The 72,089-nt window shown below is 43.3% G+C and overlaps 3 protein-coding genes across 3 annotated transcripts; all 3 read right to left on the reverse strand.

Moving 5' to 3' along the window:
• LOC8076704 lies at positions 15,504 to 16,974 on the reverse strand. The gene has a single exon (XM_002438511.2). It carries the CDS (start codon positions 16,876 to 16,878, stop codon positions 16,117 to 16,119), a length of 762 nt encoding a protein of 253 aa, XP_002438556.2. The 5' UTR covers positions 16,879 to 16,974; the 3' UTR covers positions 15,504 to 16,116.
• On the reverse strand, positions 21,431 to 24,904 carry LOC8061958 (dentin sialophosphoprotein). The gene is made up of 2 exons (XM_002438512.2): positions 24,727 to 24,904; positions 21,431 to 23,169 (listed from the first exon to the last, which is right to left on the reverse strand). Exon 2 carries the CDS (start codon positions 23,159 to 23,161, stop codon positions 21,818 to 21,820), a length of 1,344 nt encoding a protein of 447 aa, XP_002438557.1. The 5' UTR covers positions 23,162 to 23,169; positions 24,727 to 24,904; the 3' UTR covers positions 21,431 to 21,817.
• LOC8061959 lies at positions 37,472 to 38,879 on the reverse strand. Its single transcript, XM_002438513.2, has one exon. The coding sequence runs from the start codon at positions 38,681 to 38,683 to the stop codon at positions 37,880 to 37,882; it is 804 nt and encodes a 267-aa protein (XP_002438558.1). The 5' UTR covers positions 38,684 to 38,879; the 3' UTR covers positions 37,472 to 37,879.

Here is a 72,089-nt window from a genome sequence, read left to right on the forward strand (position 1 = left end):
CTATTTAATAAGCTTAAACCTAGACAAAACTAGAACTTAGTCATGCTTGACGTAATGAGCATGAATTTTTTTATACTTCAAGCATATAATTCACAATCTACCATAAAATTTCACCACAATTGGACCAAACAAACTATTGTTATGTAATAAACACAAAAAACACTAGATCTACTACTACAGCAAAACTTTTGTACTAAAGAAAGTCATATTATGTCTTTAGTACTGTTGATGCAAAACTGATCTGCAAACACAAAGGGCTAATACCCGATTCAAACGTTAAGGCGTGCCAGCCGATTTGACCTTGCTATCGGCAAAGGTGATAACTCGAATACTTTAGTCCTGACAACAGCGATGCGCCTGGATGTCACGGCTAAGAGGTATTCACGCGGAACTCGAGAACACGCCGAGCTTAAGTCGACGAATTCCTAAGAACTCGTAATAAAAAGAAAAAATTATGACGAAGTCGTCGAAAAAGTAGATGCTGGAATATGAGTAAAACGTGTGTTTGATTGATTTCTTCATATCTTGATTACAAGGTCCTAGGGTTTATATTTATACCCTGCTCAAAGAGCTACGACCAGACACGATTAGAATTCGAATTCCAAATTACACGGAATCCGTATACAAAACGATGCAAATAACTAAGGAAATAATAAAACTATCCTTCGTGACAAACCGAAACTCCTCCAGATGACAACTGGCAGCTTCCGGACTCCTCCTTCGCGTCATCGGCAATCCCCTTGCCATAGTCATCGGCAGACCTTTTTACCCAGCCATCGGCACCATATTACTGCCTGTGGACTTAGTCACATCCAACCTCTCCCTCATCGGCAACCATCCTCATCAGCAACCCGCATTGTACTGCCACCCTATCCTGCCATCCTGGACACGTGCCCAAAAACGGTGTCAACACATGCCCCCCAGTTTCGGAGTATAAAACTATTAATGCTCCGAAATTCTCTGCAGTAATGATGCCTTCTCCGCAATTAATGCTCCTAATCTGGTAACCGACAACCTCAATCTGGACAACTCTGATCCTAATCTTCCGCAGATTCCTCGAAATTCCCAACTTCCTAAACGGGCATCTTTCTTGGTCGTACATCGGCAACAATTCCGTTATAAAGATCTGCCGATGCTCTGACCAGGATATTCGCAAAAAACGGTTACCCCCCGTCTATCCGCCCATCGGCAAGATGACCGTTATAGAATATTGCCGATGGACCGACCAGGAGATCGCGCACAGTAAAATATCTTTAGATAATGACCGCTTCCTGTCAAATCACCTACACAATCCCTGGATTACCGTGCGAACAGTTACCATATCCATCTGAGTACCCTCGGGCTTCTCGGATGCGGCAAAGAGATAAGACGGATTTGCCCTTGCCCATCTTGTCCTATAAATAGTTCCTTCTTGGGTACTCCTCCCCTATTACACCATTCTACTATCCAACTTTGCTTTTCCAGCGGCGGCGCCATCTACAACCCTCAAGACCTCCGACAAGCACTCTTCTTCATCAACTCCGGTGTCCTCCAACGTCCTCTTCACGACAAGATGGCCATTGGCTTCGTCGTCCCTGAGGTCAGACTTCCATCTCATCTGCTGTACCTTTTTCTCGCATTCCTGTTCATCTGCGATTCATCTTACCGAATATTTTCCTTTCCATTTTTCTTTGTATTTTTATTCTCCAAAACACTAGGAGCTGTCCAACAAAATTGTCATCCCTACCGATCAACCACACCTTCAGTGCCTCGGCCCTCTAGGGGATCCAGATCCAACTGACCTTATCAATGCAGAAACCAACAGGATTCCCTTTAGAGCTGAAAACTTTTCTTTAGATCTGTGGAAAGACACCTTTCGTTCTTGGCCCAGCCCTACCGTAGGGTGGAAAGATTGGTTTTTGAGGGTCAGCAATTCTTATGAAGTTCAATGGGGTGAGAGAAAGCTAGCTCAATGCATTAGGCTATCCATTGCCGATATGCACAGGAACGAGTCATTGCTGATAGCTGCATCCTACTTTTGGTCAGACACCCTCAATGCTTTTGTTTTTGGCCACGGCCCTGCTTCTCCTACCCTTGCCGATGTAGCCATGTTTACTGGGCTAGATATATCTTCTGCCGATAGCACCCACTTTTTTGATACCGCCCCCAGTGCCAAAGTGGAGACTCGCGCTATCGGCGGTTGGTCAGGGTACATCCAGAAGTACCGCGGGAGAGGGCCTGTCACCACAAAGGAGCAAACCACCTTTCTGAACATGTGGCTGGACAAGTTTGTATTCTGTGGTCGATCGGCAGGACCGACTTCTGTCTATCTATCGGCAGCAGAAAGACTGGCTAGTGGCGGCCAATTTCCTCTCGGCCGATATCTGCTCGGCGCTGTTTACCACCTTCTTCATCAGATAGCCCAGAAACTCCTGCTTGGCCAATCCATCGGCAACTTGGGAGGCCCCTGGTGGTTTATTAATATGTGGCTCAATCTGCACCTGCATAAGCGCCTTGATTTCAACTTGTTCTCACAGCACTTCCCAAGAGATATAGCCGAGAATCATGTGTTAGGTGAAGAGGAATCGGCAACGCGTGCCCCCTTGAACTTTGGTGAAGCCGTTATAGTCTTACCCGGTTCAGGGAACAATCCGGATCAGATCGGCCGATTCTTCGAAACTCTGTATGAGGGTCTGGCCAGAGATGAACGACCATGGCTGGCTTATGACGACCCAGACAGCATGCTCCCTCTGACCTTCAATCCATTTGATGAAGCTCTTGACAGGGACAATGAGATGATGATGGCAATCGTGACTCCCAGAGCCATACCAGTGAATTTCTTCGGTAGCACGAAAACCTCCCCCCAAACCTATGAATTTTATAATCCATCGGCATTAGCTCGCCAGCTAGCTTTCGGCCAATTGCCGATTGCACTTCCTTATGCCGATGTAATAAAGCCCAGAGAGCCCATCGCCAACCTCCTCGAGTGGACTCGAGTAGCCCAGCTACCACCAAATGCCGATACAGATGTAGATCTGTCAGAATGGGTTCCAGCCGCCTTTATCACTCAGGCATACAAGCTATGGTGGGCAGAATGGAAAGAGAACCTATTCTGCAGATCGGCCCTCTCATACCGCGGCATGATCGACCCCGAATACGAAGTTCCTGATGACACTGTAAGTATTTTAAACCGATGTCTCATTTTCCAATACTATTCCCATCGGTAACTTACCCCTGTATTCCTTTTGCAGATTGACAACACCCCCCCATCGGTTAGCAGGAGTGGCAAGCCGATCGATTTATTCCCATCAGGCCCGATCTCTTCAATCGGCCATAATGCTCCCAGTCTGGCTTCCATCGTGCACCGGGGTGCGCGTCTCAAGAAAGTTACCACCAGGAAAACTCAGACATCACCAACGGTAACTGCTTCCACTCTGGCGCAAGCTTTCAAGGCAATCTGTTAAAACCTCTTTCATTTATACTGACTATCTTTGTATCGGTTATCTGTGCTCATAAACTCCTTTTTGTTGTTGCAGCAAACTGGTGCATCGGCAAAAGCCAAACGCCAAGGTGCCGATGCCCCCCAGTCTAGTCAGCCAAAGAGGAAGGGCACCCAAGGTGCTAAGGCTGGAACAAAGCGCCAGAAAGTGGCAACTCCTCCTCCTCCGATGTCCCCAATCCCAGTGGAATCTTCCCCTTCTCCTCCAGAAGTCCAGGCACAGCAAGCACCATCTCCCCAACCAATACAGGAAGCACCACAGATGGAAGAACCCCAGCAGGAAGAACCTCAAACAGCAGGTACATCAGCTGACGTAGGTGAACAAACAACTGGCCCCGCAGGCCCAGTTATATCATCGGCGGTTTCCCCGACTCAGGCAGCTGTTCTCTCTCCTCCGGGTAACATATCTCAACAATACTTCCGCCGATAAACTTATTCTCATTTAATCTCATAATCCTTCCTGTCTTCTTTCAGGCGATATCGTTCCATCGGCAACATTTGCCGATCAACCTGTAGCTCCATCGGCATCTTTGAGTCAAAGGCAAGAAATCGCCTTGAAGCAAGTAAGTCATCCAATTTTCCACCAGTATCGTCTGCCGAAGTTTTGACCATAAAACTGACTTATTTCATCTTCATTTTCAGGAACAAGATTCTCCCAACAGCTTATTCTCCTTCGCCATTGATATCTTCGAAGAAGAAGGCGAAGAAGCAAGCTCCTCCCGGGCAGTTGGAACTGTATCGGCAGAAACCAGAGCTAAGCTGGAAGAGTTATCGGCCATACTTCATCAAGGCACAACTCAACTGGTCAACGATTCTGACCCAGCCAAAGCTCTGTTCAAGACCCTTAGAGGCCAAATTCCTGCCGATGCTGAAGAAACACTCTTCCATGCTGCACACCTAGAAAGCCGCCAGCTACACTACCAGAGAGCCACTCGACGCCTTGCCGATAGAGCCGCTCAAATCCAGCTTTCTGAGGAGATGATGAAAGAAAAGCTCTTAGCCGATGAGAAACATAAGAACATCGGCACCTTAAAGTCCTCAGGTGATGCACTGAAGCAGAAAGTGTCTGATCTATCGGCAAAAAGAGAAGCTCTACTGGCCGAACTTAAGCAAGTAGAGGACGCTCTGTCCCAAGCCCAGCAAGAAGAGAGTCAACTGCCGGAGACCATCAAGCACCTTGAACAAGAACGAAACGTCCATGGTCGCAAAGCGCTGCAGCTGAAGAGGAAGCTGAAGCCGATAGAAGGTTCTGCCGATGATGATATCAAAGAGATAGAGACAGCCAATCAGATTCGGCTGCGCGCCATATCAGCAATCCAAGCGCTGCTGAGCATCTGAAGCTTTCACCGGTAACACACCTTTGTTTTTCCGCTTTTAGCTTTTAGTCTAGCCGATAAGACTGTTATCGGCATCTTTTGAAACATTAAGTCTGCCCTCGAACATTTAAATCCAGCCGATAGGAGTGTTATCGGCACTTAAACTTTTATGCGTCGACCCATATGCTGGGGTAGTACTTCTTTAAATATTTGCCATTTAATGCTCTGGGAAATTCAACTCCCTCGAGAGTTTCTAGAATATAGGCATTACCAGGAGCTGAGTGTCTTATCCGATAAGGACCTTCCCAATTAGGAGACCACTTTCCAAACTTCGAACTTTTAGTCCCAACTGGCAGAATCAACTTCCATACCAAATCCCCATCGGCAAACTCCTTAGCCTTTACTTTTTTATCATACCATCTAGCAACTCTCTTCTTATTTTCTTCTATACTCATTAAAGCCTTTAACCGATGCCCTGCTAAATCATCTAACTCATCGGTCATCAAAGTGTCATAATCATCGGTAGCCAATTGATCTTGAAAAGATAATCGCCTAGATCCAGCCTTAATCTCCCAAGGCAACACTGCATCATGTCCATACACCAATTGATAGGGTGACACCTTGGTTGATCCATGACAAGCCATCCGATAAGACCACAGTGCTTCATTTAACAATGTATGCCACCGCCTAGGATTTTCTTCAATCTTTCGTTTAATAAGCTTGATAATTCCTTTGTTAGACGCTTCGGCCTGCCCGTTGGCTTGAGCATAGTAAGGAGAAGAATTCAACACTTTAATTCCCATACCGATTGTGAATTCATCGAACTCCCCCGACGTGAACATGGTGCCCTGATCGGTAGTAATCGTTTGGGGAATCCCAAATCGGTAAATAATATGCTCCTTCACAAAATCAATCATATTGGCCGATGTGACTTTCTTCAAAGGAATAGCTTCGACCCACTTAGTGAAATAGTCAGTGGCAACTAGAATGAACTTATGCCCTTTGCTAGATGGTGGGTAAATCTGGCCGATCAGATCGATGGCCCACCCCCGGAACGGCCAAGGTTTTATTATAGGATTCATAGCCGATGCGGGTGCTCTCTGGATATTACCGAACTTTTGACAACCTTGACATCCCTTGAAATATTTAAAACAATCTTCAAGTATGGTTGGCCAAAAATACCCATTCCTTCGAATCATCCACTTCATCTTAAAAGCTGACTGATGCGCTCCACACACTCCTTCATGGATTTCCCCCATCAAACTTCTGGCTTCATCATCACCCAAGCATCGGAGAAGAATTCCGTCGATAGTTCGATAATACAATTCATTTTCAAGGAGCACATACTTGGTCGCTTGAAATCGAACCCGTCTTTCAACTTTTTTGGATGGATCTTCTAGATAATCGATAATTTCTTTCCTCCAATCACCGGCACTGACTGCCGATGTCGCATTAATCATTGGCTGATATCCTGAGGCATGCTGGGCTAACCGATTAGCGTCTTCATTATGCAATCGGGGAACATGCTCCAATCGGAAGTTCTTGAATTCCTTTAACAGTTGCGTACTTCTCTCGAAATAGGTTATGAGAACTTCACTTCGGCATTCATAGCTTCCGGCCAATTGATTTATAACCAACATGGAATCCCCGAATATTTCAACAGCATCAGCACGAACTCCCCTTAACAACTCCAACCCCTTGATCAGAGCTTGATACTCAGCCTGATTATTTGTTGATGTAGCAACAATCGGCAAGGAAAACTCATACTTCCTCCCCTTAGGAGAAACCAATACAATGCCGATTCCTGCCCCCCGGTCACAGGTAGAACCATCAAAGAAGAGCGTCCAGGGTGCAATTTCCAAGGTTTCCACTAGACCGCAATGCTGAGTCACAAAATCGGCCATGATCTGCCCTTTGACTGCCTTAGCCGATTCGTAACGCAAATCGAACTCCGACAGCGCTAAAATCCATTTACCGATCCTACCACTCATAATCGGCATAGATAGCATGTATCGGACCACATCATCTTTGCAGACAACAGCACATTCAGCCGACAACAGGTAATGTCTCAGCTTAATACATGAAAAATATAAGCATAAGCACAGTTTCTCAATGGCCGAATACCTGGTTTCAGCATCAATCAACCTCATACTCAAATAATAAATTACTCTCTCTTTCCCTTCAAATTCTTGAACTAAAGCTGAACCGATAACCGATCCATCGGTAGATAAATATAATTTGAAGGGTTTCCCTTGTTGAGGTGGAACTAAAACTGGAGGATTTACTAGATACTCTTTGATTTCATCCAGAGCCAACTGTTGTTCTTCTCCCCAAACAAACTCCTGATCGGCTTTCAATTTAAGAAGAGGACTGAAAGCACGAATTCTCCCAGATAAATTCGATATAAATCTTCTGATAAAATTCACCTTGCCGATCAAGGATTGGAGCTCGGTTTTATTGGTAGGGGCCACTATTTTATTGATGGCATCAATAGATCTTCGACTAATTTCAATACCCCTCTGATGTACCATAAAACCAAGAAACTGCCCTGCCGATACGCCAAATGCACATTTGTTGGGATTCATCTTCAATCCATGCTTCCTTGTGCATTCCAACACTTTTCGTAAATCTGCAAGATGCTTTGAGAAATCTCCAGACTTAACCACCACATCATCGATATAAATTTCTACGAACTTGCCGATGAACTCATGAAATATAAAATTCATGGCCCTTTGATAGGTAGCACCAGCATTCTTTAACCCAAAAGTCATGACTATCCATTCAAATAGTCCAACATGACCGGGACACCTGAATGCGGTTTTTGGAATATCTTCCTCTGCCATGAATATTTGATTGTAACCCGCATTACCATCCATGAAGCTGATAACCCGATGGCCGGCCGCAGCATCAACCAGTAGATCGGCGACAGGCATTGGGTATCCATCCATCGGCGTAGCTTTATTGAGATTCCTGAAATCAATGCACACCCGAAGCTTCCCGTTCTTCTTGTAAACCGGAACAACATTGGAAATCCATTCGGCATACCGATACTGCCGAATAAACTTAGCTTCAATAAGTTTAGTGATTTCGGTCTTAATATCAGGTAGAATGTTAGGATTACATCGGTGGGCTGGTTGCTGATGTGGCCGAAATCCAGACTTGATGGGTAACCGATGTTCGACAATTGATCGGTCTAAACCAGGCATCTCTGTATAATCCCAAGCAAAGCAATCTTTATATTCCTTTAACAAACTAGTCAATTGTCGCTTACACTCAGGATCTAATTTAGCACTAATAAAAGTAGGCCTAGGCTTATCACCACTACCTATATCTACTTCTACCAAATCATCGGCCGATGTGAACCCCTGGCCTAATTTTCCATCATCGGCGAATCTATCCATTAAAAACCGTCGTCAGAACCGACTGCTTGGATCGGTGGAATCTCATAATCGGCAACTTTGAGAAAATCTTTCTCCCAAACTTCTCCTGAAATGCACCTAGTCCTTTCATAAGTATCCGCTTCTGCCGATGCGATAACATAGGAAGAATCCCCTGGGACGATCTCAATCTTGTCACCTACCCACTGAACCAAGCACTGATGCATTGTAGATGGGACACAACAATTGGCATGAATCCAATCTCTCCCCAATAATAAATTGTAGGCACCTTTTCCGCTGATCACGAAAAAAGTTGTCGGCAAGGTTTTGCTGCCGATGGTCAACTCCGCACATATCGCCCTCTTGACTGGAGACACGTTTCCCTCAAAGTCTTTGAGCATCATATCGGTCTTGGTCAGATCTTGATCCCCTTTCCCAAGCTTCCGATATACTGCATACGGCATAATATTAATAGCAGCTCCACCATCAACTAGGATCTTAGTCATTGGCTGCCCATCAACCCTCCCTTTGAGGAACAAAGCTTTAAGATGCTGCCTCTCGTCATCGGCAGGTTTCTCAAAGATAGCCGTCATCGGATCCAGAGCTAACTGAGCTATCTGATCAGAAAATTCCAACTCATTGTCACTGGCTGGTGCAAGAAACTCCATCGGCAACATGAAGACCATGTTGACGCCAGCCGATGGACCTTCCCTCTTAGTGTCTGACGGCTGCCGACTTCCAGAGTTCTCTTCTTTATTTAGCTCTTCCTGCCTTTCACGTTGCAACCTCCTTTTCTGTGTCTTGGTTAATCCTTGAGGGCACCATGGAGGAAGTGGCCTTTGCCTCACCGTCGGGCGTTGGTTCTCTCTTGACTCCATGCGATGCGTGTTAGCATCCCTGCAAAATATGAATTCATCGGGAACCCGCGCATCAGCCATCCCTTCGAGCTCCTCTTGGTTCCGGGGGAAATACCGGACACGGTCACTGAGCCGATCGTGAATGCTAAGCCTGCCTCCCAGCCGATCATGAACTGACGCCCTTCCTCTGATTGGCCCATTAAATCGCCGTTCATCATCATGATAACGCCGATCGGTTCTACCGTACCGATCATAACCGTTGCACTCAGGGCAGTCTCTGACAGTAGGAAGCTTCATATTTTCCTCCCAACAATGGATGAAGAATGGACAATTCCAATGATCCCTGTGCCGATTCCACTCCTGTCGGCGTCTTTCTTCTTCTCGTCGATAATCTTCCTGCTGGCGCCGATACCGATCTTCCCGTTGTTGCCAATTTCCTCGTGGCCTTCTATGAGTTATGACGATACCAGACCGAGGAGGCCTTCCCGAGCTAGTCCCTTCCTGGACCAAGCCCTTATTTCTTGCATCGGCAGTAGTAACTTGATGCTGAGGATCTACCGATGCACTCTTCTCAGCTGTTTCCGACGTTAAGACCTTAGCCTTCCCCTTAGCGTCCAACATGTTTGTCGGGAAAGGATGTTGGTCTATCTTCATCGGCTTCTGGGTTTTAGCACTGTCAAACTTGATTCTCCCTGACTCTATAGCCGATTGCAGCTGCTGTCTGAATACTTTGCACTCGTTGGTGTCATGTGAAGTCGCATTATGCCACTTGCAATATCTCATCCTCTTCAACTCTTCTGCCGATGGAATCACATGGTTAGGTGACAGTTTGATCTGACCTTCCTGAAGTAGAAAGTCAAATATCCTATCGGCCTTGGCGGTATCAAAGGCGAACTTCTCTGGTTCCTTCTGCCCAAAAGGACAAGACATCGGCTTCTTGTTTTTTACCCACTCTGCCAAACCGATTACTGGTTCTTCATCGGAATCTGAGCTTGTTGCTTCATCAACAAATGAGACTTTCTTATTCCATGCCCTCTTAGGCTCGAAAGGCTTGATGTCTTGATCAGATATCCTCTGCACCAAGTGACTTAAACTTTCGAATTCCTGAGAGGCATACTTATCCCTGATATGTGGCAACAAACCCTGGAAAGCCAAATCGGCTAGCTGCCGATCATCCAGAACCAGGCTATAGCATTTATTCTTGACCTCTCGTATCCTCTGCACAAATCCTTCAACCGACTCATCATTACGTTGCCTCAACTTGACCAAGTCGGTGATCTTCTTCTCATGAACCCCCGAGAAGAAGTATCTGTGGAATTGCTTCTCTAGATCGGCCCAAGTAATTACTGAGTTAGGAGGTAATGATATGAACCAAGTAAAGGCCGATCCGGACAATGATGATGAAAATAGACGAACCCTCAATTCGTCCCTGTTACCAGCCTCTCCACATTGAATAATGAACCTGTTGACATGCTCCATGGTTGACGTGTCGTCCTGTCCGGAAAACTTTGTAAAATCTGGTACCTTGTACCGATGTGGAAGCGGGATCAAATCATACGCTGGAGGATACGGTGTCCGATAAGAATAAGTGTTGACTTTGGGTTTTATCCCAAATTGTTCCCTCATTACTTCAGCAATCTTATCGGCCCAATACGCATCGGCATCTTGCCGATGAGGCGGCTGCGGATCTGGCATTTGGTGGCGAACCTCCACGTGTCTGTTCGGGACGCGACCTGTATGGAACATTGTATTGGTCACCTGTCCTCCAATCTGCGGACTACCAAACTGCTGTCCACCGATTGGCTGTTGAAAGCCCTAGTTTGGTTTTGGATAATTGATGAAACCCTAGTACTAACCTCTATACTAAGTGTGTGTAGACTTAATGAGGTTGGTACATACCATGTGATGGAGCAAGTAATGATCATGGTGATGACGGTGATGACCACAAGATGATCAAGTGCTCAACTTGGAAAAGAAGAAAGAGAAAAACAAAACCCTTTGGAGATCAAGGCAAAGGTATTGCTTAGGGTTTTGGTTTTGGTGATCAAGACACCATAGAGGGTGTGATCACATTTAGGATAGATAGTCGTACTATAAAGAGGGGAATTCTTTGGCTAAGCGGTTATCAAGTGCCACTAGGTGTCATTGTTCATGTGCATGCATTTAGAACCTAGTGAGCTAACTTAACTCCTTCGAAGAAAATGGTTGTGAAAATGCTAACACACGTGCACAAGTTGGTTTACACTTTGTGGTGTTGGCACACTTTGAGAAGGAGGTGGAGTTTGAAAGGTAGAGAGAGGATGGGTTCCTCACTCCCTTCCGCCGAGCTTGCGAGGCGGGATTCGGCGCTTTTCGAGAAAATGAAGTGCATATTTTCTATTGCGCCGGTGGGAAATTTGGAGAAGTCGCGGGAGTGTTTCTCGCTGAGAAAACACTCACCGGACGCTGGCTTCTGGAGCACCGGACGCTGTGTCTGAGCGTCCGGTGCAGACAGTGCCTGGCCCAGCTAGGGTAAGGCACCGGACGATAGGCACCGGACGCTGGCTTGAGCGTCCGGTGGTTAGCGTCCGGTGTGCGGGCGTTTTACGACCCTCTCTGCGCATGGGTCCGGTGAGCACCGGACGCTGAGGGTGCGTCCGGTGGCTCGCGTCCGGTGAACATGCAAGTTTGCGGAGCTCTCTGCGCATGAGTCCGGTGTGCACCGGACCGTCCGGTGCTCACTTGCTCAGCGTCCGGTGCACTGCAGGTGACCGTTAGATTCTGACACGAGCATGACACGTGGCTGACGTTGGAGCACCGGACGCTGGTGTTGAGCGTCCGGTGCCCCTTTAAGAGCGTCCGGTGACCCCGCAGTTTGCCCAGTGAAAGAGCCAACGGCTCTATTTGCTTGAGGGGTTATAAATACGTGTTTGGTCGGCTTGGGGCACATACTCTTGGCATTCTAACATACTTGACATCCTTGTGAGCCTAAGCAAACACCTCCCACTCATCTCCTTCATAGATTATACATCTTTGTGAGATTGGGAGTGATTCCAAGTGCATTTGCTTGAGTGATTGCATCTAGTGGCACTTGGGGATCGTTCTAGCTGCGGTTTTTCTTGTTACTCTTGGTGGTTGCCGCCACCTAGACGGCTTGGAGCAGCGGAGGAGGATTGGCACGAGTTGGTGATTGTTCGTGGCCATCTCCCGGTGATTGTGAGGGGTCTTGTACCTTCCCCGGCGGAGAGCCGAAAGGTAACTCTAGTGGATTGCTCGTGTCATTGAGTTACCTCACTTGTGGGTTGGTTCTTGTGGTGTCCTAGTGAGGACGAGGTTCGTGCTACACCTCTTAGCCACCGAACCACCAAGTGTTGGTCGACACAACGGGGACGTAGCGTGCCGGCAAGCACGTGAACCTCGGGAGAAAAATCGGCGTTTCAATTGTGTTTGATTGGCATTCTCCCGGTGCTTGATTGTTTATATTGGTGATTGGTCATCCCCTACTCGGTGGTATAATTATCTCATCCACTCTTTTATATTCCCGCAAACTAGAGTAGCGTACTTACTTGTATAGAAATTTTAGGTAGCTTTCTAGTGTAAGTAGTGACATAGCTCTTGCGTGCCTAGTGATTATATCAACTAGAATTGTTGGATAGGTGGCTTGCAAACACCCCATTAGAGCTAGAGCAAAAAGCTTCGCTTTGTTATTTACTAACCTCTTGCTCTAGTAAGTGTGTAGAATTTTTTAATAGGCTATTCACCCCCCCCCCTCTAGCCATATTAGGACCTTTCAGCTGTCCTCCGAGTTGCTGTCCAAAATTTATTGGCTGGTTGGGAATTCCCTGACCTTGGAACCCGGGATAAACCTGCCCTTGCTGGAACCCCGTAGTCTGATAACCTTGCTGGGGCGACTGTGGAAAGGCTTGCTGTCCAAGCCATCCATTATTAGCGTTCATCGGCATAGATGCTGCCGATGATTGGTAATTGGGTACCGTCGTTGAATTGACATACCCCGACTGGGCCATAGGCCTCTGTTGCATCAGCATTGACTCTGCCGATGCGTTGGGCATCTGGAACATTGAATCTTGAGGATTTCCAGTGTGAGGCCTTGCAGTAGTAGTTGTGGTATACCGAGGACTCTGGTTCACCGGCACATTGGAAGGCGCCGATGTCATAGGAGTTTTGCCCCTCATGTCAGTTATCTGTGATGTTCCCGGCGTCAACTCTGGAGGCATACCATAACCCCACCAGTTAGGAGGAAGATTTAACCCTGACATTGCCGATGCCAACATATCTGTTGTCAGTTTATGCTGCCCAACTGAAATTTGTGGGTTGGTTGCCATCGGCATAGATAGTGCACCAGTAGTCCCCAATGTACTTGGAGGGACGGCAGACTGTGCACTTACATTCGTCAAGGCAGCCGATGGAGCCGTGACCTCTGGTGCCGTTGGCTGATGATGGGAGGGCCCCACATAATCTGGCGGGATTTGTCCTTCCTTGAAAGTTCTTGCCACGGCGTTGAAAACCGTATTAGACAGTACGCCAGCTTGGTTAATCAACGCTCGATTGATGGCATTGTCTACCATATCTTGAAGCTTGCCAGGGTTGGCGTCGAAGGTGACCTGCCGTGGTGCCGGCAGTGCATCTTTCTGGACCACTTCGCCGCTCCTGTTTATGCTGAAAGACTTCAGGCACTGCTGCTTGAACTCTTCCATGGCTTGGGCAATAGCTTGCTTTTGCTCATCCTTGAGGTTGGCCTCCGTCACGGGGATGACGTTCTCTTGATCGAGGTCGGAGATCGACATGTTGATCTTGATCTTGAATCAGTCCCACCGGGCGTGCCAAAAGATGTGTTGATGCAAAACTGATCTGCAAACACAAAGGGCTAATACCCGATTCAAACGTTAAGGCGTGCCAGCCGATTTGACCTTGCTATCGGCAAAGGTGATAACTCGAATACTTTAGTCCTGACAACAGCGATGCGCCCGGATGTCACGGCTAAGAGGTATTCACGCGGAACTCGAGAACACGCCGAGCTTAAGTCGACGAATCCCTAAGAACTCGTAATAAAAAGAAAAAAGTATGACGAAGTCGTCGAAAAAGTAGATGCTGGAATATGAGTAAAACGTGTGTTTGATTGATTTCTTCATATCTTGATTACAAGGTCCTAGGGTTTATATTTATACCCTGCTCAAAGAGCTACGACCAGACACGATTAGAATTCGAATTCCAAATTACACGGAATCCGTATACAAAACGATGCAAATAACTAAGGAAATAATAAAACTATCCTTCGTGACAAACCGAAACTCCTCCAGATGACAACTGGCAGCTTCCGGACTCCTCCTTCGCGTCATCGGCAATCCCCTTGCCATAGTCATCGGCAGACCTTTTTACCCAGCCATCGGCACCATATTACTGCCTGTGGACTTAGTCACATCCAACCTCTCCCTCATCGGCAACCATCCTCATCAGCAACCCGCATTGTACTGCCACCCTATCCTGCCATCTTGGACACGTGCCCAAAAACGGTGTCAACAAGTACATAAATCATAGATGAAGAATCTAACATAGCTAGATTTTACATTTCAAGATTGTTCTATGAATTACTACAATTTTTTTAAAAGTTTGAGTCGATTTAAACCTAAAAAGATTAAAACCTAAAAACAAAAGGGAAACTCATAAAGGACAAACACATTGTAGCTAGACCCTTGGAGTTTCCACTATTGAATCCGTAGTTCATCAACACTATTTGGCACTATTCTCATCTCTCTACGGTTTGCACCTAGCCCCTCTTATTTGTTTCTAATTTTGTCCTCCCCTAAATAAGAGGGGAAGCTCGTGGAACAACTTCAATTTTGTCCTCCCCTAAACCAGAGGACCAATTCCAGCCAGTGGAAGCTCGTCGGCGACGAGGAAGGAGTGGCACAGTAGCACCTCTAGGCCTGAGGCGACTCTAGGCAACCCAGCCACGTATGCCCATGGCCCAGTGCTCGTGCATCAGCGGTTGCTCGTCGGCGCCAGTGGCACTGCGGCGGCGAGGGCTAAGCGTGGGCATTCGGGTTACCCAAAAAAATTGGGTTGGGTAATTCGAGTTTTAAGAAATTTGGGGTTTCAAAAACGCTATCCGATGTTGTCCCAAAATAGCATTACCCGAATTTTCAAGTACCCAATATTTCAGATTCGGTTTCAGGTAATACCTGTTATACCCAAAATTATTTTGGGTAATGGTGAAGTCTATTTTTGCATTTCAGGAAGTCACTAAGTCGGCTAAGCCGACTCTGGCTAGGTCAGCCCTCAAAAAAGTCGTTTCCTTCGTCTAGGCTTCAAATGTGATGTAAGTATGCTTTCTGACTGTCTTGACAATAGAAACATGATGGAGTTCATGATGCACTTTGGACACTTTTGAGTGTTAACAAAAATGAAAGATAAAAGATTGCAAGTGAATTTTAAATCACATAATCTTTTAAGGATACATGTAGAATAAAGCACAAACATCCACATATCACTATATTATATTTATTTATTTAGAAAGTCCGGGGTACAAATCCTTCATATTACATACTATATGCCCAATAAAATTGGGGCAGGCATAGAATTACAATTTTAAGCATATAGATAGAGCTGATGTCAGCGCCGCTTGTGAGGCAAAAAGGCACAAGAGTCCCAAGCAAAGCCCCATAAAAAAACAACTGCTACCCCATCAGCCACGACCTCAACGCTACCAAAGGGTGACCATATATGCATATTCCACTGATGACCTATCAGCTGGAAAAACCTGCACCCTGAAACAACTTCAATTTGATCGGTCTCCATGCAACAGAGGTTGCATGAACAAACCAGACTAAGCATGACTAGACTACTACTAACGCTGCCCAAGGTTCTAGCTCGCTCAAAGCTAGAAGTGAGCAAAAAACAGCCACAATGGCATGTAAACAAAAGCATGCACTCTCTAGTCCGGCCGCTAATAAATTGAAAGCTACTTAATAACGAAGCACCAAGCAGCAAACTAATGCACCCTCTAGCCTACAAAAAGAATTGAAGGTCAAAGAAGTGCAAGCTTGCCATCATGCTAAAAACTCATCATCGTCAACCAACAACTGATCGAATCAGTTTTTGTTGATGGACGACGACGTTGCCCGTTCGTTGAAGTCGTCGGTGATGAAGGGCATGCAGCTGGAGCTGCGAGCGATCCCAGTAGTGCCGCCGCCGCCGCTGCCGGCCTTGGCGCCGACGGCGACTTCCCTGACCTCCCTAGGGTTGATGCTGGACCTGGACCTGGGGCCGAGCTTGGCCCGGCGCCTGAGGATCTCCCGCATGGCCTCGGCCTGGAACAGCACCGGGTGCGTCCGGCCGAAGCCGTTGAAGCGCTTGCACACGCCCATGTGCGCCCTGAGCGCCTCCTCCAGCGTCCCGCCGCCGCCGCCGTTCATCTTCTCGGCCTCCTCCGTCACGGCCTCGGCGCACAGGCCGCAGACCCAGCGGCCCGCGAACCTGCCGCGCACGCCGCGGATGTACTCGGGCGTGCACTCCTCCGACATGCCGCAGCACTCGCACTTGGCGTCCTGCACCTCAGGCACGGGGTGCAGCAGCAGCTGCTGCTCGGCCTGATCCGCCGCCTTCGTCTTCTCCTGCTTGTTGACGCCGCCGGCGCCGTGCTGGTGGTGGTGGTGGTGGTGGTGGAGCTCGTAGGAGACGTCGGAGACGGTGCGCTGCAGGGCGTCGGACGAGGTCCGGCGCCGCTTGATGTCACCGTTGCCGCCGCCTGTGGCGTTGTTGGCGCTGGCGCTGCCGATGTTATTGCTCGCCATCGCAATGAACGGCGCCGCCATGGCCATGGCGACCGCACACGCCTCTCTGCTGGGAGCCATATGTACGGATCAAATCTCTTGGTGAATATTCTTGGCACAACTAACTTAAGTTCAAACTTCAAAGTGAAGATTGCTAACACTGTTGCTATGTATGCAAACTATATATGCATGAGAGCAGCCATGCATGGGAGCTATTTATAGAGGCTTGACAGGTCGGGCATGCGTGGTAATAGCCACTCAATGTGTCAAAAAGGTGGCGTGCAACTTGATGCGTGTAAATAGTGGTGGATATGCGGCGCACCACTGCACAAATCTTGACCTCGAGATCTGGTAGAAAGTGGTAGTAGCGGCTGAGAGAACCTTTTCGCCAAGTTGAGGGGGGCGGCGATGCATGACGCGCGCGATTCTGATCCTATGCACGTGATACCGTGTCCAACAGCACAGGGGGAGGGGCATCATCATCAGCATGTACGTAGGGTGGAAAATGGCCGGCGCGTACATATATATTTGTAATACTAATAAATATGCAAATGGTGATCGTGAAATCAAGCCAGTTGCATTGCGGTCGCGGCTATGTTTTGGTGTTGCCAACAGTACTACTGTTGAGGGCGTGATTATATGATTTTGTTCACGGTTTGTTTCCCACATCATCATGTGATTAACAAATTAATTATTTGAGGCCTAGTCAGATGAGATTTACTCCCTCCGTTCCAAATTATAAGTCATTCCAAAAATCTTGGAGAGTCAAAGCATTTTCAAGTTTGACCAAAAATATAAAGAGAAATATAAAGATTTATGTCATAAAATAGGTACACTATGAAAATATAACTAACAAAGAATCTAATGATACTTGGTTGGTACCAAAAATGTTATTATTTTGCTATATAAATTTGGTCAAACTTCAAAAACTTTGACTCTCCAAGATTCTTGGAATGACTTATAATTTGGGACGGAGGGAGTAGTTTAATACATGTTTGGTTCTCACATAAATTAATATTGTACTGTATGTATTTATTTACAGCTATCACATGTTGTGTAATAATTAAATTTTCAGATAGTCAACATCACTAAGGTTATCCATGGCCATGATTCCGTCTCCTGCATGGACGACAGGCTGGAAAGCATAGTGGTTCACGAGCAGCTCGCCATGGCCGCCGGAGACGTCTCGAACTGGGCTTTAATTTCTAGACTAGGACGTCGTCGCAGTTCTTCGCAACTAGCTAGTAAGAATGGAGTAGAGTTTTGAGAATCAATGTCCGGCTCCTGCCAGATATTGTCTGTCCGGCCGGCCTCGGTTGAACCATTACACTTTAAACAGAATTTCTAATAATATAAATAAAATGGAATGTACTACTAGACAGCCTTTAAATTTTGGTCTGAAGATATATATATACGTGGTCGTAAAAAATACAAGGTCTGATTGGTTGGGCTCCAAAATCTGCCCAGCCCAAACTAAATCCTAAACCCTAAACGAACAGGACACTCTAAATATTGATTTGGAATGTGGGCTCACAGCTGCTTCATGCATGAATCATCACTGGCCAGAGTAATTGTCTATCGAAGCATGCATGTATATATATATATCCAGAACTCTAAAATTTGCTATCAAGCTACAACTCTCCTTAGTAGCAACTATTATTTCTCAGAAGCTTCTAGAGAAAAATGAAAAGGAGAAATGGGATCGAGCGATAAGTAATCAGCTCAAAGCATAGCTCCTTTTCACAAAAGCTATCAGCTTATCATACCTTACATGCATGACTTATCAGCCTTTTTCTCTAGAGCTGGGGCCATATATACTCCTAGTCATCATTTAATTTATCGCTATCAGAAAAGCAGGGCTATAGGCCTATAGCTTATCAACATGTCCGAGCAGTAAGTGCGTAAAGTTTGCAAGTCACATGGTCTACGCAAACTGAAACTGATCGACGTTGCGTGACGGTAGCCATGGATTTTTTTTCCCCCGTTGCCATAAGCATCAGGGGACCGTAGATATTATGCGAAATAGACGTGTTGGTAGTTCATGTTATGTCATCAGTGACATACTACCTCTGTCCTAAATTAAATATTGTTTTCGATTTTCATGTGTTACAAATTTAACTCGATTTATAGAAAATACGTATAATATTTATATTTTTAAATAAATTTATTTAAAAAACTAGATTTAAATATGTTTCCAATGATACTAATTATACAGTATATTTAATTAAAGTTATTTCTCGAGAAACGAGAACGATAGTTATTTTAAGATGAAAAGAGTATATATGTTCGGCACTTCGGCATCTATATGCAGCATTACCCCTTGTATTAAGGATATGGACATCTTATTTTATATTATGGGGTCATGTGAATTTTGGTACGGTCCTCAAATAAAAAGTTCATGATTGGTTACATTCTGATCCAGATTTTTTTGTAAACTTTGATTAGTTATAAATGCTTGAACTTTACAGTACTATGAAGAACATTTGTAGAGACGGTGAAACTGTTTTTAGAGGTTGTTCACCACTATTTGAGTGATGATTTTTATTAGGAGCAGATATTCAACCGCTCCAATCAATTTATAGGGGCAGTTGGTTTTCCAACCACCTCGGAAATACCAACTACCTTAGAAATAATTTCTTAGAAATTTAAGAAGACATAAAAGTAGTAAAAGTATTTAAAATATTTAATCTCAAGAACAACCCACTAGCAACGCATCATGATCGCAAGTCGCCACTAACTCACTAGTCACACATATTTTTTCTATAAAATAAATGCAGGCATTTCTTAAGATTCAAACTCATGACTTTTGCCCTCGCTCATGATATAACATGTATGCTATTGTTTTGTCTTATTCTAGAATTTTATACTCAATATTTGGGCCCTAAATGATCTAAAATGGGAAAAGTTTCAACTACAAGTTGTGGTTGATCACCATGATTTACTACTTTGGTACGGGACATGTCTCCATTTGAATTTTTTTTAAAAAAGGAAATAAAACATACTTTTTGGACTCTAAATGACCTGAAATAAACATAATATCAACGATAAAGTTTTATATCTTTTTGAGATCTATAGCTTCGATATAAAATTTGTATTCATCTAACTATGTTTAACAAATTCTAAATTTTTGCAACACCTACTTCTAAAGCTTTTTAGAGATGGGGCAAATATATTTCCATAGGTGGCCTCCATGTCTGCCTCTATGAAAGGGTTTGTTTTAATGAAAATCTAAATCTACAAAGTCGTTCACCATTGCCCGCCTTTGCTAATCCATTAAGTAATTCTATAGCCCCGTTGCTACCCCATCGCTAAGCATGCCGCTGATGAAAAGCTCATTAACGAATCTCATTCATGGGCCACCTTCTCCATCATAAATGTCGCCCTTGTCGCCTTTGTCACTACTCGGGATCCACCCTACACTTTGACTTGTAAGGAAGAGGTAGAGAGGAGAGATACCAATGAAGATGGAGAGAGAGAGTGAAGGTCATTAGTGGGATTTGCACAAGACCGAAGACGATGGCAATGGCATGTAGAGAGCTGGTGGAATCTGCACAGGCATTGGTAGCCTTGAACACCTCGGATGCCACCCTTGAACTCATCGAAGTTGGCCTCAAAGTCATTGTTCTCTATGGGACTCTCCTCAAAGTCGTCATCCTCCATGGGGCCTTCCATGACGATGCGTAGGCGTGCCCTCTTTGGCTTCTTCCTCTCTGGCCAAAGGTGACCAACCCCACTAGTACCTGTTGGGTCCTTGTGGGACCCCTCGCCAGATCCAAAGACCCATGTCAAATGTGTGCACCCCTTGCCAAGGTTTGCATCGACTGAGGGAAGGGGCAAGAGCAGCAATAGAGGGGATCTCTCGGTGTTGGGGGAGGGAGACTAAGAGAGAAGTCTAAGAGCGAGAGAAATATATATCTAGGGCGATTAGGAGGGAAGGCTCTCATGGATAAGAGAGAAGTTTGGGATGGCTCCATGTATGGTGTTGGGAGAGATTATATTGGTTAAGGTTTAGAATGGACCAGGTTCCCTTTTTGACATGATGGACGCATTTACAGAGATAGTTATACTTGTAGCCGCCCTACATGTACCACATCACATCAGTCACGAGAGAGGTAAATCAGACTACGTTAATAGTTTGGAAACAATTAGACTTTACAAAAAAAGATAGAAATAATTTCTCAAAAAAATCACAATTAAAAATAATAAAATCTGATTTAATCTTAAAAAATAGCTCAAAAAATAAGAAACTAATTTCATACCTTTTCTAAAAAAATCATGTTCTCTATTATGGTTCTTAACTTTTTTAGTAGATACGCTTTCTAGACTGAATGGTGGCAAAATAGTAGCCCATTGCTGGAACGAATTTAACTGATAATCGTGCGACACGGGCTGACCCATGAATATTTTTGTAGGCCGTGGCATGTAAGAGGCCCAAACACAACCGGGGCATACATACGGCATCCATTGGGAAATTATATGCCAACTTCAGTTTGCAGAACCACAACAGCACACTTCACCAGGCAACCATTTGCTTACCACAATGGATGGCCATCGAATATGAACTGCCTCTGAAAGTTCGTATATAAGCGCAAGATAATGGCATGGTTGCAGAAAAAAAATTGGCTCTAAAATCTAAATGAGAAACATGGGCGTACAAACCCACAGGTATCAGCAGTACATTGCCAGCAGTAATCAAACCAGGCAAAGGGTGTTTCGCCCGCACTTACATGCAGAATATTGTATGACTTTGTCATAATATGCAACAATGAACAGAGTACCATGTAGAGATTAATAACCGTGCAGCAATAATGACTCATTCTAGTACAACTTGACAAGAAATCATGCCATAAGCAATAAGCATAGCAGATAACCAATCTTGCGATAGGCACAATTGTACTTCGGCAGTATCAAATCACGATAAGCCACAAACGTGAACATTTTTTCTATGTGCACTAGCCCCTCTTCAATCTCCAGGAACAAATCTGTATAATAAAACAATGTTCGTGTCTCGATGGTGGTATCACTGGCTTTCAGTTTTCCCAGTTTGTTCAGGGTCGTTACCATTTGAGTCATTTGCTCCAGAGCTGCCATCAGCCCCTTGAGATTCATTGTGCTCGTCATTGGTGGATGTGCTAGTTTCAATTTTGGGATCCACCTGCTCACCATTGTTAGACGTTTCTGTAGCTCCATCACCCTTGTTAGATGTCTCTTCCGAAGAACCATTCACTCCACTTGAAGAATCTCCTTGGGAGTTCTCTGCCTCAGTTGAGACACTGCTGTTCTCAGAGTTCTCTTCTTTGGAATGTGACGCTTCAGTGGTTGTACCTGTTTCCATGCCCTTCTCATCATCACCAGATGCAGTCTCAGTATTTTCTTCTGCAGGGGTGCTATCAGATGAGTTACCCTTGTCATCACCAGATCCAGTCCCAGATGATGCTGTTGCACTTTCATCTTCCAATCCAGTTTCAATATGTACAGCCTCACCAGTGCCATGCTCAGATGAATCTGAGGTAGCAGAAGTTGCATCACCTTGGTTTTCACTGGCATCATTTTGTGAATTATCAGTATGAACTGATGGTATATTCCCTGTTTCATCAGGAAGACTGCCAGTAGCACGGTCATCAGTTGCTTCGGCCTTGGCAACATCAGGAAGGGATTCAGAACCACTTTGAGTATCAACTGCCTCCTTTTTCTCACCTTCTCCATCTGATCCATTCCCACTTCCACTTGCACTGGTTGATTCATCGCCTTGCACCACTTCATCATGAGACGCTCCACTTGCCTCCACAGTGTTTTCCTCTTGTGAATGATTGTTTCGGGGCATATCATCTCCAGTTGAATTGACTTCATTTTTACTCTCATCAGTAGATTTGGATTCAGTATCATGCTTGCCTTCTTCTGCATGACCGGTGGTTTCATCTTCATTGTTATTATTATTAGCTTCTGTATTACCATCTGCACTGTTGATTTGTCCTCCTTCCGCTTCTGACCTCTCATTGTTTCTCTTGTCATCTTCATGCAAGTTAGTACTGTCTTTATCAAACACAGTTTCTCCAGTATTCTCATTATGATCAAAAGTATCTGAATGATGATCTGCAGCACCTTCCTCTGGTTTAGTTGTTACATCAGAATTGTCGCCAACCATGTAACTACCTGCCTTTTCTTTCCTCCCCTGGAACACGCTTCTATCATTATGGGCAAGCTGGTCCTCAGCATCATCCAAGTACTCATTTTTCTTATCAAAGGAATGCTTCACCTGATACAGGAGCCAAAAAATAACACCTAAAAGTAAGGTAGCTTGGAGTAGTGTTTTGATTCTTGATCCCCTGTTCCTTTGGTTCCGGCTATTTGAATGATGAAGCATGTTTACACCTGGTTAAACAATGCATAATAAACGTGAGGTTACTAGTTAGTACCAGTCAGCACAAGGCACAAAATATAACAAGATAATCTGAGTAGATGTTCGTGAACATAGCACAACAAAACAGTAGGTACAGTAACTGTATTCCGTAAAGTCTGCCAATGTTACTTTCATGCTTTATTGCTAGAGAAGCAGCAAAATACACAGAAATATTAAAGCAACTCTTTGAGTCGGGCAGTTTCTGAGTGCAACTCCAGTGAAAGATGGGTGTTAGTAACTTAGGATCTACTCCCTCCATTCCAAATTATAAGACGTTTTGGCTTTTCTACATACATCTCTTTCACTATGCACTTAGATATACACTTGTAACTTGGAATGGAGGGACTAAGATCTAAGAGAACAAATATGGGTTCAGAAGGAAAGACTCTGTCCTGGTGAAAGGATGTCCAAGTATACATACAATCAGTAAGCATAGTAAGAGAAAGCAAAGATTCACATGGTTTATGCAATACAAAACAAGAGAAACAGTGGAGCATAATATATGGAGAGAGAGAGAGAGAGAGAGAGAGAGAGAGAGAGAGAGAGAGATAAGATGTACATAAAAGGAAGCGTTTCGAAGGCCATAAGCCCATATAACCGAAAACAGTATGGAATATCAACTTATGAGCTGGACGCATGGAGGAGCATTGAGTGCAGCTCTCCTTTCCCCTTTCCTCAAGCAACAAGCACAAAGCACAATAAAGCATGCATACATACATGGCAGCAATTTATGCTCTCAGCTCCTGGAGACACATTTAGTCGCAATTTCGTGGGAAGCAGTTTCCAGATCAGTATATGTTTAGCCAAATTCAGAAACAACAGAATGTAAAGTGAGTTATTGAGTTTCAAAATGTAGACATCCGAAACACCCTTGTCAAACTTAGTACTAGTATAATATGCGGAGTTTCCAAAGGGGGTCAAACTGTCAGCCGGTAGATTCCGAAAATAGGCAGCAAGTTGGACGGGATTGGATTTGAGCAAGAATGGTTGTAGAAATGTCACTTTCCTCTTCCGTTTATGTCTGGATTTGCAGCCTGGAACATATTAGGCCACACTCACACCCACCCAAAGCCAAACCCAAACGTACTGCTGCTTGAGCTTGAACCCCAGAAAAGGAACATGTAGTCGCTTACGGATCCACTTGTGTGGAACAAGCAAATTGAGCACAGGAACATCCCCAAACCCTTGTCAGTTGTCAGTTGTTCGCTTGAACCCTTGTCCACGAAGGCTCCCCCCTGGAGGAAGGGCGAAGCAGAGTAGCAGACAGAGGATGCAGATGAAACGCGGCGCGGAATCAACTAGGCCGGCCAGGCGAGCGGCGGCAGCGGGACACATTTGCTCGCTCGGCGGTGAGCGCGAGCATGGAAGCCACTACACAGACAGTAGACACAATCATCCGCCACACATAATCGGTGGAAGCCCCGATTCAGACCTACGAAACCAAGCGCCTCGCGAGCAGTACGACACTACGACGTGGGAGGGACCGAGGGAGCGCAGCGCAGACGAGGGTCGAGGAAGGGACCACGGACCTGGTTGGTTCCGGCGGGCGGGCGGACGGGCAGTGGAAGGCGAGCCGCGCCAATGGCGCCGACAGCGAGGCCGGCGGAGGACGCGATGCTGTGCGGCCTGCGGCGGGAGAGCGCGGCAGAGCGGGGCGGGGCGGGGGTGACTGCCGCGTGACCCGGGGAGGACCCTGCGTTGATGGATGGATGATGATGATGGGGTTTAGTTGGTGGCGACGTGGTGGGTGTTGGGGTTAGATCTGGGACGTGAGCGTCGTGGGGAGGGGGGCGCGCTGGTCTGGTTTTTTTTTTTTTTTGTGGCCTTGGATGTTATGTACGGAGTGCTCTTTGCTTTTTGCTTTTGTTTATTTATTATTTTTCTCCGGCGGCGTGCCTCTGTCGCGGCTCGCAGGGTATTTTGGGTTGTCGCTGGGCAGTAGGCCCTACTGGTCAGGACTGGATCTGGCGCTCGTGATTTGTTCACGGCCGCGCCTTGGATTCTTCGCTCGTGGCCTCCCCTCGTGCTCGTGCTCCGCCCGCGGCCAGAGCGTAGGCGACAGGCGTCGCACCTGCCCCGTGGTGCGTCGTACGGTGGATTCCATCGGTCTTTGATTATCGGACGGAGATCCAGCTGCACACGCCAACGCTTTGACAGGGACGCTAGGTACTGCGTGCGGGCCTGTTTAGTTGGGCTCATTTTTCTTATCACTCATCGTACGTGAAAACTTTTAGTAATATTTTCGTTTTTATTTTACAATTATTATTCAATCATCAATTAACTAGGCTCAAAATATTCGCAAATTTCAAATAACTATACAATTAGTTATTTTTTTATCTACATTTAATGCTTCATGTATGAGCCGCAAGATTTGATGTAATGGGGAATCTTGCAAAAATTTTGCGAACTAAACAAAGCCTGAATGTGCATAAAGTACTAAATACAAAACTAAAAACACAACAAAATAATTTGCGAGATGAATTTTTTAAGCTTAATCAATCTAGAGTATTATTATAATTTATTGTGAGAAAAAAACAATACTGACTGACTGATAAATTTGGCTGATAAGCTCAAGTGAACGGTCGCTGAGATCGTGATAGGTTTGCTTGCCTACAGCACCGTACAAGTGTTAGATATTTAGATAAATTTATTTAGGCATATTAGCCCAAAAGATTAATAGGAATCTGTAGCAAACATGTGATCTAACCACAAAGTTTTAGATATCTCCGTTGATGAAGAGTTTAAGTGCAACGGGATGTTTGGTTATGCGCCACGCCGCGTCATGACTAAGTTGGGGCGAGTTATGGTGACGGCGCCAAAATCGTTTGCCACAGAGTTTGACGGCAAATGAGTATGATTTTTTTTTGGCTACCTTCAAACTAAACATGTGTTGTACTTTCTATATCCCAAAATAACTGTCGTTTTAGATTTTCGTATCGCAAGTTTGACTAATTTTATAGAAAATACGTGTAACATTTATATCTCCAAATAAATTTATCAAAAAACTAGATTTAGAGACCTTTCTGATGATATTAATTATGTATCATAAGTATTAATATTTTTTAATATATATTTAATCAAAGTTATTTTTGGAAAGCGTAAACGACAGTTATTTTGGGATAGAGAGAGTAGTATGAACTACGATGAGGCAAGTTGTGGTAAGAATCCAAATACCTCCTCGAGAGAAGAGGCAGTCGGTCTCACCGGCAAGGGTTTACGGTTTGATTGTTGCATTATGTTTTGGGTCAAGTATTTAAGTGGGATGTGTAGTCCATTGAATAAGCTTCCCATAGAATCCAAGGTCATTTTTGGACTTCAAGTCTAAGAGCTATGGTAAGAGCCTCAATTAGCACATTAGTTTTGTAAAAACATGCATCAAAATTCACTGGTGAACAGCCAAGAAGTTGCACGAATAGTGACTCAAGAGAGCATGTTTTGGGCTACCAAACATTGGATTTCTCTGGTGCTCCACCAAAGAAAGCACAAGAGTTTTAGAAATTGTCGAAAAATAGTTGTTGAAGGTTGGCCCATATGACTAGCCATGGACTCGATCTTACCATCTGTACTGCAGTAGCGCGATATAAGAGCTTATAATGGCTAGTTTTTTTTTGTTCTCCTTTATGTATAGAGGGATGACTAGCTATGGGGCAACTCTCGGCCACTTCGATATATTGTATACTTGGTGAGAGCCTCATTTTAACCACCCCTCTCAGTCTGCAATGAAAGTATAATGTGGAGAGTGGGTGAGTACTCTAATATGGTGCATTGAGAGATTAATCGAGTGATACTAGGTGATTGTGTTCTCCTTTATGTATAGAGGGATGACTAGCTAGGGCAACTCTCGAACACTTTGATATATTGTATACTTGGTGAGAGCCTCATTTTAACCACCCCTCTCAGTCTGCAACGAAAGTATAATTTGGAGAGTGGGTGAGTGCTTCTAATATAGTGCATTGAGAGATTAATCGAGTGATACTAGGTGATTGCTTTGCAAGCGGTTTTTCTTGTTACTCTTGGAGATTATTGCCTCCTAGAAAGTTGAAGGTTGTGATATCGTGAAAGCACTGCAAGGAGATTGTACAGTCACTCTATAGTTTGTTTTGTGATGGGCTCTTGTGCTTGTCCCCACCAGAGAAAGGCAAAGAGTAACTTTAGTATAAACATGGTGTGGAGTGGTTCGCGATGAAGATTGAACCCACCTCAACGTGGGTTATGGGTGACGGGCAAGTCACCAAGACCAAGAGAAAGAACTCAATGTCTTCAATTGTGGTTTGATCACTTGAGCTCTTTACATTCAAGTTATTTACATTGTTAGAAATATTTTTTTGAGTAGTTAGAAATATAATGGCTTGCTTGTCACCATAGGATTGCAAAACTCGACTTAGACTTAGGGACCTTGTGGACTCAATACCTAGGGGTGTGGTCATGTTTTGGCTACTAGTTTTAATTGCACACGCTTATTGTCTTGGTCTTGCTAATGGTTTTTAAACTAATTGTTTACCCCTCCTCTAGTCGGCCTTCTTGATCCTAATAGCTATTGACATGCACGTCGCCTAGCACTTAAAAAGCAACATCATTGAGTCATGACATAGATTTATTAAAATGTGAACATCTACATTAAGGCAAGAACTTAAACATGGATGGGCAAGAATGAGCTCAACTAACTAAGCTACGCACAATTCATAAAAAAAAGTTTGCTAGTTTAAATATTTAAAATACTATGTATAGATTTTAAAAATCTCTCCTAGGTCACAACTTATTTTACTATTGTGGCAATAAATCAACCTTGCCTTCGTAACTTTGAAGCGAATTCGCTACACGTGAATATGACACCGAGTGTGGGTACAAATTAAATCTTCCCCAGGTCACAATTTTATTTTATTGTTGTGGTAATAAAATCAATTAACCTTGACTTCGTAATTTTGAAAGGAAATCGCTCCACGTGAATATGGCACCCACATCCTCGAGTGTGGGTACAAATATATACCTGTAGGTGACTAGGTGTAGGTGTATGTACGTGTATAGGATTCTAGGCACGGGTATGATTGTAGGTATTTCACTTCATCCATTAGTGTTTAAATTAAATCATCTATTTTTATTTTAGTGATGATCTAACTTGCAGATATGAGTACTTACAGTTATAGGTATTAGAGCAACCACAATATTGTTCAAAAGCATTCTATAGTTCAAAAGCATTCTATAGTAAGTAAAATAATATCTACCAGCTAGCTAAAATTCTATGAGAGCAATTCATAACAAAAGGTACTAGAAGCTCATGGACTACTTATAGAAAATAAAAAATGTTATTTTTCTCTTTCTCCTCTCTCTCTCTCTTTATTGATCTTGTACGTATAGATGAATAATTTTTTATCTCAAATGTTACTTGTTGGCTGAAACATTGTGGAAACAAAATAATAGTTATGGACTGGTTCTATGAGACTGGCCTAAGAGCAACCACAATATATATGAACCAAGTTACCAACTTGCAATGAGTCATGGAATTAAATGTTTATAAAATTATAAAATAAAACTATGCATTGAGAGTTATTATTTCATTCAAGTTTTATTTGATATGGCATCCTTAGAATAGCGTTACGAAACTCTCCACGGAGATTGACCTTATACTTGATGAATATTACGTCTATCTTTTAGAGGATGCAACTATGGCGTGCATGGCAGTTAAAGTGTTTTTTGTTTGATCAAGTTTCTAATAAATAGTATTCACATTATGGCTCTAATAAATTAATTTATTATAAAAATAAAATTCATAGTCAATTTAATAGTATTTATTTGATATTTATCTATAATTGGTAAACTTTATATTAAAACATGATAATGTTCCATAGTTGCGTCTTTTGAAAACGGAGGGGGAGTACATGTAAATACTGATGTAAAATGTTACCGGTGAGACAATCTGTTGCCCATATAGGTGAGCTGTTTTTTTTTTGCCAAATATTTGTTTCCAAAGCAGTTTCATGGGTGAAGCTGTTTTTTTTGTTTTCCTCTCACAAAAAACATGAGTGGGATAAAGCAGAAAAAAGTAGTTTATTGTAGCTCTCTCTATTTCATTTCTTTCCCCCATTTATGCAAGAAGTAGTTGGTGAAGCTATTTTACCAAATACTTTTTTTAAAATAGCTTAGCTTCATTTAGAAAGTTGCTTATAAAACTATTTTTTTAAAAAAATAGCTTTACTAGTGAAGTTAAGCTGTACCAAACAAGGCCATACTCTATCCTAGTGAACCCACCATATCCTACAGCCTGTGGCAGTCACTTTTTTTAGTGTTTTTTTGGCCTTTTTTCGAGAGGTGCAACGTCACCTTTCACCAAGCTGCAATTTGTCGAGCAGCAGACCAAGCGTCTAACAATGATCAACCTAGGATGAATGGGCCGGACTGATAGTGCACTCGTGCAGTACGAAGTTAGGTTAAGCTTCACCTCCGCTAGGGATGGTGGGCCGTTAAACCCATTTAGCTTGATGGGCTACTGATCTATTGGGCTGCGATTGTGGCCTTGGCAGCTTGGATCCCACAAAAGATTACTCCCTAAATTTTTTTTTTTTGTAAATCCCCTAAATTAGTATCTTAGACTCCAATAATCGTCACCCAAAATACAAGACCTATTTATCCTTTGGATAGCGCTACAGGTAAAAGGTTCTATACCTATTTTTAGTCTTCTCCAACAACAAGACCTAAAAGACAACACTCTCTGTAAATGGGTCTCGAAGAGAGAGAATACCCAAATTTGGGTTATGTCTCTCCTGATACCCAAAATAGGTCTTCTGTATGGGTACTCTGTTGGAGGCTATAGGTATTGTGTTGGAAATCTATTTTGGGTTTGGGTTCCCAAATAGGTCTCCTATTAGAGACAGCCTTATTGGCGTTTAGGACAAACCTAATTATTTGATCTATTTTATCACTTCTCAATGAAACATAACGTGTCACATTAACAAACATCAGTTTACTAGAAAAAACTTAAGACAAGAATTAATTGAAAAATCAAGAAAATTTAAAATGGGAATAATTACTCTAGCACTATGTTTCTTTCAAACTAATTGGTTGATTAAATCTGTTCACCTGAATTTGAGTCTCCAGTTAAGCATGGCCTTTAGCGACATCTAGGTGTTAGGCAAAAGCAACACTATCTCAGCTGGCACCTAGATGTTTTTTCTCCTAATAAAGCTGCTCTTATAAAGGTAAACCCCACTAGATGAATTCTCTCTTCATGCAAGGTGTCCACATCATTCCCCACTAAATGACCCACTAAATATTTTATCTCTTCATGCAATATGTCCACATCATTCTCCACTAAGTCCATATCATTCCATATTAATTATAAAAAATAACCATGTCATCTATATCATATGAAATACTTTAAATCTTTAATATATTCACATACAAGTCATGTACATACATTATTTGTTTCATCACCAATTAATTCCTCTATAATGTAACCAAATATTAGTTTTTGTTTTATTAGCTTAGCAAATTTTTACTGGATCTAATACAATAAAATACATGCAGGTCAAATTTATATGTGTACATACATAATAGACTAAATACTGTATAGTAGTGTTATGTATATAATGATTTATTTTTAAGAAAATTCCGTAGCAACGCGCGGAAAATTCACCTAGTTCTATATATGAAAGTGGGGCAATTAGGGGTTCACAAAAAAAATTACGGGCATAAATTCATATACGCGCTTGATAATATTAAATTCTCTATGTAACTGTAATATGAAGTTGCTCTATCAAGCTCTTAAAACATCGAGACAGATGCTTGACTATAAAAACACTCTCAATGTAGAAACTACTTGATAGTTTTCATAGCCTAAGAAATTACCCATAGAAATCACACCACACAGTGAAGAACTCATATGGGCCCCTTTCTTATCCCCATCCAATCCGTTGTCCCCATCCAACTATAGGAAGTAACGAGCAGCCTCTCTAACGCAGCGCCCATATATAGTTTCTTCTGCCATTGACTCCCGTGAAGACACAATTTCTTATTTAGAACCTGTTTCTTACATTTTTACTTTCTCTCCTCAATAAATTACTTGCCACATTAGCAAAATATCTATATGGCAAGGTAATTATTGGGAGTGGCCTAAGAATTTTTTTCAATAACAGGTGATTTGTTTTCCCTAACATATTTAGCGATCTCATCAATTTTCTTTTCGCATCCAAACATCTTTTTTGTTTAGAAATACGGTTCCACTAAGCCTGCATCTACTCAACTAGGGATGTATGATACGACCTCTATCCACCAGCCAAACACACCCTTAAATGGCCAAGTCCTAGGCACTTGTTTGGTTAGCCCTTGGATGAGAAGTCTATGGTGCATATGAGTAGCTAAGTTACATTGTGACTTAAAAAAAGCTAAGTCAGTGCAATTGTGGTATAATGTTTTTGAGTGAAAATTGTGGTATGATGTTGATGGTTGGCACTAATTTTGAAGAAATAAATTACTAACAAAGTCTCCACGTAATTAGAGATCTCCACGTGATTAGAGATATATAGATTGTGATAATTAAACCTTATGTATTATATGGAAATACATAGAAACAAACAACTAACTTATTTTGCATATCATTTTATAATTTATTTGGGAATTAATAATAATTCTCCCTCTTGAGGTGATGGAGTACATGGCTAGGGTTGAAAGTGGATATGGATAATTCCGATCCGCTCCGAATCCGAATTTTAAGGATATTAATAAATGTTTTTAATATCCGTGTGGATATGGATAATCCGAATCCGATTACAGGCAGATACGGTGTAGGATATTGGATTGGTAAAATCCGAATTATCCAATAATTGAACACGGATTATCCGACGTTTATAATAGGATAATCCGAATATTTTAAGAAGTCCAAGTGAAAAAAAATATAAGTCAGCCTAACCCATGATACAAACATGATTATATTGTAGCCCACAACAAAGCTCGTCTGATGAAAGAATTCTATCAAAGTGAAGGACTAGTACAAGGCAAAGAGTGAAGACAAAGTTTTGCCTAATTAAGAATATTTACTTATTTTACACACTTTTTATACTCTTAAATTTAAACTCCTAACATGTATTAAAATTTTCAGATCTTAAATCGAAGTGGTGGATTAATGGTGATTATTTTTTGTTGCACAAACGCTTTATTACTTTGGTTAATGAATTGTTTTTCATCATAAAAAATAACACATAAACACATATTATCCGACTTTAAAAAGTCCGCTTCCGCTCCGATACCGGTCCAAATCCATACCATTTTCGACATCCTAAAAACTCCGTCTTCGTATGTGAATCCGCATAATATTCGATCCGCTCCGAATCCGATCAAGAAAAAAGGATTAGGATATGGGGAAGCTATTATCCGCTCCGATCCGATCCGTTTTCATCCCTATACGTGGCATCAGCGGATACAGATAGTATTCCTGGTAATACCCAATTTTTTTATACACTAAGTATATATAGATATATATATACATATATTTAATATATTATCATTTTTATATTAAGGAGCCAATAAAATTTCTCTCTCATTCTTTTTAGTCTATTTTTGTATTTCTTTTTTCACACAGGTTCTAGTTAGCTCGATTGCCAAAATTATTCTATTATGTTGTTTCAACAAATTAGAACCTAATTATTTATCTCCAGATCACATACATATTGACTCATGCCGTCAAATATCAGTCTAAATTATATCTTGTTTCCAAACTCTTTTCCAAGATAAATCTGAAGATGCGTATGACAACATATATAATAAAGTATTTTTTTCGTGTAAGTGAACAAGGCATGAGTGGAAGGCAATTTCATAATCCCCATTCCTAAATCTCTAACCCTAGCCGACCATGCATGACGTAGTGGCGGCACTGCTGGTTGCCGGTGTCCCGAGCTTCTGGCGACGCGGGCGGTGCAGCACGGGCACGACCTCTGTGTCTACGCTACGCCTACATGGCGACAGACGAGGACGCACGTCGGTCATAAGGTTAGAGACAACAGCTGAGCACAGCAATCCACTAGACACCAGTAAGGGAATACCAAGGTTCAAATTCTAGCTCCGCACTGATACGTGGCGACAGTGACAAGAAAGCCACCAGCATAATTGGTCGCTTCGAGTGCGTTTTGGGCCTTGTTTAGTTTACCTCAAAAATAAAAAAAAATCAAGATTCTCTATCATATCAAATCTTGCGGCATATGCATAGAGCATTAGATATAATAAAAAAACTAATTACATAGTTTACTTGTAAATCGCGAGATAAATTTTTTAAACCTAGTTAGTTCATGATTGAATAATAATTATCAAATAAAAACGAAAGTGCTAAAGTAGCTAAAACTAAAAAAATTTGGGAACTAAACAAGGCCCTGATGTGCGGACAGCAAGGTCGATTGGTCGAACGGTGTGCAAGGACAGTTTTGCCCTTTGGTGCGGTATAATCAAATATCTGGGGGAGCGAAATCATTGTCATTGAACGTGGTAGTGTCTCACACGATCTAGCGGAAAAATGCACTACCTCTGACCGAAAGCAAGAAGCACAGCCTCGATCGGTATATATATATGGTTAGCAGTGGTGAAATAAAGCCTGTATCTGTGGTGTGATTAGGAGGTCCTTGTGAATAGTGCGTTGGTACGGTCTCCGTCGCCTTTTTTCCGTCCCCACGTTGCGCCTTTGTTGACAGCGACAAGCGAGCATGTATGGCGCTGTGTTTTAGGGGTGTTTATTTGAGGACGATAAAATTTAATTGGTATTGTAGTATTTTTATTTTATTTAATACTAATAATTATGTTTTTATTTGTGTTTTTAATTTTATAAATAGTTTATATTTAGTACTTTATGCATATGTCTAAATATTTGATGTGATAAGTAATTAAAAAATCAGCTCCAACCAAATAGGGCCTTACTTGTGTGTGTATGTATAAATAAATGGAAGTGCGATTAGACGCCACATCTTTATTATTGTAATGAACTTGTGGGTCGTGCACAGGATGGGTCGTCTCGCTCTCTTTACCTGTATGATTGAGTAAAGTTTTGTTTAGTTGGTGAAATTTTTTTGTGTTTAGCTATTGTAGTACTTTTATTTTTATTTGACAATTATTGTCCAATTATGGATTTACTATTCTAAAAAAAATTGTCACGGATAAATTGTGTAATTAGTTATTTTTTCAATCTATATTTAATACGTAAGATTTGATGCGACGAGAAAATCTTATTTTTTTTTTGAAATTTGGGTGAAACTAAGCCAGGCCTAAGCTGAAAAGCTTACGTACATGTATGTCAGTAGTGGTGTGCCGGCCTGCTGGTCCATGAAGTGATCTAGCTGTTCCGCTGTTTCGTTCCCGAATCCAGGGGCAAGAGTGCAACGGACAGCTATCGTACATTGTACACGTACCTCTCTGTACGTCCTCCCGTAGTCCCCGCCGTGTGCCAATTATGCACAAGTGGGGGTGCATGTGGAGGGCATTAGCTTAGCTAGGGTAAGCTGCAAGCAGATGATGCATGGGCTTGTTGGCTCTGGATACTCATCGTTCTGGGGCTTTGTTTAGTTCCGAAAAGATTTCAGATTTCGATATTGTAGCATTTTCATTTGTTTGTGACAAATATTATCTAATTATGGATTAACTAGGATCAAAAGATTTGTCTCGTGATTTACAGCTAAACTGTGTAATTAGTTTTTATTTTTGTCTATATTTAATAATGCTCTACGCATGTGCCGCAAGATTCGATGTAACGGAAAATTTTTGGGGTAAACTAAACAATGCCCGGATGCTTCTGGACCGCGCCACGGACGATCAGATGAACGAAACCGCATGGTGCCCGCACCAGCACGCTCACAACAGAAAAACAGTTGGGATCGACTCCGCGCGATCCATATCGTCCACGCGCGCATGGCCGCCGACACCGGACCCCAGTCCCCAGCCGCCGATCGAGGGGCTAGCTAGGCCGGGAGTGGTTGGGAGCCGCCACTGCCAGCCACTTGCTGGGTCGGAAGGAGAGGGGCGCTCGCCCGCCCGGCTTTTGCAGCAGCAGCTAGCCTTTGCGTGCGTGCGTGCGTGCGGGCTGCTTTTGGCGATTTTTTTTTTTGCGTGACCGGTCGGCAATCGCCATCCCTATCATCATCGACCACAATTACAGACGCCGCAGGCAAGGCAATGCGATCATGCAAGCAAAGCACTTTGACAGAGGACACGTGGTCTATGATCATCTAGCGCCCCTCGGATCCTCCCTCCGATGGATCGCGCCCTCGGTTTGCGAGCCGCGGCCGATTTTCCCAGGCTTACTCACGAAGCAACAGCCAAACAGAGGTGAGGGGATCCAGCTCCATCGGCTGATCGAGTGATCGATCCTTCCCTACTACTAGTACTAGGGATCAAAACTGGCCACGCACGCAAAAGGCTAGCGCTCTCACGCTAGGGTGCCAATGCATGCATGCATGCATATAAATCACCCCTACTTGATTTTTTTAAGACCAAACTAATGACACTTGGTTTTGACCACTGCATTATACTACGCGTCAATATACTACTGCATGTGTTTTCTCGAGCTTCAGCTATATATTGACCGGCTATATTCGTATGCTGTATACGATTCTGAACTTTCCATGTAGTCGACACAGCGCTACACACGACGACAAGATTTCCAATTAATTCTGGGCAATCAATATACATCGTTAAAATCTCTGGACTTTAGGGGAGATTATAAACCGAATGCACATATCTGATCTTGCTTTTGGTTTTTCAGCAGCCCTCTGATCCGTTAATTTGCAACTCTGGTTTCTTTGGACGGTTCGAAATGGTGTAATTTTCAAGCAAGTGCAACCATTAGTTCTTCACTGCGCAAGACAGTTTTTTTTGAAGAGAATTTACTCAAGTTATTCTTAGAGAGAGAGAAAAAAAAAAAAGCTTAGCACCTTTGTTTGACCAACGAGGTACCACTTCAGATAAATTTATGGGAAATCTCTGTTATGAAACTAATAATGTTAGTGGGCTTATACCGAATTAACTCTTGAAGTTCAAGAGCTCAAGAGTTATAACTGAAAAAGTTCAAGGGTCATCTTCTATCTATATAAGGAACTTATGTATTCACTATACAGGGATTGAGAAGAAAGAAGAGAAGATTACAAATACTTTGTCTATGGTGTCATCTTTCTGTGATCTTGCAATGGGAACGGGAAACAGGATATTCTACTAGTTCTTACGTCTCTTGTTGCTCATATCACCTACACGGAATGCATGCATGAGTAATTGGACCAAGTTTACAAAGGAAAATATAAATCCACTTCGTTCTAAGGGGTCATTCCAATAAACATCAATTCAATAACAAAGTTCATCGATTACAATTTTCAAAATAATAGCCATAAATCTTCTGTAGATAAAATACTCCCCTCGTCCATGAATAATAAATCAACTTATAGGCTTATTCCGAGTCAACTTTTTTTTAAGTTTATCCTAAATTAACTTATAGATTTTTTTTAAGGGACTGAGCGAGTACTACAGTGCTTTATAACTCAACTACATAGTGCACCTGCCTCAAGACAATCATGGTTAAACATAACTGCAAATGGGCTCGTGGCATGCAAGAAAACAGAACAAATTAACCACACTCTGCTCGTGTGCGTTCAACTGATTTGTCGCGCCGTCTATGCTACTCCTACTAATCTATATACATCCAGTACGTCCAGTAGCCCAGGTCTCCTCGTGGAGATTTGATGATCACTTGATCTAATCACACTCTGCTGACGGCTGACATCGATCACTTAGCAGGTTGATTGCTACACCATCATGAACGGTCCAAGCCACAATTAATTCAGATCGATATATAGTGATATCCTTGAAGAACTGATCAGCTTAATTAGTATCAAGTCTGGGCCTCGGATCCGTTCCAGCTTGAGATATCCCACACGGTACCTTCATAGTTTCGCTCACAAGAATAATTGTAGTAGTATGAGGCAAACCGTTATGAAGTAAGATCCAAAAAAAAAAAAAGAAAAAAAAAGAAAAATGAAATCTTGTCAGATGCAAGATATATAGGACAGAAATTAAAGCCTTTTTTTGTATATTCATGATTAGACGATTCTCTGATGTAAGACGACAGCTCGATCGATGTGCGACAGCATGTCGACCAAAGATCGTCTGAAAATTACATGTAGCAGTGGTTTCTAGAACAATACTAAGTACAAGAGTCCTCTAGTGGCTGGGGCCAGCAGGACATAATGAGGAACCACACACATGAGCAATTCTTACGACCTAATATCATATCACTAGTGTTCTTCTTAAGTGCTAATGTATTTGCAACATATATATCTTATTACTGGCAGCAAAATACATGCCGCGCCAAAACAAAATTTACACATACCGTGTACACATATATACTATACATGCATGGATCTAGCTTGCAAACATGATGTTGTGCAACATCTCTCTCCCTCACCAAGACCAAGCTCTAGACTAGCTCTATGAGTAGCTTGCTCTCTCAACGAACATGCTTTTATCCATGCATGCATGCACAAACACTGCTACTAATATGTAGTATATGGAGTTTAGCACAGACGACACACACTTCACACCTTATGAACAAAATTAAGGTTCATCCAAGCTAATACCCTATGGACACATATATACACATATATATGTGTGTGTGTGGAATGTGGATGCATATATATATATATATATATATATATGGCTTCATGGCTTCTAGGCGATTCCAGAGACCGGTGGCGCATACCCGCCGCCGTAGTAGTCCGGCGTGGCGGTGGCCAGGCTCTGCTGCGTGCGCAGCTGCTCGTAAAACTTCTTGATGAACTCCTCGGCTTCCAGGTCCACCTGGCCACCGGCCGCGTCGTCGTCCCTGAGCGGGAACGGCGAGTCGGTGATCCTGAGCTTCCTCGCGTGCGCGGGCGTGCGTCCAAAGCTCGCCCACATCGCCGGCGACGGCGTCGCGATCAGCGCGAGGGGAGACGGTTGTTGTTGTTGTTGGTCCGAGCTGGTGTCGCCGCCGCCGTCGTTGTTGTTGAGGATCTCGAAGACCCTGGCAATGTCGGCCGCGTCGTAGTTGTACCAGCCGGGCTCGGCGCCGTTCGCGCCGCGGTGGGTGCCGCGGCGGCTGCTGCTGTTGTTGTTGCGGCGGCGGCGCTTGCCGGTGGGGATGAGGTTGAGGTGGAGGGACGGGTAGGACGGGGTGTTGCTGCAGCTGAACTCCACCTCGCGCGGGTTGTAGACGGCGAGGGACGGGTCGAGTGCGCGGCGGCCGCGGCCGGACGACGAGAACTGCTGCTGCGGAGGCACCGCCGCCGCCGCCTCAGCCTTGCTGTCGTGGTGGCTGTTGTGCCCGTGGGCGGTCATGAGGTTGCCGAGGGCCTTGCCGGCGATCTTGCCGCGGTGGACGAGGAGGTGCAGGTCCATGGCCAGCTTCCGCTTCGGCATGCCCTTGCGGAGCATGAACAGCACGGCGCGCACCACGTGCCACAGGCGACGCGCCATGTTCGGCTCCATCGCCATCTCTCGTTCGATCTCCTCGATGATCAGTTTTGCTGCTGCTCGATCGACCTTGATCTTTCTTGCGCTGATTTGATTTTCGAGATCGATCGATCGTGTTGGTTTTTGTGGTGATCGATCGAGAGACTAGTGTGCTTGTTCGATCGTGGAGCTGCTTTGGGGTTTTGCGTTTTAGCACGAGTAGGAGGAGGGTGGGGGTGAGGGTCTATTTAAAGCCAAGTACCAAAGGTGTGTACGTGATGGCTGCTCCAAGTGCGAAGTGGCTAATCAACTAGTGGTGGGATCCATGGATTGGCCGTCAGGGAATAGTAGTTTGACAAGCGGCACTAGCTACGCCAACAAGGGAGCTCACTGCACTGACCACTGGAAGCTAAGCTATTGCCACAAAGCTCTACCACAGGCCTAGGTGGCTCCGTGGGGTCTCTCCATTAGGAGCCATCATGCCACTCCGGCATTGTCGGATGCCAACATGTTGTAATTTCTTTGTAAAAATACCAAAAAAAATGAATAATGCGCCCAAATTTTATTAGCGACGTGTTGATTCAACAATTGATATAGAATTTGCATGTAATTGGTTTCCTATTTCATTGTGAGAGTTGAAGACGGCTTCAATTTCTAGTTGAAAGTAGTCAAAACACATGAAAAATTAAAGTTCCTTTTTTCCCATTTGAAAATTCTTTTTGAGCGACTAGCCATTTGAAAATTCTAATTTCTTATTCAAATTTCAAAAATATGTTGAACTTAAGAAGGTGAACATGAGAGACTCAAGCTTCATATTCTTATTATTAAGAAGGTGAATATGTTGCATTTTGTAAAATGATTGTTTTATTCTAGTTTTGATCATTATTTTCCTATAAATCCATATAATTTATCAACAAATGAATTATATTATAAACTATTTTTTGATATGACTAGCTAAACGTGAATTTTATGATGTTCATCTAAATGAATTTATAAGAATAAATGGCCATTATTGCGTCGCACTTCTCTGTATAGGAGTTCTGTGAGCTCCACTATATACTCCAAAAGCTAACTAAAATAAAGTGATTGCACCATGGTTTAACCCTTTTCCTCGTTTGTTAGCTACGTGGCACCAACCCCACAACAAAAAATGCTCTAAAGCAGATCAACTTACTAGTGCAATTATTGGCCATCTCCATTTACTCTGGAAGGGACACCTTTTTTTTAACTTACTCCGGAAGAGACACTTGGTATGCACCCGAGAGGGAGAAAAAGCTTCAAATTAATTTATGATGTGTCCATACCTTGTTCACTATCAGTTATCTAGACGTTTTTCTTTCTATATAAATAAGTTATCTAGATGTTTTTCCGTTACGAGATGCATAAATAAAATCATGTACCCGGTCGCTACTATATATATAAGCATCATTGATGTTAGAAATTTAGACATTTTAATGTTTAATTTAATCCAGAAAATTACGAATAATATAGTGGTGGCATATATATGTGTACGTGTGCAATTTTATCACTACTCAGATTAGAGATAAATATTGCAAGAACTACTGCAACTACAGCAGACATACTGAAAGTGAAAAACAATCGTTTGAGATTGTACCCAGAGGAGGGACCAGTGCCGAAGGCACCGGCGGCTCCATTCGCACTAGTCGACATAGTGCGTTGCTCGAAGTAGCGGACCACAGTCGGTGCAGGAAGATGTTCGCAGTGCAGTCCCGCGAACGTCCACTAGGAAGAAGACGAAGTAGTCGATCACGATCCGCCGGACGTCCACCAGGAAGAAGACAACGAACTCGCCGGTGAGCAGTCGCGGAAGACGCTCCCTAAAAACCTGATTGCCCGCAACACCCGAGCAGGTGTCTCGATGCAAGGCGTCGGGTTCCGGAGGCCTGCTCTCCCGATCTCTGTGCGCGCAGAGGTTCGGGACGGGAATGGACAGAGAGCAACTCGACAGGAAGAGAGAGGACTGAATGTGTTCTCGCAGGTATGGAAAGGGTGAGTGCGAACGTCTGATTGATGACAATTAATCTCATTTAATTGCCTTAAACCGAGTCAATCAATTAGCAATTAATTACACAACGGTCGGATCCCGTTTTTCCTCCCTTTCCTTATTCACCACGCATGTGCCACGTCAGTCTGGTCTGGTCCTCCACGTCACGCTCGCTCGACCTCGACAAGACAAGACAAGACAAGACTCGCCTCGCCTCGCCACGGCTCGGCGGCGGCGCGCGCGTGTGGCACCCCTTCACCCTCCCTCAACTTCTCCATAGGGGCTAACAAAGGCCACCTATTTAAGTTGAGTTAACACATGGTCAATCATCAATATGGTACTAAACCATTTTCATTATAGCATTAATTATGGGCCCTTGAATTAATCATCAAATATAATTGTGGGCTAATGGCCCATTATATTTAACAATCCCCACCTATTTTTAGGGCACATAAGAAAAGCTCTCGAGTTTCCATGTCGTTTCATATACCAGTCTTTTCGGTGGAGACTGTTAAGTTGAACTTCCACCTAGAGTACAGACTACACTTAGCCACAACTTGAACAATGGACTATGCCTTGAATTGCAAGTTTTGTGTGATATAAGTTTCATCTACACTCATAACTGATTGTAAGTGCATTCGCCCCCGATGTGGGTTTTGATAATTAGTGACAACCAAATTAGGGACTAACATGTTTATCGAGCATAATCTACAGGTGTTAGTCCATTGATGGAATTGAACGAAAACATTCGGTGAATTATAACACCCCTAAATTTCTAATGGATGAACGGTGTTTCGACTCAAGTGGCTACAAAGTTTTTATTCTTTGTTTGAGTTATAGGAAATGCCGCACTATCAAGAGGGATGCAAATCAAGTTGGTAAGATGAGGATAAGGGTGCTAAGGTCAATTTACTTCTTGCGCTTGAGAGACACACTTGCACGCACGAAGCACTAGGAAATTTCTTCTCTGCCAGGGTGACCCGGTAGTACCAACCCTCACGGCCGGTGGTACCGGCAGTGCCAGCCTTTCTCCTGAGTTTTGCGAGAAAATGAACTACCGGTAGTACCGGGCTCGGGCCGGTGGTACCGGCCAACACTAGTAGTACCGGTGTGAAACGCCGGTAGTACCGGCAGGCCAAATCTGCGCTGACTTTGGTTGCGGAGATTTGAACTGCCGGTGGTACCGGCAATGGTCGGTAGTACCGACAAAAGCCCGGTGGTACCGGTAGGCTTATTTCTCGCAAATCATAGAGACTTCTTTCTGTTAGATCTGAGGTAGCCGGTGGTACCGGTGGTTGCTCCGGTAGTACCGGCAGTTGTTCAGGACCTTTGTATAAATAGCTCTTTCCTCATTTCTAACCGTTAGCTCACCCATTCCTTCAATTCTAGATCTGAGAAAATAGTCTCCAAGCTTTGACTCACCCACTCTCTCTCCCTCTTTGCTCCTAGACTTCACTCCTTGAGAGATTCGAGCTAGAGAAGTGAGATTAGAGAGTTGAGAGCTTCGATTTGTGACTTGAGCACTTGGTTTCTTCGTCTTGCCGGTTTGGTTTGCATTTGTTACTCTTGGGTTCTTGGAACCCTAGCCGGCTAGGCGTTCTTCGTGGTTGCCTGTGTTGATTCATTTGTGAGGGCACCCCGAAGTGTTTGTATTACCCCTTGATTCTTAGTGGAAACATCAAGCCAACCTTTTTGGTTGCTTGAGGAGGAGACCTAAGTGGTCAGACCTTTGTGGTCACCTCAACAACGGGGACGTAAGAACTCCTTCGTGGGGATTGCCGAACCTCGGAAAAAATATCTTGTCTTGTTGTGGAGGTAGCATCGACTACCCTTGTTCTTGTGTTCTTCGTGTTCTTCCTCTCTACTCCCTTTCATAGGTGAACAAGGGCCGATCTACGTTTTGGAGAAGAACCGAGCCAAGGGAACTTCAACATCATCCTCTACTACATTTTGGAGAGTGGGGTAACTCTCAGATCTGAAATCAAAACTCAATCTACTCTGATTTTGTAGCTCTCATAGGGCGTCGGTAGTACCAACAGTTGCATCGGTAGTACTGGCTGTCTTACACTGGTAGTACCGGCCCAAACTGTCGGTAGTACCGGCAGGCATTTAACTTCCGCAACTTGAGTTTTTGAGTTTCAGGTTTTTAAGATACGCCTATTCACCCCCCTCTAGGCCAATTAGATCCTTTCAATTGGTATCAGAGCAAGGTTCCTCGTACAAACGCTTCACCGCGTGAGGAGCAATATTGGCCAAGATGGATCCAATAGCACAAAAGCAAATTGTTGATCAAATCACAGCACAAATCACTGCATCCTTGCAGCTGTAGCAACAAGAGCAAATGCAGAAGATGCAAGCAGAGCTTGACAAGATGAGAGAGCTCCTAGGCAAAAAGAATCATGAATCGGGTAGCAAAGATGAAAATGAAGATAGTAGCAAACCATCAAAGAACTACAACAAAGCTAGCTTTTACTATGGTGATTCAAGCAAGAATCCAACCTTGCCGATGATCAATCCTGGAAAACCACCTACATTTGATGGTGTAAGGTACACCGATTGGGCTCATAGGATGAAGCTACATCTCATAGCCGCAAGATGTTGGGAAGTGGTGGACATTGGAGTAAATCCGCCGCAAGATCCAAATGAGTGGACACTTGAAGATGAGAGAGACTTTCACCTAAATGCAATGGCAGCCACCTTGATCTTGCAATGCCTCACTCCGGAGGACAACAACAAAGTAAATGGTATGGTGAATGCAAAGCAAATCTGGGACACTTTGAAGGTGTCATTTGAAGGAGATAAAAGTGTAAGAGTTGGAAACATTGAACTCTTACAAAGTAAGATTGAGAATTTTTGCATGATTGAGGGAGAAACAACAAAGGCCATGTTTGATAGATTCATGTCCTTGATCAACCAAATTAGAGCACTTGGAGCAACAACATGGGATGACAACTCTGCAGCAAGAAAGATATGTAGGGTGTATAGACAAAAGAACAATATGCTTGCTTCCGTCATTATGGAGAAAGACAACTACCATACTATCACACCTCAAGAGATGCTTGCAAAGTTAATGCACCATGAAGTCTTGGATGATGAAGCTAAGGAAGCAATGAATCAAAGAAAGAGCATTGCACTCACAACATCACATGGAAGTGAATCAAGTCATTGCAATAAAGGGTATTGTGAGCATAATCATAATGATGATGATGATCTTGATAAAGAGCAAGCTATGCTAGTGGGAAACTACAAGAATTACTTGAGAATGAAGAAAGATAATATGATGAGATATGGAGGAAACAAGCCATACAAGAAGAGGTTTTGCTATGAGTGTGGTGACACTGGCCATCTTGCGGCTGAGTGTCCTAACAAAGAGGAGAAGTCAAGATACACCAAGCAAGGTGACAAGAAGTATAAGGACAAGAAGAGAGGTGAAGCACATCTAGGCCAAGAATGGCAATCCGACAGTGATAGTGATGATGACAATGATAATAAGAAGAAGAGTATGGCTACTCTCGCCATACAAGAGGCATCTTCCTCAACAAACATCTTCACCAACAATGCTTCATCGACCTCTCTCTTTACTCGCACTTCTTCATCACCTAGACTCTTCGCCAACCTCTCCGACGACGACCATGACACTCCTACATGCCTTATGGTAAGAGGAGATAAGGTACAATTTGACTCTCCTACTCACACCACTAGTGAATATGATAGTGATGATGAAGATGATGAAAACTATGCATCAAATCTCATTAAGAAATATGGTAAAGCTGCTGCAACTAAAATCCTAAAGCTCATATATGCTAAAGATAAGCTTGAGTCATGCATTGAGTCGCAAGGGGAATTGCTCCTAGAGGAAAGGGAGAAGAACCAAGGACTTGAAGCATGTCTCTCCAAGGAAAAGGAGAGGGCTGATAAGTTGAGTGTAGAATTGTCTTTAGCCAAAGATGCTAATGAGCGTTTGTCTAAGGGACATTCTTTACTTAATGACTCTTTGGCTAGACTAAAGAATGATCATAGTTTGGCTCAAGAAAGCCTTACAAGCTTGACAACTAAATATCATGAGCTTGAACTAAACTATGACAAGCTTTGGACTAGCACCTCTACCATTTCCAAGGATTCCAAAGCTTCAACAAGTAAAACCTGTGAAAGATGCTTAAATGTTGATATAAATGCATGTGTTACTAACCTTGTTGAGCTCGCAAAGAAGGACAAGGAGATCCAAAGATTAAACACAATTGTCAAGATTGGTTGCAAGTGCAAGGACAAGCAACCGGCAGATGTGTTCAAGGCATCAAGGCACCCCATAATCAAGGATGGCCTCGGTTACAATAGGTACAATGGTAAAGCCAATGGAAGAAACATGATAAATGGGGTGACTTGTGTGAAGTTCAACAAGAGTGTGCCTCTTGTTGACCTTATTGACAAGGTGAACAATGTTGCTACTCCTACAAGTCCACTTGTAAACAACAAGAACATCAAGAAGAAGCAAGTGGAGGTGCCCAAGCAACAAGTGCCTATTTCACGCAATCACATTTGTGATTACATGTGTTGTTGGGACAAGGATGGCAAGATTGTTGTGAAGTATGTGGGTGCCCTTAAGAAGAGACAAATCTTAAGGAGTGTTTGGGTGCCCAAGTCTTACATTTCTAACCCCCTAGGTCCCATCTCGGGACCTAAAACAAAAGCTTAATCTTGTGTTGTAGGAATACTCCTCTGGTGGACCAAAATGGGTGCTTGATAATGGATGCACCAATCATATGACCGGAGAGAAGAACATGTTCACCTCCTTTCAACCAAATTAAGTTGCATGTGAAAGGATTGTCTTTGGTGACGATAGTAAAGGAGATATCCTTGGTTTGGGTAAAATTGCTTTCTCAAATGATAATTCAATTTCAAATGTATTACTTGTGAATTCGTTGGGATACAATTTGTTGTCCATCTCACAACTTTGTGAGAAGGGTTATAATTGTCTCTTTATGGATAAGGGTGTAGAAATCTCTAGAAGGTCGGATGCCTCTATTGCTTTTATGGGTCAACTAAAGGGCAAGCTCTATCTAGTTGATTTCTCAGCTAGTAGAGTGGGGTCCAAGACTTGTTTATGGCAAAATCTAGCATGGGCTGGTTATGGCATCACCGTCTAGCTCATGTTGGGATGAGGAACTTGGCCGATCTTCAAAGAGGTGGATACATCCTAGGACTAACAAATGTTTCTTTTGAGAAAGATAGAATTTGCAGTGCATGTCAAGCGGGAAAGCAAGTTGGAGCCAAGCATCCCGCTAAGAACATCGTGACTACATCAAGACCACTTGAGTTACTTCACATGGACTTATTTAGACCCAATGCTTATATAAGCATTGCAGGTAACAAATATGGTTTTGTAATTGTTGATGATTTTTCTCGTTTCACTTGGATGTTCTTTTTGAGAGATAAAGGTGAAACCCAAGGGATCTTCAAGAAGTTTGCAAGAAGAGCTCAAAATAAGTTTGAAGTGAAGATCAAGAAAGTGAGAAGTGACAACAGGAGAGAGTTTAGAAACACCAACATTGAAGCTTTACTTGATAAAGAAGGCATCAAGCATGAGTTCTCGGTTCCATACACTCCACAACAAAATGGTGTTGTGGAGAGAAAGAACCGGACGCTCATTGAAGCCATAATAGCAATGTTGGATGAATACAAGATTTCAGAAAAAGACTATTGGGCGGAAGCCGTCAACACGGCATGTCATACTATCAACCGCTTGTACCTCCACACGTTGAGTCAGAAAACCACCTACGAGCTTCTAACCGGTAAAAAGCCTAAGGTGGACTACTTTAGAGTTTTTGGATGCAAGTGTTTCATACATAATAAGAAATCCAAAAGCTCTAAGTTTGCACCAAAGGTTGATGAAGGTTTCTTACTTGGTTATGGTACTAACGAACATGGCTACTGTGTCTTCAATGAGACCACCGGTCAAATTGAAATAGTGGTAGACATGACTTTTGATGAAAGCGACGGCTCTCAAAAGGAGCAAGTCAATGCTGAAATTTTAGGTGAAGAAGAACCATCTCATCAAGTGATCAAAAAAACTTGCTACCGGTGAAGTGAAACTCGTTGAAGAATAAAAAGATGATGCACATATGCAAATTCCTCATGATCCAAACTTGCATCATGGGTCAACCAATGCCCATGATGATGCTTCCACTTCAAGAAGGGGTCATGACTCAAGGGAACAAGCTAGTCAAGATCCACCACAAGCTCAAGACCCAACCAAGGTGGTGATCGAGACAATCAAGATCTTGATTCTCCAATCAACCAAGATAATGAAGATGAAGATGACTGTCCAATTCAAACAAGAACAACAGTACCTCACCCAAGAGTTCATCAATCCATTCAACGAGATCATCCCATTGATAGAATTTTGGGAGACACACAACGAGGGAATGCTTTGAAGGACCCAGATGGGGTGATTGCCATGCAAGAGGATCTAAACAACTTCACCAAGAATAAAGTCTAGTCCTTGGTGGAAAGACCCAAGCAAAATGTGTTAGGTACCAAATGGGTCTTCCGCAACAAAGAAGATGAGTATGGTATGGTCACAAGAAACAAGGCACAGTTGGTAGCCAAAGGTTTCACTCAAATCAAAGGTTTGGATTTTGGGGAGACCTATGCACCTGCAGCTAGGCTTGAATCTATTCATATATTACTTGCCTTTGCTGCTCACCATGATTTCAAGTTATTTCAAATGGATGTGAAAAGTGCATTCCTCAATGGCCCCCTCTCCGAAACCGTGTATGTGGAGCAACCACCGGGTTTTGAAGATCCACATAATCCCGACCACGTCTACAAGCTTGACAAGGCACTCTATGGGCTTAAACAAGCCCCTAGAGCCTGGTATGATTGTATCAAGGATTTCCTACTCAAAAAAGGGGTTGAGATTGGAAAGGCCGATCTCATTTTATTTACTCGCAAAGTCAATAATGATATTTTTTATGCCAAATATATGTCGATGACATTATATTTGGTAGTACTAATGCGGACTTTAGTGAGCAATTTAGTAGGATCATGACCAAGAGGTTCGAGATGTCCATGATGGGGGAGTTGACATACTTTCTTGGATTTCAAATCAAGCAACTCAAAGACGACACGTTCATAAGTCAAACCAAGTACACCACCGACATGCTAAAGAAGTTTGACATTGACAAGGCCAAACCCATAAAGACACCAATGCCAACAACCGGACATCTTAACCTTGATGGAGACGACAAGGCCATTGATCAAAAGGTATATCATTCCATGATTGAATCTCTGCTTTACCTTTGTGCATCTAGGCCTGATATTATGCTTAGTGTGTGCATGTGTGTATTCGAATAGGCAAAAACTCTTGTGAAAAATTGTGTAAATCTTTCAAAATCTATTTTTCATAGCTCAAATGTGTCCATAGTTATGTAATGGCTTCATTAAATCTAGACAAATTTGAGTTGGTTTGAGTATACTATGTGGTTCACCTCCATTAGAATTTCTGCTCACTGGTTTTTGACCTCCTGCAACTTATGACATTCAAGCATAACTGGAACACAGAGGTTATTTGTCAGTTTTGGGCCATAGTTTATATTGATGTAGAGCACAAGATACTTCACTAGATGACTGAGGGCCTTCACTGCCACTATGATTACCGCCAGTTCTCCCACCTTCTTGGGTTTGATCACCATGACTGTGATGCTCCTAGCTTATATGGTCATTATCTAAATGGTATGGGTAGGGCTGATTTCATTGAAGCAGCCTGATGATGATCCGACTAAGGCAAATGGTAAGACAGAAGGTCTAAAGCCCTATTTCTATGTGCACAACAATTTGCTCCGTGCTACTATTGACCCAAAGGTTGGTGATGCTACTTCAGTTCAGAATCATGATGCAACCATCCTTGTTTGCTTTGGGCTTAAGAAGAGGTTCAGTGTGACAGATCTCCTGTGGCATCACATTGAGGAGGGTTCCTAGACCTCCAACCAGTCCTTCCCCTATGCTCCGTATCTCATGTATATCATTGAGCAAGTCATTGGCTTTGCATTCTAGCAAGACAGTAAGCACCTAGACTGGAATGTCAGATGTATTTAGGCTAAGTCCAAGCAAAGGGAAAGGGCTAGCAACAGATGATAATGGCAATGGTGTAGCACAGGATGATGAGGTGTAGCGTGACACTGAGTTTGAGCAGCAACAGGGTTTTCAGTGAACCAGTGCCTTTGATGATGATGATGATATTGTTGAGTAGTTCACCTACTGCCTTTGCCCCTTGGAGCTTCATGAAGCCTACCCTTTTTGGCATTTGATGCCAAAGGGGGAGTGTTAGGCTTATCTCATATGGTATTAGGCTTGGTATTAGGATTATCGTGTGGTGAACCTTGTGGTAAACTTAAACTTTGTGTGTGTGATGGTTGATTGTAAGCTAAACACCTTTGCTTCATTATTGTATCCTGCTTGTGTTAGCTGATTTGGGATTGTGCTGAACACCTTTGATTCTTGTCATATGCATCACACTTTATTATCTCACACACACTTAGGCACCCCACGGATTGCAAAATTTAGGGGGAGCTTGTTCTTAATGTATGCCATCTTGATTCTAATCAAGATTTGAAATTCTGAATCCAATGCATACATTAAGGGGGAGCTCAACTTGAATTTTTGGAATTCAAAAGCTTTAATTCTTTCAATTTTTATAAGCCTAAGTTGGTTGTCATCAATTACCAAAAAGGGGGAGTTTGTAAGTGCATTTGCCTCCGATGTGGGTTTTGATAATTAATGACAACCAAATTAGGGACTAACATCTTTATCGAGCATAATCTACAGGTGTTAGTCCATTGATGGAATTGAACAAAAACATTCGGTGAATTATAGCACCCCTAAATTTCTAATGGATGAACGGTGTTTCGACTCAAGTGGCTACAAAGTTTTTATTCTTTGTTTGAGTTATAGGAAATGCCGCACTATCAAGAGGGATGCAAATCAAGTTGGTAAGATGAGGATAAGGGTGCTAAGGTCAATTTACTTCTTGCGCTTGAGAGGCACACTTGCACGCACGAAGCACTAGGAAATTTCTTCTCTGCCAGGGTGACCCAGTAGTACCAACCCTCAGGGCCGGTGGTACCGGCAGTGCCAACCTTTCTCCTGAGTTTTGCGAGAAAATGAACTACCGGTAGTATCGGGCTCGGGCCGGTGGTACCGGCCAGCACTAGTAGTACCGGTGTGAAACACCGGTAGTACCGGCAGACCAAATCTGCGCTGACTTTGGTTGCGGAGATTTGAACTGCCGGTGGTACCGGCCTTCCACCGGTGGTACCGGCAATGGTCGGTAGTACCGACAAAATCCCGGTGGTACCGGTAGCTTATTTCTCGCAAATCATAGAGACTTCTTACCGTTAGATTTGAGGTAGCCGGTGGTACCGGTGGTTGCCCTGGTAGTACCGGCAGTTTTTCAGGACCTTTGTATAAATAGCTCTTCCCTCATTTCTAACCGTTAGCTCACCCATTCCTTCAACTCTAGATCTGAGAAAATAGTCTCCAAGCTTTGACTCACCCACTCTCTCTCCCTCTTTGCTCCTAGACTTCACTCCTTGAGAGGTTCGAGCTAGAGAAGTGAGATTAGAGAGTTGGGAGCTTCGATTTGTGACTTGAGCACTTGGTTTCTTCATCTTGCCGGTTTGGTTTGCATTTGTTACTCTTGGGTTCTTGGAACCCTAGCCGGCTAGGCGTTCTTCGTGGTTGCCCGTGTTGATTCATTTGTGAGGGCACCCCGAAGTGTTTGTATTACCCCTTGATTCTTAGTGGAAACATCAAGCCAACCTTTGTGGTTGCTTGAGGAGGAGACCTAAGTGGTCAGACCTTTGTGGTCACCTCAACAACAGGGACGTAGGAACTCCTTCGTGGGGATTGCCGAACCTCGGGAAAAATATCTTGTCTTGCTGTGGAGGTAGCATCGACTACCCTTGTTCTTGTGTTCTTCGTGTTCTTCCTCTCTACTCCCTTTCATAGGTGAACAAGGGCCGATCTACGTTTTGGAGAAGAACCGAGCCAAGGGAACTTCAACATCATCCTCTACTACATCTTGGAGAGTGGGGTAACTCTCAGATCTGAAATCAAAACTCAATCTACTCTGATTTTGTAGCTCTCATAGGGCGTCGGTAGTACCAACAGTTGCATCAGTAGTACTGGCTGTCTTACACTGGTAGTACCGGCCCAAACTGTCGGTAGTACCGGCAGGCATTTAACTTCCGCAACTTGAGTTTTTGAGTTTCAGGTTTTTAAGATACGCCTATTCACCCCCCTCTAGGCCAATTAGATCCTTTCACTGATACCGGGTTGCATGAACATCCCCTCTGGTTGAAGCATATAAGTCATACTTCTGGCCCATTCATGAGTATCTAGAGATCACCCAAAATCTCATAGACTGTGACTAGCAGTCAAACTCATATAGGTGTATTCCTTAAAGATGTTCTGTAGGACAACATCTATCGTTTCACAAGCCGCTTTGGAATACATTAAGGTATATAACCAGCCTTCCTTACAGACTTAGGAAAGAAGTGCAATTGAGATGAGTTAAGAAAAGGGTCTTTCCTCACAATCTACTTCTGACTTGTTTCACCATTCTACTTCACGGGATCTCCGATCACATAGAACAGGTTGCCACCATGGTAGATCTCACGTGGGTCTCAAACCCATCTCACTCGATGCACTATCTATCACATTACGTGATAGTCCCTTTGTGAATTGATCTGCCAGATTCTTGGACGTATGAACATAGTCCAATGCTATAACTCCGGAGTCTCTCAATTTTGTGACAGTCTTCAAACGCCGTTTTACATGCCTAGTAGACTTCATGTTGTCCTTATAACTGTTGACTTTAGTGATCACTGTTTGATTGTCACAGTTCATGGAAATAGCCGGCACAGGTTTTTCAACCACCGGTAGATCCATCAGGAGTTCACGAAGCCACTCGGCCTCAGCACCGGCGGTGTCTAATGCTGTGAGTTCTGCTTCCATGGTTGACTTCGTTAAGATAGTCTGCTTGCAAGACTTCCATGAAACAGCGCCACCTCCAAGCAGAAACACATATCCACTTGTGGCCTTTAACACATCAGCATCAGATATCCAATTTGCATCACAATAACCCTCTAATACCTTTGGGTATCTGGTATAGTGAATGCCATAGCTCACAGTACCTTTCAGATAGCGCATCACTCTCTCAAGAGCTTGCCAATGAATATCTCCCGGATTTGACACAAACCGGCTAAGTTTGCTCACTGCAAACGAGATATCAGGCCTCGTGGCACTAGCAAGGTACATCAATGAGCCTATAATTTGGGAGAATCTTAGTTGATCCCTTGCTATTCTTCGATTCTTCTTCAATAGCACACTAGGATCATAAGGCGTAGGAGCAGATTGACAGTCACTGTACCCAAAGCGACTTAAAATCTTTTCCACATAGTGGGACTGCACAAGTGTAATCCCACCATTGCCTTCTCTTGAAAGCTTAATGTTTAGAATAACATCAGCTTCTCCCAAATCTTTCATCTCAAAGTTATTAGACAAAAAGTCTTTAACTTCCTTGATCACAACAAGGCTTGTCCCAAAGATCAGTATGTCATCCACGTACAGACAAAGGATCACACCTTCACCCCCACCAAACCGATAGTACACACATTTGTCACCTTCATTAACAGCAAAGCCGGTAGAAGTTAAGGTTCTGTCAAACTTCTCATGCCATTGTTTTGAAGCTTGTTTTAGGCCATAAAGGGATTTTAATAACTTACACACCTTGCCCTTTTGACCACTTGTTACAAATCCATCAGGCTGATCCATATAGATCTCTTCCTCTAACTCTCCATTTAGGAAAGCTGTCTTCACATCCATCTGATGAATGAGAAGACCATGGGAGGCAGCCAAAGACAGTAACACTCGAATTGTGGTCAAACGGGCAACAGGTGAATAAGTATCAAAGAAATCTTCCCCTTCTCTTTGGGTATAACCCTTAGCCACAAGCCTAGCCTTGTACCTCTCAATTGTACCATCAGGACTAAGCTTTTTCTTGAACACCCATTTACACCCTATAGGTTTACACCCATAAGGTCGTTCAACCACTTCCCAAGTTCCATTAGACATTATAGAGTCCATCTCATTCCTTATTGCTTCCTTCCACAAGTCAGCATCAGGAGAGGAAAATGCCTCTTTAATGGTTGTTGGAGTATCATCCACGAGGTACACAATATAGTCATCTCCAAAAGACTTCACTTTTCTTTGTCTTTTGCTCGTTCGAGTGACTACATTATCATCCTCCTCAGGATAGTGAACATGGGGTTCCTCAGATTGTTCTATCGGAATAAATTGCTCATGAAAGTTTATAGACTCATGACTAGAAATATTAGGTGTACTTTTCATAGGAAACTCACTTTCAAAGAATGTTGCATCTCTAGATTCCATTATAGTACCAACAAGCATATCTGGTACTCTAGAGTTTATAATTAAAAACCTATACCCTATGCTGTGAGTAGCATAACCAAGGAAAATACAGTCAACTGTCTTAGGTCCGAGTTTGCGTTTCTTGTTTATTGGCACATTCACTTTAGCCAAACAACCCCAAGTACGCAAATAGGAGACATTTACTCTTTTCTTTTCCCATTCCTCAAATGGTGTGATTTCTTTATTCTTTGTAGGAACTCTATTCAGGACATGACTCGCTGTCAATATCGCCTCACCCCACAATTCCTTAGATAGACCCGAAGTCTCTAACATGGCGTTAACCATCTCAGTTAGAGTACGGTTCTTTCTTTCGGCAATCCCATTGGACTGTGGTGAGTATGGCGGTGTCCTCTCATGAATAATTCCATGTTCTACGCAGAAGTCAGAAAAATCACTTGAAAAATATTCTCCACCACGATCGGACCTTAAGCGTTTAATTTTCCTCTCAAGTTGATTTTCTACTTTAGCTTTATAGGCTTTAAAATATTGTAATGCTTCATCCTTTGTTTTAAGTAAGTACACATAACAAAATCTAGTACAATCGTCTATAAAAGTGATGAAGTATCGTTTACCATCTTTAGTCAACTCACCATTCATCTCGCATAGATGAGAATGGATTAATTCTAATGGTGCCAAGTTCCTCGCCTCCGCAGCCTTGTGAGGCTTGCGAGGTTGCTTGGATTGCACACATACATGGCATTTAGAACCTTTGACTAAATTAAATTTTGGGATTAAATTCATATTTGCTAGCCACGTTAAACAACCATAATTAATATGACAAAATCACGAATGCCAAATATTCGACTCATTCGAAATCACAGTATGGTTTATGATTTTATTACACACATCATGCATGGATAAGCGGAACAAGCCTCCGCAATCATAACCTTTACCAATATAAGTTCCAAACTTTGAAAGTATAACTTCATTGGCCTCAAAGACTATTTTGTAGCCATCTCTACAAAGCTGTGAGCCGCTAACTAGATTCTTTTTGATGGAGGAGACATGCTGCACGTTCTTCATCAGCACCGTCTTTCCCGAAGTAAACTTCAGAATGACCGTACCAACACCAAGAACACGCGCATGAGAGCCGTTTCCCATCAGTAAGGCTCCAGTGTTGCCGGCCTGATAAGAAGAAAATAAAGAGATGTCAGCACACGCATGAACATTAGTCCCAGTATCCATCCACCACTTAGGTGAATGACAGACTGAAAGAACAGTAGGTAAATAATTACCATACCCAGATTTTCCTCCTTCAGCCTCGCCAATGACCATGTTTACTGACTTTTTCTCTTCTCGTTTAAATTTGCGGTCTGGACATCCACTCGCCCAGTGGTCATCGCTACCGCAAACAAAGCAGCCTCCTTCTGCCTTTTTCTTCTTAAAAGTTGCAGTTTGTTTTGGCTTCGGGTTTGCTCCTTGCTTGTTCTCTTGCTTGTTCTTTTTCTTATTACGGAATGCGAATTGCTTTTCCTTCTATACCACATTGGCACTAGAAGACTCAACGCCTTTCCCTTGTGTATCTTTTGCTCTCGCCTTCTCCTCAACATCAAAAGTTCCCATGAGTTCAACAAGACCAAACTCTTTCCTCTGATGTTTTAGAGAAGTAGCAAAATCCTTCCAAGAAGGAGGCAGCTTAGCGATTATACCGCCGGCCACAAACTTTTCAGGCAACACACAAGGAAATTGTTCTAGTTCCTTAGCTAGTGCCTGTATCTCATGTGCTTGTTCAATCACAGAACGGCTATCCACCATCTTGTAATCAAACAATTGTTCCATGAGGTACAGCTCGCTACCAGCATCAGAAACCCCGAACTTGGCCTTAAGCGCATCCCATAATTCTTTAGCAGTGGTACAAATAATATAGTTGTCGACATACTTTTTATCGAGCACGCTTATGACGGTGCCTCTGAAGAGGTTATCAGCAGCCATGAATGTTTTCTCCTCCTCAGGAGTAAACTGTTCCGGCTTCCCCTTTGCGACGTCATAGCAATTCATAGCAGTCAACCACAATATCATTCTCGTGCGCCACCGCTTATAGTTTGAACCATCAACGCATCAGGTTTTAACGCAGCAGTAAAACCACTAACAGAAAAATGCCTAATATCAGGTGTTTGGATTGTTAGAAATTTAGACATTTTAATGTTTGATTTAATCCAGAAAATTACGCATAATATAGTGGTGGCATATATGTGCACGTGTGCAATTTTATCACTACTCAGATTAGAGATAAATATTGCAAGAACTACTGCAACTACAGCAGACATACTGAAAGTGAAAAACAATCGTTTGAGATTGTACCCAGAGGAGGGACCAGTGCCGAAGGCACCGGCGGCTCCATTCGCACTAGTCGACATAGTGCGTTGCTCGAGGTAGCGGACCACAGTCGGTGCAGGAAGATGTTCGCAGTGCAGTCCCGGGAACGTCCACCAGGAAGAAGACGAAGTAGTCGATCACGATCCGCCGGACGTCCACCAGGAAGAAGACAACGAACTCGCCGGTGAGCAGTCGCGGAAGACGCTCCCTGAAAACCTGATTGCCCGCAACACCCGAGCAGGTGTCTCGATGCAAGACGTCGGGTGCCGGAGGCCTGCTCTTCCGATCTCTGTGCGCGCAGAGGTTCGGGACGGGAATGGACAGAGAGCAACTCGACAGGAAGAGAGAGGACTGAATGTGTTCTCGTAGGTATGGAAAGGGTGAGTGCGTATGGAATATATAGGCCTCAGGAGGAAACGTCTGATTGATGACAATTAATCTCATTTAATTGACAAGACAAGACAAGACACGCCTCGGCACGGCTCGGCGGCGGCGGCGCGCGCGTGTGGCACCCCTTCACCCTCCCTCAACTTCTCCATAGGGGCTAACAAAGGCCACCTATTTAAGTTGAGTTAACACATGGTCAATCATCAATATGGTACTAAACCTTTTTCATTATAGCATTAATTATGGGCTCTTGAATTAATCATCAAATATAATTGTGGGCTAATGGCCCATTACATTCGACAATTGAGTACACTATAGCAGGAATATGAGCACCTGTACCAAGCTTAAGACTTGCCCGAGTGCCTAGGTTCTAACAAAGCCTCCACATTAATTATCATGAGACCCGCCAAGAAAAAAGATAAATCATAGAAACTCTCACAAAAATATACTAAACATGTAGCCAATTTGGTAGAGTCTAATCATCACAATCAATAACAGATATCCAAATAAAATATCCCTAAAATCCATGTCAAAGTACCAAGGTAAGCTACTATAAAGAATAATTTAATAACCATAAAGTATGATACATAATTGCGCATGTTTCTAAATTACATACTTCAACCAATGTTAGATTTCAAGTAAGAATAAATGTTATGTGCTACACACTACAGGAAACACGAGCTTTGCCTAGGGTCTGGCTTTGCCGAGAGCCAGACCCTCGGCAAAGACAGCCTTTGCCGAGAGCCATGTCATCCTCTCGGCAAAGAGCCTTTGCCGACGGCCAGGCTCTCGGCAAAGAGGGGCTCTAGGCAAAGGTCAGCTTTGCCGAGAGCTTAGCTCTCGGCAAAGGCAAGCCCTCGGCAAACATACCGTGCCGTGAACGGCTGCCCTAGTCGTCACCTTTGCCGAGAGCCGCGCCGTTAGGCTCTCGGCAAAGAGGTGACCTTTGCTGAGGGCAACTGCAGGCACTCGGCAAAGACCTCGTCGTCTGAACTTAGGCCCAGGCCATCAACCTTTGCCGAGCGCTGGCAGTTCTGGCTCTCGGCAAAGACCCCCTTTGCCGAGGGCTAGCACTTGCCCTCGGCAAAGAGTGAAGGTTTTTTTTTGAGTTTTGTGCCTAGACTTTTTCTATAGCCCTTGCATATTATATACAAGCACATGTTAAAATTTGAGAGCTTTTTATAACATTTTGCTATATTTCATCAATTCATTTATTTTCTTTGCATTTTTTTTGAAAAAGTAAATTTGAACTGCAGGTGTATGAAATAATAAAATATAGCCATTCAAAAAATGATACTCATATTTGAGAGTGTATTTTGAGGCCATATCCATAAACTCACTCAAAAGTTTGAATGTCTTTTATACGAAACATAACCATCCATGTGTCGTTGATGTGATTTTTAATTATATAAATTCCAAATGAACTTCAAAAATCATAAAACTTGGGGACATGTCTTGTTATCGTATGTAGATGTTGTGGTAAAAAATTCATAAAGTTTCGAGCAAGTTGCGACTCCAGATGTCTAAAATCCAAACATCTCCACATGTGATCATATTTGGTCACATGTGGAGATGTGTGGGTTTTAGACATTCGGGATCACAACTTGCTCGAAATCTTATGAATTTTTTACCACAGCCTCCACATGCGATAACACGACACGTCGCTAAGTTTCGTGATTTTTGGACTTCATTTGGAATTTATATAATTAAAAATCACTGCTCTTACTTGTAGTTTTTTTTTCAACTGAAATACTAATTTAGAAACTAGTATTGGTTTTGGCTGTTGTGGCATTGGTTTTGGCTGGTTCCTGTAAGTCATCATTGTTGCTCCATTTTTGTTTCTATGTTCATATATTAGTTTCATTCATTTGTGTCAGGCAGCATTGTCGTTCAGTTTGATATACTTAGACAGAATTCAAGGTACAGCAGTTGCAGTGCTGCTGCTATAGCTTTGTGTCATTCCTTTGGTTTACTCTTCTTGTAACTATAAATCTCTTGCGCTTCAAGGTTCATATTCGGTTTCTTTCTTGGTGCCATTCCCTGGTACATTGGAGCCCTTCTGTTATGGTGTTCCAGAGTTGATTACAGGGAGAAACCAGGCTATGTCGCATGCACAGTAGCGGTGAGTAAACAGCTTGTAGTATTACACAACTCATGTGTCATGTGGTCCATCATCAACAAGATCAGATGGTACTAGTAAATAATGTGGATGTGTGCCATTATGTTTTGTTCATTTTGCATATCTTTGTAAGTACTTCTTGTTTAATTGTACTAATTGGTTTTAGCTTTGTCATTGCAGGTACAGGACAAAATGCCAGGCGGAAGGCGACCCCGGCGAAAGGGGGTCGCCTCGACCTTCATGAGGCACGACGACACCGACGACACGGACCTTCAGCCTCAACTGGAGTCGTCCACGAGCAGGGACCGTGGACGGGGCCAGGTCACGGCGTCTTCTAGCCCGATGGCCCAGCCCGAGGAGGAGCACTTCGAGGGCGACCACGTCGGGGACGACGATGAGGAGCTAGTTGTTGAGGCGCCGAGTTCGTCTAGCTCGAGCAAGCTCTACGCGCGGGGTATCACGCGCCTCCCTGACCGAGTGCCCGCGCGACACGGCCGAGCGGTGATCACACCTTGCGGTGATAGGTAAGTAACCGTTCGTGTTTTTACGATTAATTCATATGACATGTTGAAAATCGAACTTCAGACTAACAATTTTTTGTAATGCCTCGTGCAGGAACTTTGTCAAGGTGGATGCGACGGAGTCACGCCATATCACTAGCATACAGGGCCTCCTTATTAAGAAGCACTACCCCGGCTTGGTCATGCACAATGGGAAAAAGGAGCCACCCTTTTCCTGGCCGCACTTCTCTAGCGTCCCGGCAAACGACACCACTCTTGCGCAGGTCATCAAGGCCGAGTTTTGGGTAAGCTTTTAGTACTATGCATTCATTGGATGTTTTTGAAATAATGAAATAAAACATATATGATGTTTGTATGCAGGAGTGGTTCGTGTGCGAGGAGGGGAAAGAGGCCGAGGCGGCGAAAATCCAGGACAAGGTCTGTAGAGAGCGGCTGAAGGACATGTACTCCGAGGCGCACATCCAGTGCGTCATCTCCTACCACCATGAGGTGCTTGGCCAGAAGGTGACAAAGAAACAGGCCAGGGTGATGATCATGTTGCCGGACACTGATATCACCAGAGAGCAGTACATACAGGTAAGTAGGAAACATTTATTCTTCCTTTAAAAATAAGTATGAAACATTAATTCTCATTCATCTTCTGACATGTCAAATGCACATTGTCATGCAGTTTCCTGCTGATTGGTGCAAATCACACATGGACTGTTGGGCTAAGATTGTGGACTCGTGGCAGAGGCCGGAGGCGTACGTGGAGCGTAGAAAAAGACGGGAGAACCGCCTGGCTACGATGAGAGGGGCGTCACACCACCAGGGGAGCGTGCCCCTCCCAGGGTACATGGACACATATGTATGTTTCTTTTTTTGTTTGTTTATTTATTTTTGCTAACGCTTTATTCTCGTTACGTTTAATCAACCTTGTGTTTTCCTCGCAGCGCAAGACCCACGGCAACGTGCCCATTAGTGAGTATGTTGGGTACGCCCTGGCTAACAAGGGGCGAGTGTCGGATCCGAACAACGTCTACAACCCACAGGACGGGCCCGATGCATACACCAACACTGCCGCCTACGAGAAGATGTCCGCGTACGCCACTGCAGCTCGCAGTTGCCATGGGGATGACTTCGACCTTACCACCGAGCCAATGGACACGGACCTGCTCATGAGGACGGGAGGAGGGAAGCAGCACGGCCGGTACATGATTGCCCACAGCGCAATCAACTCGGCCACCGTACTCACGCTCCGCGAGGTTCGGCAGGGGAGCAGCTCGACCTCCGACGTCCCCATACGGCCTCGTCAGCCGAGCTCCGTGCAGCAGATAGCTGCGGTGCAGGTAACTACAGCTTTATCCATCGTCCATTAGTTTTACATATATACATCTCCTTTTGCATTGTTTAACCATTGCGGGTGTAATATTGCAGTCGCAGCTAGAGGAGTTGCGGGCCAGGCAGGACAAGCTGCAGGAGGCTCATCGACAAGAGCTGGCGGCCAGAGACGAGGCCCATCGGCGCCACATGGAGGCACAACAGCAGCACACGCAGCGTCAGATCTCGGACCTAGTCGGCTACTTCCAGTCCATCCAGAGCTCTACAGCGCCTCCGCTTCCTGCCTCGCTCTTCGCTCCACCCCCTGTTTCCACCCCCTGTTTCTGTCCCTGCGGGGAGTCCGGTGAGTGTATATATATGTTTGTGTATTGTTTTGGCTTGTGCGGCCGTTCTGCAGATACTAATGAGATTGCTTCTATATCATGCAGCATCAGTCGTGGGGTTCGAACCAGACCCCTTTGTTGATATTTGGTAACGCAATAAGGAAATGATCCGCAAGCGCACAGATATCGGTGAGCATTTCACCCGGGAGGTTTTCCAGAGTATCGTATTTATATTTTTACCACTGGGAGAAAGGGTGCATCTGACTAACCAAATCTATTGCTACTATCCCTTTAGGCACAAAGAATGTCTTTCGATGTGAGTGATAAATAGAGAAGACTGCAACCGTAGTCTCCTTCTAATCTTGGTAAGGATGATCTACTATTCTAATGGGGAGGCTAACGGAATCTAGACACCACAAAGGATGTTCAACCCGCACCTATAAACCCTATCCTTCCTGTTAACGAGATGTGATTTGCAAAGGTAACTCGGAATTGTCACGTTCCTCACTACTACCACGGTCCAGCTAGTCAGGGAATATCTATGAGTACCCCAGCCTAAACACCACATTTACGCCAGCAATGATTACTCTAAACTCTACGCAAAGAGATTAAAGTAAACTCATAAACCATAAGAACAATAAAACAAGAACTTACTAGAATTTAGAAGTCGAAATACTGAAGAATCCTAGGAGCAAGCTTCGGGTTAGGAGAACTTGATCCCGCAGGTACAAGCTTGGAGTAGACACCGACAGGCCGGGCTTCCTCCAATCCACACCTTCACTCTATCTCTCTCAATCTAGTAGAAACTAGAAGATCTATTTCTACCTTACATTGGTTGCTAAGCCTAAAAAGAAATATTAACTAGAGAAGAGGTTTTCCTTTGAGGGCACCCCTCAATCTCTATGATAACTTCTTGTCTTCTCCAGGGGCCAGGGGGTCCTCCTTATATAGTCCTCCTCCTCTATGCGTTTTTGAGTCAGTAGGCGAGGTGGTACTATGTTTTCCTTGATCCAATAGGTTGGTGGAACGTCGTGTGCGAAGAGAGTCCCGAAGGGCTTCCAGAGGTGGGCGGGCGCCCAGGTCACCAGGGCGGGCGCCCTGGGCCTGGCCCCTTTCGGCCTCCGCTTCCTTCCCGTGGCTTCTGGAGTCTTCTAGATGGTAGAAAATTGCGCGGTGCATTGATATCTTTATGTAATCCCGACATGTGGGCATTTCTTTCTTATTTTTTGATAACCCCCTGCAGAAATAGACAAACACCAAAACTCGTGGAATTCTGTCAGATAAAACCCTAAGTCTAGATGTTGATTTCATTTGGATCCTTTTCTTTGTTTATTTGATAATTAAATTTGATACTTAAGGACCGTCAACAAACTCTCCCAAGCTTACCTCTTGCTCGTCCCTGAGCAAGGATAGACTCAGCTATGGATCATAAGTTGTTGCAATATCTTTAAAAATTGACGGTACACATGCTTTTTAGATAAGATCTTATCTGTGAGTTAGAGTAAACTGTCAAGACTTAAAACTTACTTACTTTACCTTTCACCATGGGACTTGTAACTGTCACTTCTTTCTTGAGAGGTTAAAAGATAGAACAGTCTAGTCAAGTGCCATGTCTCTTATTCTTGATCAGCTATAGCTCTGGGGTTTTTTGCAGATTTTCAAATAAAACTCAGAGATTCCTTGTATGACTCTCTCAGATCTCTCTTTTGTTGTATTTCTAGATCCTTACCAAGGCAGTGATGGTATATGCCTTCTCTCAAGATATGTGGTATTTATGATATAAGGCATGGTGACATTGCCTTCTCTCTCACCCTACTCTAATAAGGCTTTAATATCTGGAGCTCATAGGTGGGAGATAAAATATACATACTTACAAGACATTTATTGCATAGTCAAACCATGGATCCAAAGAAACAAATCAATAAGTGCATGTGTGGCGAATGAATGGTGATAACAATGGTGAAAACAATGATGGAAACAATGGAGGTGGAAGTCTAATTCTACTTCTTTTGAGGGGATACATACCTTCCTTGCTTTTTGAAACTTTATGAAGAGAATGAGATGCTCTATATTTTTCTTTTCTCTCAGGTGGGTATCTTGTACCCCTAATTCTACTGTCGGACACTTGTCCATTTTTACCTCTCGTCTCACTTTTTCTTTTCTTTCGAGGTTCCGAGCACTTGCTCCTTTTTATTTCCTCGTATTTTTCTTTTTTTTTCTCTTTTCTTTTTTTTAGAGCATTCATCTCTTGAGATAATATAGCAAGTGGTAGTAACAAGATAACTTGAGCATTTATTTCACAAGGAAGAACAAAATTATTTTTGGCTATTCTCTCCCGGATTAGGAGTAGAATATTTTTGGGTGATTCTGGAGATGGAAATGTATGGATATATGTGGATTGTACTTCCGGAGTAGAAGTAGCATGTGTGAGTGAACGTGCAAGTGAATCTTGATTTAACCACATGACAAGCTCCCAAGGGTCTACACAGCTTGACCACACTCAATGCTCATAAGCAGTAAAAAGTAAATGTGTGGCTCGAAGTCTAGCAAGCATGTATATATGGCTGTGGTAGGAATTTAAACTCTTATCATACAGGAACTCATCATGCAACATTTTACAGATTTCCAAAGATAAAATTCTCCAGAATTCTAGCATCTCTAGAAACAGATAAACAGCAGCTCAACCTTCCCATATCGTATCCGTTAACAACTTAGATTTCAGATCAAGTTTTCATCCCACAAGTTTAGGTCTAGAGCAAGCTTTAAATTATAACAGTTATGTCTAAACTTGAGAGAGAACTTAAAATGTGCAAATTAGGCAGAGCAACTATTCATCATTTCCATGCTTGAGTTTTATTTAGATACAGATTAGCATAGCCACTTTATTTATTTATTAAACATACTAAGCAAAAGATATATATAAGCACAAAATCTTTATTTGGTTTTTCATAGTTTTTAATATTCTAACATAATATAAGTATAAAGATAGGTAGAAATACTTAGCGAGATAAATGGAGGTGCTCTCCCCCAAGCTGAATTTTGACGTAATTTCTCTTGATATAGCTAGCAGGTGGCAGAGGTGTATTTGAAAGTCAGCAGCATTCTGACAGCGATTAGAATGTCCTCCGTCTGCTAGTCTTCTTGATTCTTAAATTCTGTGAAGCTCAAATAGACAACAAAGCTTGTGGAACTAATTAAGTGTTAGCATAAATATCTAGCCTTCATCATGTTGAGCTTCCTTAATAAATGTTATTTATTTAGCAGGATCATACACTTATTATTATTATTTTTTATATATTTTTATTGTAAGATGAAAACTTATTTATTTTATTTTTATGCCACCACAGTGAATGTACTTATGGGTTTTATGCCATGAGCATACTCACATGGGGCTTACTATTTTTTTAACATTTTTATTTTCTTTTCAAGATAGCATGAACCTGATTAACTAAGCAAATTATAATTGAATAATTGAAAGGAAACGGTAACTACCAAGTTTACCTCTTGGCAAGGCGTTCGGTATTTTTAAGTCCTCCGAACGGGACTCTCTGTTTTCTCAGTCGTCCTGGGATTCGCTAGGTGGCGTAGTCGGTGATTCCGGCGGCGCCTCTCTTCGTGTATAACTATCTTCTCCCTCCACACCTGACTCGGTGCTACGGTCTCCTCAGGACAGTTCTGTTCAAGCTGTATGTCTTCAGTCCTTATCACTTCTCCTTCGTAGTCTACCCATCCGTTCTTGATGATTTGCCTCCTCTGGTCGCGGTTGCGTCTTCTTCTTGTCCTGACCTGCTTAGAGTCTTCAACTATATAGTTATGGTCAGTAAAATAGTTGTGTACCTTCTCAGAGGGGAAGTACATGTGGACTTCTCCGGTTCCAATGTAGATGACTGCTTTGATAGTGTTGAGGAACGGTCTTCCAAGGATGGTGGGTGGATCATATTCGTCTTCTCCCATGTCAATGACCTGAAAATCATCTGGAGCTGAATATATTGGTTGTAGGGGCATGGTTCCATGCAGGAGCTGATAAGTGACTGCGGCCATTATGTTGTCGTCAGATCCGGTGTCGTAGAGTGTCTTCTGAAAAGAGTATCCATTGATTGCGCACTCGATGCTTGGAACACCAGGGTCGTCCTTCTTGATCAAGAAAGGTGACTTGAGTCGACGATGTTGACCTCTTCCGACAAGGATCCAATGTTTTAAGTCTTCTAGACAAGACTTTCCACCATCTTCATCCTTTAGGTGCATCATTTGATTAGGTGTGGACCTTGACGTCTGCACCTCTTGATACGGTGTCACCCATGTTCTTCTTTGCCCAGCAGTTCGAAGTATGGTGTTGGCAATATCCTGCTCAGTGTGTTTGTGCTCATAGATCCAGGTCCTTCACTTGGTGGAGTCTGGGAGTTGTAAAACTCCTCCATATTTTGCTTGAAGTGTACCTGTTCATAGAGACAAGGCAGAGATCAAGTGCATGGGCTCTGTTGGTGGAAAACACCAACAGAACCAAAAGTGTATTTGTTCTTCTCTAACCTTAAGCATAGTGAGCAAGACAAAGTTGATGGATAATAAGATCATGAGTGTAGTATTTGAAACATTTGTCAGATCAGATGGCTCAACCTAATGGAAAGATAATGTATCTATATTTATGTTTTGTTTATATCTTCCAAATATTGAATGTGCAATATATTAGCTTATATGTTTAGGAGCGTGGGATCACGAAGGTAGTACTAAGTACAAAGATTAAAGGACTAAACATGTTGAATTAATTAAGTTGGTTAATCTGGAGTTATAAATCATACATGTTTGTCTCTTTATTTATGTGAATGCTAGAACAAAGGAGAAGCTTATAAAAGCGATAGTCAAGTATCTTAAGGTGTTACCTTACTTGAAGAGTGACGGTACAGTATCACCTTGTGGAAGCTTTCCTTTCTTAGCGGTTGTGCATCGTGTTTGTGGCACCCTCCATGAATCATCTCTTATGAGCCACGTCTTTCTTGTGCAAATTGTTAAACTTCATGTGTCACTTTCTTCATCTCCAATGCGAGTTTATCTCAGGACTTCCCAGGTTGATATTGAAAGTTTTCCTGCAGGGGTTAGTCCAACAAAATATCCCATATCTACTATAGCATACTATCGGCTTAAAAATCAACCTAGACACCATGTCTAATTTGATTTAGAAGGGCATTTTAACCTAAGCACCATGCTTAATTTAAAATCCCTTGGAAGTAAGATCATCATTCCTAAACTAAGCACCATGCTTAATTAAGAGATAAATGAAACTAAACCTAGACATATACTAAAGCAAATAAAGGTAGCATGAGAGCATTTATAGAGATCTACTTAAGTGGAGATGAAGTAGTGTAATTAGTATTTAACAAATTGAGCATGTCTCAAAGGTAAGGACAACCAACGTAGCAACATGGCAAAAGATGTTTTTATGTAAAGTACTCCCCCATCTTGAATTTTACAAAATTCAAGTTTGGATGAATTTAATTCAATGTTGTGTGATGGTTGGTTGGACATACCCTGTGCTTGTCATTCATCCGATCTTCTTGCTCCAATCCTAGAAAGGTTAGTGACAAGAATACCTGAAGGAATATTTCTACAATTATCTTTATATGCTCAATACACAAGGCAATGTTGCAAATAATTAGAAGTTCATGTTATGATCTGATAAGTGCTTGTTTTAGGACACTAAGCTTGTCCTTGGGAAACCATCAAGTTATGTTGGTGAAGTGGTTTCCCCTCCAACACCTACCTATATCAAGATCAACTCAACGAGATCTGCAATATTTATTATAGACATATGCATCGACAACCGCCCTTTTAAAGTTTTTATAAATGAAGAGGAAGAGGGGGTTGGAGATCTCAAATGTGGTAAGGATGGAGAGACAAATTGATTGGAGAGATGTTTTATATGAGCAAGGATTGGGTGAGGTATTTATGAAATAACTTCCATGCTCATTGTTGTTTCTCTCATTCTTAAACTCCAAGGATGATTCTTCATGAATGCTTAAAATTCCTCTAGGATTGTCTCTCAAGTTTGTTTTATCTATCCATTCAATGGTGATAGCACATGGATTTTTAATGCCCTCTAGCCATTGATGTTGCTCTTCTCGATCCTCCTTCTTATGCATGGGATGTCTAGAGAGATTCATAGGATTATCGGGAGGTTCAAGAGAAAAAGCATAGTAGAAATTAATAAGCTCAAGGATGGGTTGGATAGCCGAATTATGGGATTGAAATGTTTGGAAATCGGCTATTGAAACTTCCTCTCCTTGTATGGGAGATGATTCCTTCTCTATCTCTAAGATTTTTCTATGAAGACTAGTGCAAGAAGGATGTCTACGAAGACATACCTTCCTTTACTAATAGATAAAGAAAGAAAGACTCTACCAAAGGTTATATGATTAAGACCAATGTGAAAATATCTAGGAAAAACATGGTCTTGTAGGGCTAGGTCTAAACCAGAATTTATAGAAAAATTAAAAGATTCCCTAGGTGTAGCTAAAAGTGCATTATCTTTTTGATTAAAAAATAGGACCTCAGCTATAGAAAAGTGTTGGTTTTGACCTATTGCAATCAACTCCGGACACAGATCATAATTAGGGGCAGGACGTGTTGACTCCCATGGTCTATGGCTGGTCTCCGAAGGTGCAAAGAATTTAATAATAGGTATGGAATTTGAGTTATCCATAAAGATAAAAATAAAAATATAAAAGAATAAAAGTATAAAAGTATAATACAAGATAATAGCAAGACTCAAAGTTACCTCAGCAAACCGTCTTTCTCCCCGGCAACGGCGCCAGAAATGCTTGTTGATATTGTAACACCCAAAATTTGGCTCTTTCAAAAAAGAGATGAATTTGGCTTTATTAAATAATTTTGTGAGCATTTTCAATATAGGAAAATAAATAAATTTGGAGAAAATAAAATTAAATATAAGTTAGGCCAATACTTTGTTGCATACATGCTGGTGCATTTATTTATGTGATGAGTGGATTTGAAGAAAAGATGTTTGAATTCAAAAACTCATTTGGAAAAGAGTTTGAAAATTTGTTTGAGAAAAAGGAAAAGGAATTTATTTTCCCCTTTCTCTCCATTCGGCCTTTCGGCCCAAACCCCCCCTGCGTGCGCGTCCCTCTCTCTGGGCCGAGGCCAGCCAGCCGCCTCCCCCTCCCTTCCCCTCTCTCTCTCAGCCGCTGACAGGCCGAGCCCGCCTGTTAGCATCTCCTTCTCCAACTGCCGCCGCCCGATTTCTTCTCGCTCTCGGTTGAAAACCGCAGAAGCCGCCCCGCTCCCCCCACGATCCACTCCTCTACTCCGCGCTCGGATAAGAAGTGGGCAGTGAGAGCCACGTTCCTCCTTCTCCTCCCCATTTTCCCCCTCTTTTCCCTCGGCTCTGCTCCCAATCGCGTGTGCGCAGAAACCGTCGCCGGAGTTCTTCGCCGCCGCGTGAAGCTCCCTTCCTGAGCCGGTTTCGCTCCGATTTAGCGCCGTGGTGAGATTCCTCTCCCTTCCCTCTTTCTCCCCATCCATTTCCCGAGCAAAACGGGGTCTGCAATCGCTCCGGCCGCGCTCGCCGGAGAAGCTTTCCGCCGCCGGCCATGGCGCAGCGGCTCGGGTGCTTCCCGGAGCGTTCCAAGGCCGGGGACGCACTCCCCTCGCCCTCCTCTACCTCCCTATGCAAACCGATTTGAAATCCGAGCACCGTAGCCCCCTCGCGCCCAACTCCGGCGAGCCTCGGGCCGGCCGGCAATGGCGCCCGCCGCCTCCTCTCCCCTCTCCGGCCGGCGCGCCACCCCCTTCCCCCTCTCTGTTTTTTTTGTTTAATCTCGCGCGTCCGTTTCTAATCGGACGGCTGAGAAGAGCCGATACCCCTTCGGGGGCGATTTTGATTAAGAGACCCCCGGAAATCTCAATTTTGCGCGCGCAGTCCTCGGCCAGAGGAATTTCCAGGATTTATTCCATTTATTTAAATTCGTTTGGACTCTGCCCTATTTACAGATTTGCCACCGCATTGTTTTAGCTATAAAATCGTCGTTTGAACTCCGAATCGATTCGTTCAAGTTGTGTTAGTTTCGTAATTTCGTAAGCTTCGCGTTGGTACCACTGTTGTTTAGGTTTACCACTGTTAGATTTCCTAGTTAATTACAAGTCCGTAGATTGCTGTTGAAATCCCGTTAAGAGCGTAACTTTCGCGTCGTAAGTCCGTTTTTCGTGAATTTCGCGTTGACGTGATCGTAGCAGCACGTAGATGATTTTGGAAAACTTTTATTTAATTTATTTACTACTGGTGTACTGTTCTAACTTTAGGAATTGTTCTCTTGCATGTTTGTCTTGGTATGCGTGATGATTGTGATGTATTCATCGAGCCTAGACGGTGAGGAGTATTTCGGGAGTCCGGAGCTCTTTGGGGACCAGCAGGACCAGCAAGAACAGTAGGAGTACGTGAACCAAGGCAAGTATAGCGTGGGCCTACCTTGTTGTCCTACTCATTTTTAAGCATTTCACCCTACATGTGTATAATATTGCAAACTATAAGGACATCCTAGCTGTTGATGATAATTACCTTGTTCCTAAGGGTTTTTATTGCATATGGGTAGAAGTGCTAGTGCTCTAACTCCAATTATATATGATCTGAAATGAGTGATGGAACCATGGTTAATTGATTAAACATGATTATGATAAATGGAACATAGGGCTATGGTACAAATGACTGTTGGTCATGTTGTCCTAGACCCTCCGTAAGGACTTATCTGTCGGCAAAAGCTGGGACTTACAGTGCAACCGGGAGAGTCACATGGCTCTGACTTTAGCTCAGTAATAGGATCTTTTCTAACTCGTTAGAGGTTACCCGAATGGGCACAAGAGGGGCTTGCCACTTTGGGTGTAGTGCTGCCCCTGTTTCAATGAGTATAGCCGCGATGGAAATGTGCCATAGAAAAGGGGGGTTTTCTACATCTGCCTGCCGAGGAAACCTCGCGGCCCTAACTGGTTAGAATAGGCCTATGGAAGGCTTCATAGTGTACCCTGCCCGCTCACCTTAGTAGTGTTTGGGGGTCGACGGACCCCGGGCATATGGGCAACACGTCTCACGGTGAAAGTGCACAACCTCTGCAGAGTGTAAAACTGTTATAACAGCCGTGCTCACGGTCACGAGTGGCCCGGAAAACTCACAGAATAACTGGTTACTGATGACTATGCTTTAATGTGACTTAATGACTTACTGTGGTTCTGATCATATGGGATATTTGGGAGCTTAAGCATAAACTATAATAATTAATGATAAAACATTGACCTACTAAAAGCTAATGCAGTGAACTTAGTTTAGCCTGTTTGAGCCTCATAAATCCTCATGCTATGCTTGTGGAGTACGAGATGTACTCACGCTTGTATATTTCTTTTCTTTGGATAAAAATCTCGGATGGGTAACAGATGGTGGTAGCTATGAGGACTATCCGGAGGACTATTAGGCTTGTGCTTCACCAGTCGACCTTCCCTGTGTGAGGGCCATGAGATAGTTATCTTAGATTATCATATTTATATTTCCGCTGTTATGCCAGACTTTGTGATGTAACAACTACGTTTGTTGTAAACACTGCGATGATGGTATTCAATTTGTGACTTATGTGTGTGATTGATCTCTGGGCGCACATAAGTTTATGCATTCAATTTCTTCCTTGAAATTGGGTGTGACAAATTGGTATCAAAGTCGTGTTGACTGTAGGACGCAAGCCTAGGTAGCAATGGTCGATATAGAGTTTTTGTTTTATTTATTTAATGCTTTCTACCTTACTTTTTGTTTTTTTATAAAATTTATTATGCTTATATCACTTATTCTATTGCCAAAATGTTGATCTAATCTTAAAATAAAATTTATCGATGCCGCCTGTCACGAGGTCTCGCCGTGCCAGCACTAGGAGCTACATCTCTCAGTTCACGCCCCAGTCGTCCCAGCCAGTGGTGGACATCTCCGACAACGAGACCGTCCCCATAGAGGAAGAGGACCCAGCGATGGTGACAGAGGTGGATGATGATGAGAACTGGATGGACTCCCCTGTAGCAGCTGCACCTGTTCCACCTCCACCCGCAGCACCTGTTCCACCTGCTGCACCTGCACCACCAGCTCCACCGGTTGCACCTGTTGCCCCTGCTGTACCAGAGGTGGTGCCTCCAGCTGGTCCTGAGGAAGAAAACCCAGGATGGACTACCACCATCCACTACAAGTATCCTTCAATGACAGCCTACTTCCACAACTTGCTTAGGGAGATGCTGGATACTTACTATGCTGATAAGGAGATTGGCATTAGGTACTGCTGTACAGAGTACACACCCCTATGAGGCCACATACTGGAGGTTGGATCTTACCATCACTGTGGGGAATGAGACACATGATAGCTATATGGTGGAGAGCATCCATGGACACGTTGCTAGGCGAGCTGAGGCACAGGACAACATGGAGGACGCCGCCCAGATGGCTTACACTCACTACCATGGCCTTCGCTATGAGGCCATGAGGGCAGACCAGTACAAGTTCCTCCCTCGCCATGATTCTACTATTGGTACTTGGTCTATTGAGAACCCGCAGGAGGTTGACACGCCATTGGATGCAACTGTTAGGCATATGCATGTCCTGCAGATGGCCAATGATGACCTACAGGAGGAGCTACGTGATCAGCAGGATTCCATAGATCGCTTCCAGGAGATGGTGGACAGCCTTAGAGAGCAGCTTGAGTTGCCACCGCTCTACAAGAAGAAGACCGCACCTCCTAGCATCTCCGGCGACGCACCATAGGCCTAGGATGCCATAGTTGTTTTATTTCGTAGTCCCGTTATGTCAGTTGAGTTTGGAGTGCTTGTGAACAATTGATGTATCCGTTGAATTTGTTTGTGTATTTGCATGATTCGAATCTTTGTAATGACTGCTGGAAGTTTGTGGATTTATCTACAAACTTCTGATACCTTAAGTTTAATTATCAAATGCTTAGTTGGGTTGGTATATTCTGCTGTTGCTGTGCTGTTTTTCTGGAGCAGCCTGTGATGTTTAATTTTTATCTCTGAAGTGATACGTCCAAAAACTCTGAAATTTTTGTGGTGGAAACTAGACTGATGTATCTCTCATTCGCAACTGGAACCATGTCAAAACCTGCTCGGATCTGGGAGATATCCTTGTTACAATCTGGGACTATTGCGCAGACTAGAGCACAGAACAGATTCGCTTTACCCCTGTTTTTGATCAAGATAATTTCAGAATCTGTAAAAGTGGTCTGAACAAAAGTTGTAACAAATTTTATAAGCTTTCCAAACATGTATGGCACGCCTCTGTTGGATCAAGAAACTCGAGTTATGAGTTAAATACTGCACTGCTGATTTTGCATCCTGTCCAGAAAAATTTCAGCAGTCTATTCGATATTATAATCAGTTTATAATTATGGAAAGACCTCTAAAAGCTTATTCCTTTGTTGGAAACAGATGGCTGATGAAGGAGGAAGAAGCCGTGGTCGAGGTCGAGGCTGTGGCCATGGACGTGGCCGTGGCGCACCGGTGGACCCACCGCCACCACCACAGCCTGTGACAATGGAGCAGCTCATGTTGATGCAAACTCTATTGATGCAAACTATGATGGATCGCCTGGATCACCAGCCCGCCGTCGTACCACCACCGGTCCAGGTTTGAGATAAGAGGGGAGAGTTCATGAAGGGACGTCCCCCTATTTTTACACATGCTAGTGACCCTTTAGAAGCTGATGATTGGTTAAGAGCTGTGGAGAAGCAGCTGAACATTGCTCAGTGCAATGACATGGAGAAGGTGTTGTATGCCTCCGGACAACTGCAAGGGGCTGCACAAGAGTGGTGGGAGTCCTACCAATATGGACGCCCAGACAACGCACCGCCTGTCACATGGAGGGAATTCACCGAGAGTTTCCGGTCTTACCACATTCCAGAGGGGATCATCGAGCTCAAACAGG

Source organism: Sorghum bicolor, chromosome 10, assembly GCF_000003195.3.
Source record: "Sorghum bicolor cultivar BTx623 chromosome 10, Sorghum_bicolor_NCBIv3, whole genome shotgun sequence".
Lineage (NCBI taxonomy): Eukaryota > Viridiplantae > Streptophyta > Magnoliopsida > Poales > Poaceae > Sorghum > Sorghum bicolor.

Bases quoted from the DNA above. Each gene is read 5' to 3' on its own strand.
- LOC8061958 (XM_002438512.2), bottom strand. From the start codon at position 23,161: ATGCTTCATCATTCAAATAGCCGGAACCAAAGGAACAGGGGATCAAGA.
- LOC8076704 (XM_002438511.2), bottom strand. From the start codon at position 16,878: ATGGCTCCCAGCAGAGAGGCGTGTGCGGTCGCCATGGCCATGGCGGCG.
- LOC8061959 (XM_002438513.2), bottom strand. From the start codon at position 38,683: ATGGCGATGGAGCCGAACATGGCGCGTCGCCTGTGGCACGTGGTGCGC.